This window comes from Lycium barbarum, chromosome 9 (assembly GCF_019175385.1).
Source record: "Lycium barbarum isolate Lr01 chromosome 9, ASM1917538v2, whole genome shotgun sequence".
Taxonomy (NCBI): domain Eukaryota; kingdom Viridiplantae; phylum Streptophyta; class Magnoliopsida; order Solanales; family Solanaceae; genus Lycium; species Lycium barbarum.
Genome location: NC_083345.1, coordinates 116,657,944 through 116,730,032, shown reverse-complemented (window position 1 = coordinate 116,730,032; position 72,089 = coordinate 116,657,944). Strand labels below are relative to the sequence as shown.

The 72,089-nt window shown below is 35.9% G+C and overlaps 2 protein-coding genes across 5 annotated transcripts in view; both read right to left on the bottom strand.

Annotated features, from left to right (window-relative positions):
* Positions 1-703, bottom strand: part of LOC132609584 (mediator of RNA polymerase II transcription subunit 28-like) — a 5,850-nt gene extending 5,147 nt beyond the window's left edge. Inside the window, exon 1 of one of the 2 annotated variants that reach the window (XM_060323642.1) lies at positions 550-703. The gene's annotated coding sequence lies outside the window, so the exon portion shown is untranslated. Of the gene's footprint in view, positions 446-549 lie in introns of those variants that run through there. The other variant, XM_060323644.1, reaches the window with a different exon arrangement.
* Positions 704-43,271: 42,568 nt separating this feature from the next.
* On the bottom strand, positions 43,272-49,457 carry LOC132609581 (F-box/kelch-repeat protein SKIP25-like). Of its 3 annotated transcripts, XR_009570882.1 has the most exons (4): positions 48,098-49,455; positions 45,463-45,575; positions 44,650-44,702; positions 43,272-43,750 (listed from the first exon to the last, which is right to left on the bottom strand). XR_009570882.1 is itself a non-coding variant. In XM_060323639.1 (3 exons), exons 1-2 carry the CDS (start codon positions 49,338-49,340, stop codon positions 44,698-44,700), a joined length of 1,248 nt encoding a protein of 415 aa, XP_060179622.1. In that variant the 5' UTR covers positions 49,341-49,456; the 3' UTR covers positions 43,272-43,750; positions 44,650-44,697. The 3 variants fall into 3 exon arrangements, 2 of the variants coding, with proteins under 2 accessions (XP_060179622.1, XP_060179621.1); XM_060323639.1 differs by lacking the exon at positions 45,463-45,575 and having other exon boundaries at positions 48,098-49,456; XM_060323638.1 differs by lacking the exons at positions 44,650-44,702; positions 45,463-45,575 and having other exon boundaries at positions 48,098-49,457.
* Between the last annotated feature and the right edge of the window lie 22,632 nt (positions 49,458-72,089).

The following is a 72,089-nucleotide window of genomic DNA, read 5'->3' as shown; positions in this document are numbered from 1 at the left end:
AAAAATTCCTCTGAACTATTGGAAATAGAACAATTACGCCTTCCGTTCGCTTTTATGTACAAAAATGCCCTTATCTTTAGCCAAGTGAAGCCGATATGACCCTGAACAATTGAAAATAGAGCGATTACGCCCCATTTTGCTTTTTGGCACAAAAATGCCCTTACTAATAGCCAAGTTGAGCTAATATAAAAAGTTGTTTTAAGACACAGAATCATCTGCTACTAGTAATCAGAACAAAAAAAATACCCCCCTAGATTCCATTTTTCATACTTGATCCTCCTTTTTTAAAAAAAATTATCATTTCTAGGTTTTAATAATGACATTAACAATCACAATTCACGAGTCAAATACAATTACAAGAATAGTGGTCTTAAACACCAAATTAACAATCAAAGACACAATGAAGAATGTCTAATTTCAATCTAAACAAAATAAAAAGAACAAATGGATAAAATCATTTATGCATGAAATGAACAAATGAAAAGCAGAAGCTTATAAAAAAGAACAAATATATAACTTTGAACAAAAAAAAAAAAAAAATGTAGTTACCTTAAGCTATGGGGTGCAATTTGCAAGACTGGAATTAGCAAAAGGACTTAGAATTAGCCGTTGATATGCCCAAAATTGAAAACCCTTTTGAAGTATGTTGACTATATGGATGTTGACGATATTTTTAGATGTGTTTTTTTATTATATTAATATGAGATGAATTGTAACTTATCGTATTTTTCGTATAGTTTTGAACATCTAAATTTTGATTTTAAAATGTTAAATTAATCTAATTCAATTTATCTCTGAAATTTAATTAAATTGATTATCGAGAAGCGACAAATAAAAGTGAATGTGTAGTAACTCCTAAGTGTTAAGTGTGAGAATAAATTCTATAAATAAACGGTTATAAATTTGAATAAAAGTACTGAAACTAATACGTATTAAGGAATTGATGTGTTTAGTTTACAATACTCATAACTTTTTGTTAAATATATATATATATATATATATATAAGTCTAAAAGTATCTTTGCTAGGAAAAAGATGGAATGCAGAGAAAATTAGAGGGTTTGATTTTTTTTTAATTTTTTTTTTGAGAATTAGAAAAAATATTAAGGATAAAATAGTAAAAATCTTGATCAAACTATAAGTGTTTATAAGCTGAAAAGTGTTAAGTTTGAGATAACTAATTTATGATTTTTGGCTGTTTTTTATATACTAATTTCATTTGATACTGAAATTTCTTTACTTGTCCCATTTCAAATGATCTATCTGCAAAAATAATATTATCAAAATTAAATAAGTGTTGTAAATATATCATTGGTGGATGTCCACCAAGTTTATATATGAGTGGCTTGGCCATCAAGTACTATTTTCTTTATAAATAGTAGTTGGTTTGTATTGAAAGAGATATATAGAAAGCAATACACATACAGAATAAGAAAGCTTCCTTCATATCTTATATTTGTCCTTACTATTTTAGTGCACTGCTTTTATTTTATAACACGTTATCAACATGAGACGTTGTCATCTTGAGCAAATACTTTAAAAAGCTTTACAGATATTGACTTTCTTTTTCTTAATTAATGGCGAATCTTTCTAAACGTGAATTGTTGCCTTGGATATATCCGAAAATTACTTGTATTACTATTATTACATGTCAAAGGACCTAAATTATCTACATTATAATAATGGATTGCATAAGGCTTTCTAGCGGCCACAACATGTATTCAATCTTATTAATTATGGAGGTATATTTTTGGATACCATGGTGGGAAATTAAGTACCCAATTCACGGAAAGGTTAGTTTGCAAGTGAATATTTTAAATCACTTAATTTATGCTTTCACGTGATAAAGATAGCCTACAAGAAGTATATATGGCTATCGCAAGTTTGCTACTACTAGTACAACTCGTTGGGTTCGTTTGATCAATGGGAACCTAATTGGTTCTGGATTATTTATGTCTCAAATTTGTTCATGATAACAATATTGTTAAGAGAGATTATGATGTTAATTTCAAATTTCTTAATGGCTAAATGAGAGTTTGCAAGAAATAGATGATCACCAGGAGTGACAATATTTTCCATGCATTGTTATGGCTACAACTGATGATGTGTTAGAGAACAAGAAAATTCTCTACATCATATGTCTACCTCGATTTGCTCTTGAAGTAGCAATATCTTAAAAGAGGTTCTAAGCTATCACAATTTGATATGCTTAAGGCATGTTCAAATGATTATGTTCCATTCCTGAAGAATGAGAATTTTTTATCAATGTTACAAATACGGATCCATTCCTTGAAGTAAATGTGACGGTATGTAGTAAAGCTTATGAATACGGACATGTATTTGGTTGTGAAAATATCACGATTCATCTCCAGAAGAAGTAGAATAATTAAGAAGAAATATTCTGAATATTCTATATTTTATTTCCGAAAAGTAGTAAACTCAGAAATTTGCTCCCGAAGTAGCAAAACTCTAGACTCTACTCCCGAAGTAGTAGAACTTTGAACTCAACTCCCGAAGTAGTATAGCTTTAAACTCTACTCCCGAAGTAGTAGAGCTATGAAATTTACTCCCGAAGTAGTAGAACTCTGAAATTTACTCCTGAAGTAATAAGACCTTACAATTTACTCCCGAAGCAGTAAAACTCTGAAACTTTACTCCTGAAGCAGAAATAATTGGTAAAATATCTGAGAAATATTTTTATGCAATGTGTTCTTGTGCTTGAGAAAAATAACGAGCTATTGATGAACGTCAAAGTGTAAGCACATTTGAATAATCAAGTTTCATTTCCCAAGTGAATGAGAAATACCACGACCTATCTCCTGGAGAGATAAAATAACAAAGGATATACATATTATTTTTGTGGTATAAAAATCATTGCAATCGTGTCACGCCCCGAAACCCACCCTAGACGTGACCGGCATCCGACGTCATGAACAACGTCGGAAGAACCTAAAAGATGCAATAAAGACACTTGAACCCGCTAGGTTCAACATTCTCCTCCAACAGTTTATAAAATAAATTCAAACTAGTCATGATGTAAGAAGAAAATTAGCAGAAGCCTTTATTACATAAACCTCAATCAAAACGTATCACATGTCCAAGAGTTAAACAACTCAACAACTAACCACAAGAATAAATGCTATGGAGCTTCTAATATAAAGAATGACTTTCTAACACATCAGGATGCAGCTCGCTAAAATGCTAAGCTAAGGAATAAATATAATAAGGGTGTCCCACGAATGAACATGTGGGTTCACCAAGTCAGCAGCAACAACAAGTTATTCCTAAGTGCCTGAAGTATTAAGAACCTGCCCTTTTCCGCTACCTAACATACCATAAAAAACAACAATGGTATGCCTGAGTACTTCGTCAGTGAGTGCCTCGGGGATAATAAGTAATACGAAAATAGAGTACAATAATACATAAAGAAATCAGTCCTGAAAATCATGTGAAAACAATGTAAAAACAATTATTCAACTTGTGTATCTCAATAAGAATTATCAAAACCGATTACAAAGCCTCCTGTCAAGTTACAACTTCAAATATGCCTTTCAATTGATCATGATTATCAACGAAAATTCCATGAGAGAATAAGAATATCACACATGCCAATACAGGCCCAAGAATCAAGCACATCGAAGGGATGACCGTAGAGGTTCCCTAGTCACAGCGCACCACACCGAAATATGTAATTCTCGGTGGCTATCCTTCCTCCCGAATAGCTAGGCACAAATCGCACTCTGGGTAGCGAACCCGGTAGTGGCCACTCTTCCTTCGAAATGGCTAGGCAATTACCACACTAAGATCCATAGTGGCTACCCTTCCTCCCGAGTAGCTAGGCCAAACACAACAATAAAGTTCATAGCATAGAAGCCGATTCACAATTTGTCTCAAAGTAGTCACACCATCAATTATCATTAAAGTTCATTATGCCATATCGTAAAGATAAACCATTTCAAAGAAGGTCTTGAAAACGTTTGCACTTCTTTAACCAAGATTTCAATGTCATAGTTCAATATGAAAATATTATCACCAACCCTTAGCCATCCTTATTGACCATCTCTTATAGAAGAAAACGATTATGATTTCATGTATGTATATAGAGGGTAATACAATCAAGGTTTAATATGGGCTTGCCCCCTCACGCACACCAACCACAGTCAAAACATGAATTAGGGTTTTGTATGAGAAGTCCACCTTTTTATTTAATAAAGAACCTTTGAGAAGAAGACATACATTCAAAATAAGGTTTTTCAAAAGAGACATACCTTAATTAAGCCTTACGTAATTCAACAATTTACTTTTACAACGAAGAACACTCAAAACCCTAGCTTGAGTCACCTTGAAAAGGATTACTTTGCAAACCCTAGGTTTTTCATTCAAAAATCATGTTAAGAATCATGGGTTTAATGCTAGGATTGATTAATAATGTTAAAGATGTTCTTACCTTAAGGTTTGGAGATTTGGAGAAAAGGTTTTCGTCCTTAGGGTTTATGAGAATGAGAATAATTCATAAAAAATTAACTGGATCCCGCTATTTATATACACAGTTGGTGGCTGGTGAAATATCGCCAGAAATACAGACCGTATTTCAAAATACGGGCGATATTCTGTGGCCGTATTTAACAATAATGAAAACAGTGAGCGGTCTTAGGGAACAGGTGAAATACGTCCAGAAATACGGATCGTATTTCAAAATCCAGGCCGTAAACTCTGGCCGTATTTTATGATAGCCAAAAACAGTGAGCCACCTAAGAAGGTGGGTGAAATACGCCCAAGGTATACATACCGTATTTCAAAATACAGGCCATATTCTTGGTCGTATTTTACATTCGACAAAAATAGTAAAGTCCAATTCTCCAAGACACTTTCACACTTAACTCGGATCTACGGAGTGTTACACGTCGTACGTAGGAACATCTCGAATAATTATATTAAGTATCATTTTAAGGCAAAAGAAAGAAAAATAGAATGTTTCTACTATAACCACATTGATACATTATGTTCAGTTGTTATTGATTTCCTTGAAGGAAATAACAATCAATGTATCTCTTTATGAAGGATGTGATTATTATGTGGTTGACGCTTAAATACAAAATATTCAGATGTTAATGATGAATCTCCCTGAAGGAGATGTTTGAAATATTGAAGTTTAGAATTCAATGTTAATTTCGTGACACCAGTAGTGTCTAAATTTGCTTTCATAATACCAACAGTATCTAAGCAATATTTGGTAGTAGAAACTAATTATCAAAGGCTCTAGAAGAGCTGGTTGTTTATCTCCAAATATCATGACACCACAGTGTACAAATAATACCGGATTACGGTAGATAAATTGAAGTCTCTCAAAGAGCTTATATATGATATCACCATTTATCCTAGATCGTAATTGTTACGACCAGAAAATAAATTATAGTAAAGCTGAAGTTTACTAGCAATAAAAATGCGGACCATATTGAGATTACAAATGATTGGAAGATTGAATATCTCCAAGTTATCGGGTAAGAAATACGTATGTGAAACGTTACCCGAGCATGATGAGATCAGATGCCACAATAAACCAGAAGTTTATGACAATAAAATCTCATGTAATAGTAAATTAGAAGTTTACTAAAATAAATAGCATTCGTTATGGTAAACTTGAAATTTACTTGTGCATATAATTTTATCAGTTGACATGAACTTTTTGGTCGTCCTAATTTAAATATGATATACTACTTGAGTATTCGGAATATATTGAAGAACAAGAAGATTCTTCAAAATTTAGTTTGTGTTGCTTGTTCTCATGATAAGTTTTATTATGCCAGCTAATGTTGGGACTGAATCCCCTAAATTCTGAAAAATATAAAAGGTGAATATGGGCCCGTTCACCTGCGATGTGATATCTTAAATAGATGCATCTATGAGATGTTCACATATACATTTATTGACAACCGGCAGTTTGATATTTATAAAGTTTCTTGCTCAAAATAATTGAGTTGTGAGTATAATTTTTAGAAGATGTAATCAAGAAAATTCATCTTGATAATGCTGGTTTATATCCGAGCTGGTGTCACGACCCAAACCGATGAGTCGTGACGAGTGTCTGACCTCTAGCGACCAAACACCCCTATACTCATATCTGAATCTTACTAAACATCAAAGGCCCACAAGTGACTTAAACTGATCTCATAAATAGGTGACATCATGAACTATGTACATCCTGTATATATATAAACATGCTGAAGAACAGTGCAAGCCAGCTAGTCTGCTACATATACTGTACACAAAAGAATAGAAGCCGACAATGCTACATCATCTGACTAATACATACAACTGTCTACAGACCTCTACTGGAATAAAAGCTGTAGAAAGGACGGGACAGGGCCTCGTTATACCCATAAGCATGTACATCTCAAAAGGCTAGCATACCGAAACAGACTGCAACTCCGGATCAATGGAGCGCACTGACCACTACTGGATAGAAGTCCTACTAAGCTGGACCACCTGTCGGTCTACCTGAACCTGCGGGCATGAACGCAACCCCCCGAGCAACGGGGAGTCAGTACGGATAATGTACTGATTATGAAAGGCATAAGAACCATATGTATATACAAGAATCATGAATAAGATCTAAACTTATAAGCTGAAATGACTATCTGCATGTACTTGTATGAATTAGTATCTGTATGTATCTGCATAAATCTATGTAACTGATAATGTCTCTGTAGGCGCATAATATGCATGCTCATGCCTATCAATGTAGGTCATACATATATATACGTATATACGTGTATAACACCTGTCAAGCCTCGATGGCATCCCATCATATCATATCGGCCTCTCTGCGGCCATCATCATATACATTGTTGCGGTACGTGCAACTTGATCCTGATATGATCATCATAGTGCACCGGCCGATCAGGTGGTAATGCGTGTATAACGCCTATCTCTCTTCTCATACCCCAAATATATATAATATTTGCGTATACAACACCTTCTGGTCACGGGTCAATGTACATAGATATATAATGAATGTAATGCATGAATAAACTATATACATAGAACTGGACCCATGAACAGAAGGAACACTCATAAACAGGGTACATGAACATCAAAGACTGAAGTACTCCTAATACTTCTAAGAGTAGAGTAATATGGAAGCTCGCTTACTCGCTTGTTGGCTCATATCATAGGATCATGTCAAAAGAAAGAAAGGATAGCCTTAACATACCTTGAATTATATCCAATCGTCCAACTTCTACCTCTTGAACTTGTAAATCTACAATTAAGATGACATAGGCCTTAATTAGACTATTTACCTCGCTTACTAACCATCTTTAAATACATATAGAGCTTAACGAGTTATGGATAACATTTCCCTTGTAAGCTCAACAACCCTTCGACTTCACATTCAATCTAACATCAACCACAATACCCACAACAACAATGAAAAAACATATATATCAAAATATACTTAAATCCATTTTCAGTCATCTCTTAAAATAACCCCAAATCACTATCTTTCCCTGTCACCCCCCATTTTAACCGGGTTGATTTAAGGAGTATGACGTATTGGTGATTCCCGTTTATTTTGTTTTAAGGAGTCGCCACCTAATTAATTTAACGGTGAATTAGGACACCTAGAGGTTAACTAAGGCAAAGTTAAAACTAAACCTCAGTTAATAGTCTGCTTAACCAGTGTAATTCTAGGTAAGGGCTCTGTATTATCCTAAAGGGAAGGGGTTAGGCATCCTTTAGGATCCGTTAACTTACGGTTATCCGACCAAACTTAGGTTAATTAATTAAGATGGAAATTCATATAAAAGAGGACTTTGAATGCCATTTTAAATAAACTCGTAAATATTACTAAGGCTTTAAATCAAATGCTATTTGGAAATAAAACTTATAAAAGATAATTTGCATAAAAGAGGATTTTAGATGCTATTTAAATAAAGCTTAAAATGTTGCTAAGATTTTTAAGAAAAAATATAAGAATGTCACTTAAGATGAGATTTAAAGAAAATATAATAATTTGTATAAAAGAAGATTTCAAATGCCTTTTAAAACGAAATTGATAGAAATTGATAAAACTTTAAATAGAAATGTTATTTAGAATGCGATTTGTAGAAAACGTGATGATTTGCATAAGAGGAAATTTCAAATGCCATTTAAAATAAACTTATGAATGTTGATATGATTTTGAATACTAATGATATTTTTAGCAATAAAACTTGCAAAAGATTATTTATATATGAGTAGACAAAAATGCGAGTTTATGCGACGTTTTCAGGAAATACTTGAAATAATTCAAATGGTGAGATATTCATTGATTTTTAGGAACAAGATACAAAAAATAGCTATTGAAAGTTTTCTTTATCCTCTTCATTACTTTTTATTAACTATGCTTAGCAAAAATATATATATATATGATTGATTCAAACTTAAAGAGTTAAAAATATACTTGAGTTCATATTTGAGTATTAATGATGTTTTGAAGTGTCTATAATAGACAAATATGCTTCCCATTACTTGAATATGCTATTTTTAAAAAAAAATCAATTGTTCTAATGAAAGATGAATGTTATAAGCGTTATAGATAATTTTAACGTAAAATAAATAAGGATGAAACCTGTATAATTAACTATCGGTTTATTACCCATTATTAAGACTAAACCCCTCTAACTTCACTAAGGTTCATCTAAATTAAGAAAACAAAACGTTAGTCATGCAATACAAATTAAATGCACAAATAATAAAATAGAGGGATAAATCAAATTGAAATGGGTTGAGCCCCTTCTTTGGACTGCTCCAAATATGTTAATGTTGGGCTTTGGCCCAGTCATTTTTAGACTGCTGCGGCTGTGCTTGGCTATTGGGCTTTGGCCCAGAATTTTGTGCTTCTTGTTTTGGCTGCGGACAGGGGTGGGATATCTTTCATTGGGCTTTGGCCCAGCACCGAATGCGGAAGGGGAACGCGTCCCTCGGACTCGTATGTGAATGATCATGCATAAAAAATGAGGCGAGAAGGATTAGTATCTAAACGACAAATAAGATTAAACATGTAAAAATTAAACTCAAAACAAAACAGTAGATTATGTATATTATTGCATATTTAGATGTATCTTATGTATATACATTTCATTAGGATATATAGGAGAAACAATTCTAAAACTTAATGCCAGTGGGATAAAGGATTCGGAAACCACAGGATACAGAGTATTACACGTACATATGAGATAAGGAATTCAGAAATTAAACACAATATCAACAAAAACAAAAAAGGAGTTGTAACCATATCAATTAAAACACATTTCAAGCAGAAGGCAACACCACTGTTAGTCAAGCCAAAATGACCTTAACATAGCATTGCCAAACTGACTAGAGTAACAGGAAACTAATGATCGACATCAAGTGTACAACCTTGACCATTAACATTTCAAACGCATCACAACTTAACCGGGATCAAGCCATGTTAATATACTCTTCAACCAACAATTCAAGACAACCCCACACACTCCACTTAAACCTTTGCAGTCAAAGATATAACAATATGATAGACCCTCAGAAGTATAAACATCAAGTATGATTCTAACATGTTACTTCTTAGTTACACTCCAAGCAAGAAGAACTGAATACACTAATCATGGTGTCAAACAGGAAAGTTTATGCATTACCTAATATATATTTAATCATACTGATCAAACCCAGCACCTATTAATCCAGATTTTGACATAAACTATTAATAGGCTGACCAATCATAACAAATTTTAACCATATTAGCATGATTGGTAGGCTTCTAGATCAAAACTGAACATAAAGCTCATTAGCTATCAAACAAAACCCAGATTTTAGAGGACAAGCAAGGATTAACATCATTCTTCTAAATAGCACGTGGGAGCAAACAGAATGGGCATGATGAACTGATGCTAGGTTTGGTAAAGAATTCCAAGTGACTAATTGGTATTATGTTAACAATAAACCACACAAGCAAACAAAAGGATTGAATGAGGCAGCACACTATAAACCAAACTGAACCATCCAGAATATCATCATCAATATCACAAACAGTCACGCAATGGATAGAAATTCTTTATATATCTTAACCAATTTGGTAACTTATCAATTAATCATAGACTGAGTCCTATTTGAGTTCCTTCATATGCCAGCAAACTTGGCTAAATTTGGATTTCGACAATGATTAAGTTCAGTGGCAACAGGAGAGAGGACAATGTCTAACTTAAACTGACATATACTTAGTGAAATAGTGACTTCCTAAATCCAGAAAGGACAGTCGAACTATAGGCAACCAGCAATGTCCAATCGGTCTCATACTTAAATCATTAGTCCAATTGTCCAAACATGAAACCAAAACAAGCTCTAGGCAATAGGATGAAGCATGAATAAACTTAAACTATAACGGGCATACCAGAAATATAAGACAAAATAAACATTAATCAGAAACATTCGACACGTCTAAAATAGAATAGAGGTAAACTAACAACAAACAAACAACCAGATAAAACAACAAAACTACGTCATATAAGCATTTGAGCGCATCCTAACGACAGTTGAACTAAACAGCAGATTAAGTACAGAAATAGACTCACACCAGAACTGGAAGATAAACAAAAAGTTACTAACCTTGGCCTAAAGCAAACATCCTTCTATGAAATAGCAAGCCAACCATATACATAATTCATATTAGCATGAAATTATTTAACTATGCCAATGGATGAATGTACTGATATCAATATTCAGCTGGACTGGCTCATGGTTAACTGAACTAAAGGGAAAAATCATACTAATTATGAAGGACATATAACAGCAAAGTAGCTTCACATAGGTATAAATGACTCAGGTTGCTACTAATCAACTATTTTAGAGGTGCAAGTGACCATTAAGAACAATCCATGACAAATATTGCTACATAAGATCTAATCAAGAAGCTAATAACTAATCAAAATTACCCATATCGACAGATGCTAAGCTAAATTAACTTAAATGAAACCAAAATGATCACATAATAATCGCTAACTAATCTACAGACACTTCAGAATTTCATACGAAATTACACAAACTTCTAATACTAAACTCACTAATATGCCAAACTAACAATTAATCCAATCTTAACACTCATCAACACACATAAACATACTAAGACCTTATGAATTCGATGAAAGAAGCTTTTTTACCTTCTTCGAGTGCAGCGAAGTGAAGCCTCGAGTCTCCGATCTACCCTCGAAACACCACGAACTTCCGAGTTGGTATCATTTGGATTCGAAGCAGTAAAAGAAGGAAAAAAAACGTCTGGTATGTTTTTCGATATTAATCGATATTATGACTGCTAAAAAAACAAACTAATTCAGAGGCTGAAGAACTCAGTATTACCTAGTTCTTGGGAAATTTCATGAATCCCAGAAAAATTTCCCCCCTTTCTAATGGATGATGAAAACACATTTATAGACTGATTTTTGGTTCGAGTTTCAGAGGAGAGGGAACAAAGGGAAGTGGAGTGACAGAGGGAACGTGGGGGGAACAGGAGAAGGTGGGGTGTCAGAAGCGTGAGATGGAGCGAAGGGAGTGGGGTGTCAGACGCGAGTGGGGATGATGATGGTGGAGACAGGTATGGTGCGGCGTGGGGTGTGTCAGAGGTGGGGGACAAGGCGTGAAGTGGCAGTGGGGGTAACGTGATGAGTGGGGGTGTGATAGAGGTGACGATGACGATGAAGGAGCAGAGTGGGGGACAAGGCTGAGTGGTGGAGGAGGTGGAGGCGTGAAGGAGGTGGAGCAGAGGAGGCGGAGGAGGTGAAGCGGCGGTGAGGACGGGTGGCGACGAGGAGGAGAGGATGGTGGAGAAGGGGCGGAGATGGAGAGGAGAAGAGAGGAGGAGGGTGGAGAAGGTGACGAGCGGCGGAAATGAGGGGAAAGTGATGGGGAAACCCTAAAAGGGTTTCCTTATTCAGCTGAAAAATGAATTGGACCCGGTCCATTTGTGGACCGGGTCAAATTTTAGATTGGGTATTAAAAGAACGGACTAGTAAATTAAACATGGATTATTCTAAAAATTGAGATCAGAGATATGGGCTAGTCCAAAAATATTTAGGAGTTAATCGGACTTTGATTTGGGGTCCGGTAAGTCAAAATACGGACTAAGTGCAAAAAATAGTTTGGCTTCTAAATTTAAATAAAAGACCAGTTTAAACAATTTGTGTTAAATATTACTCAATATAAAATATGCGATCATTAATGCTCAGATAAAAATGGCGTCGTAATAGCCGTGTAATAATATTTCGAAAATCTACAGTAAAATAAATACCATTATTTAATTATGCAAAGATAAAATGCGATGTGTGTGCGTAAGCTGGCAAAAATGTCAAAATGATAAAATTACGAATTATAATAATAATAATGATAATAAATGATGATGATGAAGGCTAGTAACTGTAACAGAATAATGAAACGCTGGTATTGATATGAGGCTAATAATTATAAAAAAAATATAAATATTTTTATTTTTATTTTCCAAAAATATTAGAAGCGCAAATAGGTATTTTGGCAGAGAGACGGGACAAAATTGGGTGTCAACAACTTGTCCCTCTTTGCCCGGTAATGATGAAAAGAGTTGTCGGGCAAAGACGTTGACTTAGTAGCCTATTTTGTCCCGGCTAAAGGAAACTTGAGAGGATTATGACCGGACCCCGGTCTCTGAGTTGCCTACATATCTCGGGCTTTACGAGAATCAGGTCGAGTGTAGTTCTGGGATACTTACGACACTTGAATGACTAATGAACCCCGATTGGCGCGAATCTTGCAAAACATTGCCCCAGTGTCGAATTATGATGACACTGGGTATTATGATAGAACTTGAAAATTGAATTACTGGAATGCAAAAGAATACTTGTGATTAGAGACGAGTGTTCGAGGTAGATCTTTGACCCGTGTCGAGAAGTCTGATTATCCTTCCCGACAAATTGCCCCAGTTCGCTGCCGAAGAAATAGTTCCACGATTTGATGTGTGATGCCAACTTTGATATTGTCAAAAGCCATCAGCTAAAAACAAATGTTAGCAATAAAGAAATATATGTAAATAAGGCAGGGTTGGAGAAGTTACACTTGCAACCCCTGCTTCGAAAGTTGAATCCATATTCGGAGGTGATGCCCGAACTGAAATATAAGATTCCCGCATTCGGAGGTGGGTGCCTGAACTTGAATATAAAATACCCGCATTCGGAGGTGGGTGCCTGAACTGAAATATAAGATACCCGCATTCGGAGGTGGGTGCCTGAACTTGAAATATAAGATACCCGCATTCGGAGGTGGGTGCCTGAACTTGAAATATAAGATACCCGCATTCGGAGGTGGGTGCCTGAATTGAAATTGACATACCCGCATTCTAAGGTGGGTGCCTAGATTGAAATTGACATACCCGCATTCTAAGGTGGGTGCCTAAATTGAATTTTGAAATACCCGCATTCTAAGGTGGGTGCCTAAATTGAAAATTGACATACCCGCATTCTAAGGTGGGTGCCTAATTTGAACATTGCAATACCCGCATTCTAAGGTGGGTGCCTGAATTGAACATTGAAATACCCGCATTCTAAGGTGGGTGCCTAAATTGAACATTGAAATACCCGCATTCTAAGGTGGGCGCCTAATTTGAACATTGAAATACCCGCATTCTAAGGTGGGTGCCTGAATTGAAAATTGACATACCCGCATTCTAAGGTGGGTGCCTAAATTAAATTTTGAAATACCCGCATTCTAAGGTGGGTGCCTAAATTAAAAATCGAAATACCCGCATTCTAAGGTGGGCGCCTATATTGAAAATTGACATACCCGCATTCTAAGGTGGGCGCCTAATCATGTCCACTTCCTATGGTGCAAAAAATGTAAATCCATGCCCATTTTTCACGGTACAAAATATAAATCCACGTCGACTTTCACGCCTGTATTATACGGTGCAAAACAAACCTATATCTACTTTCACATCCGTATTATACGGCGCAAAATAAATCCACTTTACTTTCGAAAACGTAAATCTGTATCCACTTTCTATAATTGTAGGTATATTTTCCGTAATATAATTCTATTTTCACTTCCATGCTCGCATCCACAATGTAAATGTAAATCCACGTCCACTTTAGAAATAGTATTGTAAAAAGATATCCACATCTTAATCCCTGTCCCGTTGTGACGGAAATTAAATCTATAATTAACCCCACAATTTGATATACGATGCAATATTTAGATCTTGCTATCTTATTAAAATACCTCATTTTAAAAGAATTTGATAATGATTTGAATATGTATGAAATGATGTCGAAATTGAGGAATTGTAACCGATAACAGGTGATCAAGGTCAGTGTCCATGATTATATGTATTCGATCCATCGATGAATGTCACGAGCTAAAACAACTGTTAGTGATAAGAATCAATAGCTGAGTCTAAAAGAATTATACTTACAGCCCTTGGTTGAGAAGATGAACTTGTGTCCACTGTTGCAATTGAAATTTCGTGATGAGTGGAACGACGCCCACCGTTCGGCATAAGCTACCTTTGCATCCACGCTGAAGAGTATTTGCATTTTGAAGAAAGTTAACTTTTTTATCACGCCCATAATTTAATACATGCACCGTGTTCATGTTAATTGGACCTGTCTCAACAAAGAAAAATTGTGAGTTTAAAAGAAAATTGGTTGACTTGTGCATGTCGGGGAACTTGGCCCTTGAATTGACTTTTGTCTCGGTCGCGTCCACGTTCTTCGATGTCTCACCACATATCTTGCTTCGCCGGGGAGTTTTAGTTATAAAAAAAATGTATTTTGAAAATAAAAGTAATGAGATTTAGATGACTTTGAAAGGAAATACTTAGTGGCTCTAATATGTAACATGATTAAGAAGACTCGATTTTTGAATTTACTCACATTTTTAGAAATATGAATGGACTTTTATTTAAGACCACTTTTATGCTACTTCTAAAAATTTGTCCCAGTTTCAGTCCTAGAGATGCTTGATTCTAGACAATTTGAAAAGTAAAAACTTATAATGAAAGTTTTTGAAAGTGATTTGACCGACTTCAAAATTTGTCCCAGTTTCAAGTCCTGGAAACACTTGGTTCTAAACAATCGAAAAGTGAGAAAGTTGTAATGAAAAATTTTGAAAGTGATTTGACCGATTTCAAAAATTTGTCCTAGTTTCAAGATACTAAGACACATGAATTTAAGCGGTGGGGAAGACCAAGTTTTGTATAAAAATCCTTATGTATTTTATAGGAACCAAAATGTCTGGACAAACTGAAGATAAAAATTTTAAGATAGAAGGGCCGAACCCGCCTCGGGTTGCCTACGTATCCCAAAGGAATCAGGCCAGACGTAGTTCGTGGTAAAAATAAAGACTTTTGAATTTTTTGTTTTTCTTTTTTTTAATAAAGGGGGGCCGAACCCGATATGGGTTGCCTACGTATCCAAAAGGAAATCAGGCCACACGTAGTTCCACCCATACAACAAAACACTGAAATATTTTGAAAAAGTGGCCGAACCCGATGTGGGCTGCCTACGTATCCAACAGGAAGTCAGGCCAAACGTAGTTCCAACCACAAACAAAGATACTGAAATGATTTGAAAAGAGTGGCCGAACCCGATGTGGGCTGCCTACGTATCCAACAGGAAGTCAGGCCAAACGTAGTTCCAACCACAAACAAAGATACTGGAATGATTTGAAAAGAGTGGCCGAACCCGATGTGGGCTGCCTACGTATCCAACAGGAAGTCAGGCCAAACGTAGTTCGTTCCAAACAAAATGACAGAATCTTAATTTAAAAAGGCCGTAACAAAACATAGAGGCAACATGACAAAAGGAACTAAATGTTCTAGTTGATGCCTCCGGCCTACTACAAAAAGGAAATTTAAACTTAAAATACTGAAACTCCCGGCGAACCGGGGCTAAGATAGAAGTTCAATTTTGCAACTCAGGTCCTGGCTCAGCAGCCTATAAAGTCAATATTTCAGCAAAGTCTTTGATTATCGCAGCATGATCATTTTCATCTTCCACGAACAGGTTCTTGACTCCCTCCACGATATCATCATAGGCAACTTCAACAATCAGATCTGGAGGTTTTAAGAAAGTTTGATCAATGGTAGGAATGGGTTTTGGCAATGCAATCTCCTTCCTTTTATTCTTTCGTGCTTTCTTCACTTCTTCCTCAGTTGGCTCATATCCCAAACCGAATGTAAATTGTTGCGTAGAGAGAACGACTGGCTCAACTCGCCCATTTAGTGTTTTCCCTAGCCCAAATCCAGGTTGGTACCCATTTCTTAGCATTTCTTTTGCAACCATAATTGCGGCGCATGATCTTTTGAACTCTTGAGTTTGACACACTTCACTCTCTTTAGTGACATTCACAACCTCCCAAGCGTGGTAAGCTGCTCCGTCGAACCCTCCTTCTGCCTCGACGAATGGGGTGGATTGCTCTAGATAGAAAGACGTATCTCCTTCTCCGTGTATACATATTTGTTGCTGATCCCACTCGAATTTGACAGTTTGGTGCAAAGTAGATGGTACGGCCCCAGCCAAATGGATCCACGGTCTACCTAACAGCATGTTGTATGTCGTGGAAATATCAAGTACTTGAAAATCCATAATGAATTCAACAGGGCCAATCAACACTTTCAACTCTATTTCCCCAATAGGGCGCCTTTGAGCCCCATCAAATGCTCGAATATTCATATCACTGGTCTTGAGCTCACTAACATTATATCTGATCTTCTTCAGACTTGCTAATGGACAGATGTTGAGTCCAGAACCCCCATCAATCAATACTTTAGCCACAAACATGTTACGACACTTGACAGTTATATAGAGTGCTTTGTTATGCATACATCCTTCTGGCGGCAGTTCTTCATTATCGAAGCTGATTCGATGGCTGTCAAGTACGCGCTCAATCATCCCAGCTAACGCCTCACTAGTTGTTTCGCTTGGAACATACGCTTCATTCAAGATCTTCAACAATGCATTCCTGTGCATATCTGAACTCAAAAGCAAAGAGAGAATAGGAATTTGAGCATTGGTCTTTTTCAACTGATCCACAACTGAGTACTCACTAGCCTTGATCTTCCTCAAAAATTCTTCTGCTTCGGTTTCAGTCACGACCCTTTTGGGAGGTACATTGGCTTCCTTAACTTGCCCCAATCTAACTAGCTCTTCTGGAGAATAGCATCTTCCAGACCTTGTCATTCCTGATGTCTTAACCTTGTCAGTGATCGTGTCCTTTCCTCGACACTCCATCACAGTTTGTTGATAATTCCATGGTACGGCTTTTGTATCGAGCACTGGCAACTGATTTGGTGCTCGAACTACTTCCACAGGTATTGATGAAGCTCCTAATATCTCGACAGGCACACAACCCCTTATCACTACAGCTGGAGAAGCGACGGCTACAAAATCATGATCCTCCACACGATCCACAGGCACTATAAATTCGGCTGGGTCGTCAACATTTTCATCTATTCCAATCATATTTATCGTGGCCCCATCATGGGTCGGGAGTGGATTGTTAACCACATTTGGTGTTGGTGGTTTGACCGTGATCTGTTTTGCTTCAATAAGATCCTCAACCTTATGCTTCAATGCGTAACAACGATCAGTGGAATGGCCTTTTACCCCCGAATGATATGCACATGTTTTAGTGGGATCAAAGCTTCTGGGTAATGGATCTGGAATTCTACCTTCCACAGGATATACTAAGCCTGAAGCTTGCAGCCTTTCAAAAACAACGCTCAGTGGCTCTCCTAATGGTGTGAAATTGCGAAACGGTTTATTTGGGCGAGGTGCGGATGCATTGTTTGGATGATGAGTTTGTGATGGTGGAGCTGGATATGTTGGTGGTCGTGGAGCTCGATATGCTGGTTGTGTGTTGTAAACAGGGTAGGATATTTGTGGTGATTGAGGTTGGTAAGATGAAAAAGCTTGGTCGTAGGGATGTGGAGAATATTGGAAATATTGTGAGTGGTGAGCGTTAGGCTGGTATCGCGGTGGTCGTTGATGGCGGTATGATGTGTTTCCCAAGGCCATCACCGATGCTGCTTCTTTCTCTTTTTTCTTTCCATTTCCGAGAGTACCAGTTTGTATAGCCCTACTGGTAGACTGCAAAGCTGCTAGACTTGTTATTCTCCCTGTCTTAATGCCATCTTCGATCATGTCCCCAGCTTTGATCACTTCTGCAAAAGTTTTTCCACTCATTGTCACCAAACGTTCATAGTATTCCGGTTCTAGTGCTTGAATGAAGAAAGTAACCGTTTCTGTCTCCTCCATGGGTGGGTGTACCCTAGATGCTTCTTCCCTCCACCGTATAGCATATTCTCGAAATGATTCGGTGAACTTCTTCTTCAACTTTGTAATTGAGATTCTGTCAGGAGCGATCTCAACATGAAACTTGTAGTGATCCACAAAAGCATTTGCCAAATCATCCCAAGTACGCCATTTGGTTGTATCTTGCTTAGAATACCACTCCAAGGCTTTTCCACTCAAACTCTGATTGAATAGTTTGACTCTTATCCCTTCATTCTTCCCCACACCAATCAACTTTTCACAATAGACCTTCAAATGGAAGAAAGGGTTTCCCGACCCATCAAACTTCTCAAATTTTGGGATCTTGTAACCTGGTGGCAATTCTACCTCAGGAAATGCACATAATTCTTCATATCTCACGCTTTGGTTACTACCAAGTCCACGCAAACTTCTCATGGCATCTTCCAATCTTTTGAGCTTTCTATTTATCATTTCATCATTAACTGACCGTGCCTCATTTTCAACTTCGACATAATGATCAACATCTGTGCGACATTGTCCTTGAATCTGTGTCATGGGTGGAGCTGTGGTATAAGTATACACTGGCGGAACTTGATGTGTGTCATGTGCTGGCGGTATGAATTGAGCTTTTGAAGAGGTGGTTGTAAATAAAAAGGGAGCATTTTGAGTGAGGTGTTCGGAACGAACTGGCTGAGAAGTGGTGAAATAATTTGCTTGGTTAAATTCGTCCAAATTTGGGAATGGAGGTGGCACAGGCAAAGTCTGACGAACTCCCTGGGACGGAGTCATATGTGGCGGTGTTTGAGAAAATGACCGGTTGTGAAGTACCATATGACTTAGTTCGGCAACTCGTCGCTCCAGACGAGCAATGGTCTCCAAATGTGTTTCTGGTTCATTAGAGGATGTGGGATCACTCGTGATTGGTAAACTAAGAGATGGCTCAGATGAAGTGGTTGCATTGATCAAACTTTGCTCCATTTTAGAACGAGTCCTTTTAGTTAACCAGGTGATTAGTGATGAGTCAGAATCTGATTTCTTGGCTTTAGACCGTGTGAAATATGGATGCTCCGCCAGTTCCCTTTTAGCACAAGTCAACCTTTTTGTTTTGAAAATAAGTTTAAAAAGAAAAAAGATAAAAACAAGAAAAAGAAAAGGAAATGAGTCAGTATACGGTAAGGACATATTATTGCATATAAACACATTATTGCACATAATACATCGCGTTTTATAATGCAAGGGACCTCTTTAATGCCCGAGGTAGGCCTAACGAACATTTGAAGGACAAACATGTTTTTTATGTATCATTCCATAACTCTTCCTAAAACTAATTTGCAAGAATAATAAAAATTATTACATGTCAATAAATAATACATGTCAAAGTTAAACTAAGATATCTAATACTTCAACTCCACTAATTTCTTTTGGTTGTCTTCATCCTCCAGCATTAATTTGGATGCTCCACGACAACCTGCAACAAAAGGTCAGTTTTTTCTTGAAATATTTATCTATAGAGTACTAGGTCCACATATTCGACATATTTGTCCTTCAAATAATGCACATAAATAATAAATAGTGTCACTTAGAGTCATAGACTCATTTGGACATTTGGCAAGGTTGACTAATGAACTTAATACACCAAGGGTATTAAGCTTTCTAGGTTTAAAATGATGCATGTCCTTACAAGGTTTTGGTTTCGCTCTACCCTAGGTAGACTAAGAATGGTTTTCCTATGACACAAGGCTCCCCCAAGCGGACAACTTGGGAGTGGAAAGTCCGTGGCCGTCGACTGCACCGCCGATCGACTAAATCCACAAGACCAATCCAACTAAAGGGGTAATTTAGTAGTGCACGGGCGCAAACTGCGAAGCCGCTTTAAGTGTGTGAATATGTGTGAATTTTCCAGGAGTGGAGGAAATATGAACGGAATGCCAATTTAAGGAAAGCAGTAATATACATATTACATAGAACAAAAAAATGCATATAAGGAATGGAACAATAATACTTGAAATCATATAAAACTACAATACAGGCAAAATAAAATAAAACAAACAAAATATCTCACAAATTATTTATTAACCTAAGTTGTTATGGTTAGAGCCTAAAGTCCCCAGTGAAGTCGCCAAGCTGTCACCCCCCATTTTAACCGGGTTGATTTAAGGAGTATGACGTATTGGTGATTCCCGTTTATTTTGTTTTAAGGAGTCGCCACCTAATTAATTTAACGGTGAATTAGGACACCTAGAGGTTAACTAAGGCAAAGTTAAAACTAAACCTCAGTTAATAGTCTGCTTAACCAGTGTAATTCTAGGTAAGGGCTCTGTATTATCCTAAAGGGAAGGGGTTAGGCATCCTTTAGGATCCGTTAACTTACGGTTATCCGACCAAACTTAGGTTAATTAATTAAGATGGAAATTCATATAAAAGAGGACTTTGAATGCCATTTTAAATAAACTCGTAAATATTACTAAGGCTTTAAATCAAATGCTATTTGGAAATAAAACTTATAAAAGATAATTTGCATAAAAGAGGATTTTAGATGCTATTTAAATAAAGCTTAAAATGTTGCTAAGATTTTTAAGAAAAAATATAAGAATGTCACTTAAGATGAGATTTAAAGAAAATATAATAATTTGTATAAAAGAAGATTTCAAATGCCTTTTAAAACGAAATTGATAGAAATTGATAAAACTTTAAATAGAAATGTTATTTAGAATGCGATTTGTAGAAAACGTGATGATTTGCATAAGAGGAAATTTCAAATGCCATTTAAAATAAACTTATGAATGTTGATATGATTTTGAATACTAATGATATTTTTAGCAATAAAACTTGCAAAAGATTATTTATATATGAGTAGACAAAAATGCGAGTTTATGCGACGTTTTCAGGAAATACTTGAAATAATTCAAATGGTGAGATATTCATTGATTTTTAGGAACAAGATACAAAAAATAGCTATTGAAAGTTTTCTTTATCCTCTTCATTACTTTTTATTAACTATGCTTAGCAAAAATATATATATATATGATTGATTCAAACTTAAAGAGTTAAAAATATACTTGAGTTCATATTTGAGTATTAATGATGTTTTGAAGTGTCTATAATAGACAAATATGCTTCCCATTACTTGAATATGCTATTTTTAAAAAAAAATCAATTGTTCTAATGAAAGATGAATGTTATAAGCGTTATAGATAATTTTAACGTAAAATAAATAAGGATGAAACCTGTATAATTAACTATCGGTTTATTACCCATTATTAAGACTAAACCCCTCTAACTTCACTAAGGTTCATCTAAATTAAGAAAACAAAACGTTAGTCATGCAATACAAATTAAATGCACAAATAATAAAATAGAGGGATAAATCAAATTGAAATGGGTTGAGCCCCTTCTTTGGACTGCTCCAAATATGTTAATGTTGGGCTTTGGCCCAGTCATTTTTAGACTGCTGCGGCTGTGCTTGGCTATTGGGCTTTGGCCCAGAATTTTGTGCTTCTTGTTTTGGCTGCGGACAGGGGTGGGATATCTTTCGTTGGGCTTTGGCCCAGCACCGAATGCGGAAGGGGAACGCGTCCCTCGGACTCGTATGTGAATGATCATGCATAAAAAATGAGGCGAGAAGGATTAGTATCTAAACGACAAATAAGATTAAACATGTAAAAATTAAACTCAAAACAAAACAGTAGATTATGTATATTATTGCATATTTAGATGTATCTTATGTATATACATTTCATTAGGATATATAGGAGAAACAATTCTAAAACTTAATGCCAGTGGGATAAAGGATTCGGAAACCACAGGATACAGAGTATTACACGTACATATGAGATAAGGAATTCAGAAATTAAACACAATATCAACAAAAACAAAAAAGGAGTTGTAACCATATCAATTAAAACACATTTCAAGCAGAAGGCAACACCACTGTTAGTCAAGCCAAAATGACCTTAACATAGCATTGCCAAACTGACTAGAGTAACAGGAAACTAATGATCGACATCAAGTGTACAACCTTGACCATTAACATTTCAAACGCATCACAACTTAACCGGGATCAAGCCATGTTAATATACTCTTCAACCAACAATTCAAGACAACCCCACACACTCCACTTAAACCTTTGCAGTCAAAGATATAACAATATGATAGACCCTCAGAAGTATAAACATCAAGTATGATTCTAACATGTTACTTCTTAGTTACACTCCAAGCAAGAAGAACTGAATACACTAATCATGGTGTCAAACAGGAAAGTTTATGCATTACCTAATATATATTTAATCATACTGATCAAACCCAGCACCTATTAATCCAGATTTTGACATAAACTATTAATAGGCTGACCAATCATAACAAATTTTAACCATATTAGCATGATTGGTAGGCTTCTAGATCAAAACTGAACATAAAGCTCATTAGCTATCAAACAAAACCCAGATTTTAGAGGACAAGCAAGGATTAACATCATTCTTCTAAATAGCACGTGGGAGCAAACAGAATGGGCATGATGAACTGATGCTAGGTTTGGTAAAGAATTCCAAGTGACTAATTGGTATTATGTTAACAATAAACCACACAAGCAAACAAAAGGATTGAATGAGGCAGCACACTATAAACCAAACTGAACCATCCAGAATATCATCATCAATATCACAAACAGTCACGCAATGGATAGAAATTCTTTATATATCTTAACCAATTTGGTAACTTATCAATTAATCATAGACTGAGTCCTATTTGAGTTCCTTCATATGCCAGCAAACTTGGCTAAATTTGGATTTCGACAATGATTAAGTTCAGTGGCAACAGGAGAGAGGACAATGTCTAACTTAAACTGACATATACTTAGTGAAATAGTGACTTCCTAAATCCAGAAAGGACAGTCGAACTATAGGCAACCAGCAATGTCCAATCGGTCTCATACTTAAATCATTAGTCCAATTGTCCAAACATGAAACCAAAACAAGCTCTAGGCAATAGGATGAAGCATGAATAAACTTAAACTATAACGGGCATACCAGAAATATAAGACAAAATAAACATTAATCAGAAACATTCGACACGTCTAAAATAGAATAGAGGTAAACTAACAACAAACAAACAACCAGATAAAACAACAAAACTACGTCATATAAGCATTTGAGCGCATCCTAACGACAGTTGAACTAAACAGCAGATTAAGTACAGAAATAGACTCACACCAGAACTGGAAGATAAACAAAAAGTTACTAACCTTGGCCTAAAGCAAACATCCTTCTATGAAATAGCAAGCCAACCATATACATAATTCATATTAGCATGAAATTATTTAACTATGCCAATGGATGAATGTACTGATATCAATATTCAGCTGGACTGGCTCATGGTTAACTGAACTAAAGGGAAAAATCATACTAATTATGAAGGACATATAACAGCAAAGTAGCTTCACATAGGTATAAATGACTCAGGTTGCTACTAATCAACTATTTTAGAGGTGCAAGTGACCATTAAGAACAATCCATGACAAATATTGCTACATAAGATCTAATCAAGAAGCTAATAACTAATCAAAATTACCCATATCGACAGATGCTAAGCTAAATTAACTTAAATGAAACCAAAATGATCACATAATAATCGCTAACTAATCTACAGACACTTCAGAATTTCATACGAAATTACACAAACTTCTAATACTAAACTCACTAATATGCCAAACTAACAATTAATCCAATCTTAACACTCATCAACACACATAAACATACTAAGACCTTATGAATTCGATGAAAGAAGCTTTTTTACCTTCTTCGAGTGCAGCGAAGTGAAGCCTCGAGTCTCCGATCTACCCTCGAAACACCACGAACTTCCGAGTTGGTATCATTTGGATTCGAAGCAGTAAAAGAAGGAAAAAAAACGTCTGGTATGTTTTTCGATATTAATCGATATTATGACTGCTAAAAAAACAAACTAATTCAGAGGCTGAAGAACTCAGTATTACCTAGTTCTTGGGAAATTTCATGAATCCCAGAAAAATTTCCCCCCTTTCTAATGGATGATGAAAACACATTTATAGACTGATTTTTGGTTCGAGTTTCAGAGGAGAGGGAACAAAGGGAAGTGGAGTGACAGAGGGAACGTGGGGGGAACAGGAGAAGGTGGGGTGTCAGAAGCGTGAGATGGAGCGAAGGGAGTGGGGTGTCAGACGCGAGTGGGGATGATGATGGTGGAGACAGGTATGGTGCGGCGTGGGGTGTGTCAGAGGTGGGGGACAAGGCGTGAAGTGGCAGTGGGGGTAACGTGATGAGTGGGGGTGTGATAGAGGTGACGATGACGATGAAGGAGCAGAGTGGGGGACAAGGCTGAGTGGTGGAGGAGGTGGAGGCGTGAAGGAGGTGGAGCAGAGGAGGCGGAGGAGGTGAAGCGGCGGTGAGGACGGGTGGCGACGAGGAGGAGAGGATGGTGGAGAAGGGGCGGAGATGGAGAGGAGAAGAGAGGAGGAGGGTGGAGAAGGTGACGAGCGGCGGAAATGAGGGGAAAGTGATGGGGAAACCCTAAAAGGGTTTCCTTATTCAGCTGAAAAATGAATTGGACCCGGTCCATTTGTGGACCGGGTCAAATTTTAGATTGGGTATTAAAAGAACGGACTAGTAAATTAAACATGGATTATTCTAAAAATTGAGATCAGAGATATGGGCTAGTCCAAAAATATTTAGGAGTTAATCGGACTTTGATTTGGGGTCCGGTAAGTCAAAATACGGACTAAGTGCAAAAAATAGTTTGGCTTCTAAATTTAAATAAAAGACCAGTTTAAACAATTTGTGTTAAATATTACTCAATATAAAATATGCGATCATTAATGCTCAGATAAAAATGGCGTCGTAATAGCCGTGTAATAATATTTCGAAAATCTACAGTAAAATAAATACCATTATTTAATTATGCAAAGATAAAATGCGATGTGTGTGCGTAAGCTGGCAAAAATGTCAAAATGATAAAATTACGAATTATAATAATAATAATGATAATAAATGATGATGATGAAGGCTAGTAACTGTAACAGAATAATGAAACGCTGGTATTGATATGAGGCTAATAATTATAAAAAAAATATAAATATTTTTATTTTTATTTTCCAAAAATATTAGAAGCGCAAATAGGTATTTTGGCAGAGAGACGGGACAAAATTGGGTGTCAACATTCCCTTCATCAACTTACCATTTCCATAAGTATCCTCTTTTTACTTAAAATCACTAAAACTCTTGATAATTAACTCAAATACAAGGGTAGAAATCATTTACATACCTTGAGGGGTCTAAGATTCCAAGAATCACTTTATTTCCAACTTTCTAAGCTCCACAACTTTGAAGAAACCCTAGGAACAACCTTCTTCTTCACAAGCTCGGGTTTACGGGGCTCGGATCTTGCCAAAGCACCACTAATGATAAAAAATGTTGGGAGTAAATATACTAGGATTTTTCTCTGACTTGGGAGTGAGAAAATGAGAATTAAAGTCATGGATCATATATTTATACTAGGAATTAAAAAGTCCCAGCAGTACGGTTCGACGAGCGGGTCGACGACCCGTCGACGGTCTATCGACTTGCCCGTCGACCTATGCCTGCAGATTTCAAAGCTGCGGAACCCTGTCGATGCCGCACAACGACGGTCCGTCGACTATGTAGACGACCCGTCGACAATGACTGGTGCTTGCAGATTTCTCAGATTCAGCTCAGATTGCGTCAATTCGATTCGTTCAACTTCTAATCCTGCAAATTACCAGGGATACCTGCTGGTTCCTTTGTACACGGGGTAAGACACTTTATTTCTCCAAAACTCGGACACGGATCTCAATTCCAAAGGCATACCCGACTATGAAACCATAGGTTCTAATATGACGAGAACGAGAGGCGTAACAGCTGGTTTGGCATTTAATGCCTCCGATATATAGCTTTACCATTGCTTATGAGAACAAAGCTTCATGTGTTGGTCTGAGTCATAATATACTGCATATAATAACACTTGTATGCTTCAGACCAATAAATTATAATAAATTCTCCCCTCACAATTGGTTCAAGGTCAGGAACCAGATATTTTCATCTAATAGCTTTTGATGTGCGGTATATGATTAACGAATCTACCACGATACACATAGATGGATTCCCCAATGCAGGTGGGGATATATGTTGGTTTTCCTAACATAAGAGGGAGAGGATAGACAACTAAGAAATATGTTTTGAATTATCATCAGTATGATCATCATTTAAAAGATAATTCAAGTCAAATGCTGGAAGCATTTGTTGACCCGAAATTAATCTCATATTTCAGGTGCAGATGCTCCTATTGAATATGCTTGAGGGACAAAGTCTACAACATGCATAAAGCATAGTAGACAAATCGGTTCCATATGTAATAACCCTTGAAAAGGGCGAGGAGCAAGTGATCAAAATGGTCATAATAAGGAAGGTATGTGCTCTTGAAGAGCCTGCGACATAGCACATCATGAAACCTTATGAGAGGTTCAGGTACCTGAAAATAATGAGTAATGAGATCTCAATAAGTTATGTCGAATTGCAGACCGATACAAAATGATATCTTGTCGACGATATTTTAATACAATATAACGCGCAGTATTATATAATGTTGTGAGAATTTGAATTCTACGTCTCTTAAAGCATGTTGACGTAGATAGAATTACCAAGTAAAATGATGCATCTTGGTAAATGTAAAATTTATTGGACCAGCAGTCAAAACATTAGAAGATGTAACATTATTTATACTGATGGATGTTTTCACAGCTTATACGGCTTACTTGATGAAATTTATATGAAAATTCCTGAAGGATTTAAAATGCTTGAACCAATTAGTTCAAAGTCTCAAAAAATGCATTCAATCAGATTACCAAGATCATTATATGGTCTAAAACAATCAGGGCGCATATGGTACAATTGCCTAAGTGAGTACTTGTTAAATGAAGGTTATATAAATGATATCATTTGTCCACGTGTGTTTATTAAGAAAACAAAAAGTTTCTTATACTTGCTGTCTATGCTGGTGACATAAATCTCATTAGAACTCCAGAAGAGCTCCAAAAGGCAATTGAATATTTAAAGAAAGAATTTGAGATGAAAGATCTTGGAAAGACAAAATTTTGTCTTGGTCTGAAAATTAAACATTTAGCAAACGGGATCTTTATCCATCATATGCCTATATCGAAAAAGTTTTTAAATGATTTTACATGGACAATGCACATTCGTTAAGTACTCAATGGTTGTTCGCTCACTTGAAGTGAGTAAAGATCCGTTCCGACCTCAAAAAGAAAATGAAGAGCTTCTTGGTCCTGAAATATCATATCTTAGTGTTGTTGGTGCACTTATGTATCTTGCTGACACTACAGACCTGACATAGCGTTCTCTGTTAATTTGCTAGCAAGATATAGCTATTCTCCTACACGAAGACATTGGAATGGAATTTAGACATTGGAACAGAATTAAGCATATATTGCGATATCTAAAAGGGGGCTTCATAAAAGGAGATAGAACAATAAACATTTCACCAAAGTTATTCTTCACACATGATATCCAGAAGAATGGTGATATTGATATTGTAACACCTCGTGCGTTCGGGATAAGATTTGACTCGTAAGACGGGGGTATAATGAACCCAATTTGAGTAGTTTAGAAATGGTGTTTGAAACCCAATCAAGACATGAGAAGAGTCCTTGAGCAAAGGAAAGTCGGAAGCTACCTTACGGAGCGTGTTTTCAAGTGAGTTTGCACCATGTCTCACTTAAAATGAGTATACAAAAATATCTATAAGGAATTTCGGAAAATTTCCTCTTCAAAGTTGTAGTTCTTTGAAATACCTTTCCAACAGTATATTATGGAGGTCAAACAGACATATGTACAAAAAGTTATTCCCGTTTTACTAAAACAGTATTCTGCCGATTTACGGTAGAATCTACGGGCCGTAAAATTTATACGGGCCGTAGATTTTGGGCTTAAAAAAGGTCTAGAAAGCCCAAATCACTGTAATTGATTTACGGTAGGATCTAAGGACCGCAAATCTTTTACAGTCTGTAAAATGGAGCGTAAAACAGGTCTGACAGCAATTTTAAAACTTCGTTTTAAGGCTTTTTCACTTCATTCTTCACATCCCCAAGCCCTAGAACGACCTCCTATCCTCTCCCATCATCAAGAACACCAAGGTAAGCCTACTCTAATCATTCCAAGTCAATTCTAATGTATATATATATATATGTAACACCCCATACCTTTAACCTAAGTTTTGACCATGATCCTAGACTTAGAAAACCAGATAAAGAATGTGGGAATTGGAAATTTCTTCTTCAGTTGTAAGATGGTGGTTTACGCCCATGAACAGTGACTGTATTTCAATATACGGCCCGTATTTCAAGTCGTAAACTAGTACCAAAGATTTCTGAGCATTCTGGAATTTGACATTTGGAGGCTACATTGTTAAAAACGGACCGTATTTCAAAATGTATTTGGAATTTGGGAAACCTTCCTTGATCAAAGTTGTAGCTATTTGAAATACCTTTCCAACGGTATATTATGGGGGTCAAACAGGCATCTGTGCAAAGAGTTATGACCATTTTACTGAAGAGACACAGTGCAATCCGTATTTCAAAATACGGCCAGTATTTAACTGAGCCGAAAATTTAATTTTCCAGAACAGTATATATTCGTCCATATCAGTTCAAATCATTATTTTTCATTCCTTCAAGCCCTAGAACGACCTCCTACCCTCCTCCATCATCAAGAACACCAAGGTAAGCCTACTCTAATTATTCTAACTGAATTCTAACATATTCTCTAATAATCTAAACAAGAAATCATCATTCCTAAACTAGGGTTTTCAAGAAAACCCATCTCAAGGTTCAAGATTCAAGATTTTGGAAATCTTCTTCAAAGTTTAACTCTTTAATTCAAGTTTTGGAGCATTACCAGGTATGTAGAGTTACTATCTACGTGTGCGAACATCATAGTTCTTCCCCACGCCTCATAATCCATAAATTATGATTCTCTACTAAAACTAGGGTTTCTATACCATGCTCATGATAACCCTAGGTCAATGTCCATGATTATATTATGTATGAATTATTATAATTCCATCATTGAATTCTTAATATTTCTTTATGATTATTGAGAATCCGTCCGTAATCCATGAAAACCCATGTCTTATATTCCATGGGTTCTTGCATGCATGTTTTTAAATAAAAATGATTATTTCATGAATATCCTACATGTCTACAAGTTTTCATGCAACTATATTATATAATTACTTTCATGCTATGATACAAGATACATACATACTAAACCATATCTACAAGTTATTTCATGAAACCATGTTTACAAATTATTTCGTGAAATCATGATTGCAAGACAAGTACAAGTTAATTCACGAAAATCATGGGCTTCTTAGCCAACTATATTATGTTCATGTTTTTGGGAGTTGTACGAATTACCGAGAAGGCTCAGATAGCCTGAAACTACGTAGCCACCGTAGGACAAGGATCGCTCCGCCCAGATAGGATGATACCTTAATTTTACACTGAATGGATCCATCAGGCACGTTACCACCTTATACCCTGGCAAGGTATGAGGGCTCTGCTGGTCCGGCGAGGTACCAGACTCCACGTACCCACGCGGTGATATCACATGTCGGTTTATGAAATGCTCTCCCTACTTATCATGTTTTACTTATGTTATATATATATATATATATATATATATATATATATATATATATATATATATATATATATATATATATATATATATATATATATATATATATATATATATATGTACTCATGCTCATGCTCATGCTCATGTTCATGTCCAGGTTTTTAGTTTCAGTTCTTATCATGTTATTCCATGTCCCATGTTATTTCTTTCAGTTGGTTTACATACCAGTACATTCAATGTGCTGACGTCCCCTTTTATTGCCCGGGGCCCTGCATTTCACGATGCAGGTACTGATATACAGGACGACACATCTACTCAGTAGGACAGCATTCATATCAGCTTATTGGTGAGCCCCATCTCATTCGGGGTTTAGTCAACTTTTATTTTATGATTAGTGATGCATCTAAGGTATGTTGGGGGTCTTGTCCCAGTAAGTATGTTTTTCCAGTCAGACTCATGATAGAGGTTTCATAGACTAGACAAGTCAGTTATGTTATGTCAGACATTCGGAGTAGTGTAGCCGTTTTGGCTCATTCATGTTATTTCCGTACTCATGTTTAAACAAGTATTTTTATTAAGTATTATGACTTACTATGTTTTATAAAGGCTCAACATGCATTCACGTTATATTCCGCTCATGTTATGCCTCATGATGAATCAGCAAGCCATGTGGTTCGCTCGGTCACATGCAATAAGGCATCGAGTGCCGTGTTTCGCCCAGGCCATGGTTCGGGGCGTTACAATATATCCTTGTATTCTAAACAATAAATCATCATTCCTAACCTAGGGTTTTCAAGAAAACCCATCTCAAGGATCAAGATTCAAGATTTTGGAAATCTTCTTCAAAGTTCAAGTCTTTAATTCAAGCTTTGGAGCAAATAAGGTATGTGGAGTTACTATCTACGTGTGGGAACATCATTGTTCTTCCCCACGCCTTTTCTTCCATAAAAGTATGAAGCTTTACGAAAACTAGAATTTTTTTAACCATGTTCATGATAACCCTAGGTCCATGTCCCATGATTATATTATGTATTGAATTATTATTAATTCTTCATTGAGTTCTTGATATTTCATTATGATTATAGAGAATCTATCCGTAATCAATGAAAACTCATACTTTGCATTCCATGGGTTCTTACATGCAAGTTTATGAATTATTATGATATTTTCAAGAAAAGCTATATATATGTTTTATAAGTTGATGCAAGAATAATACAATTGATATCCATGCATGTAAGTTATGATTCATGAACATCCATGGGCAACAAGTGCCACTTATTTTCCATGTTCATGTTTTTGGGAGGTGCACTAATTATCGAAAAGGCTTCAAATAGCCTGAAACTATGTAGCCACCGTAGGATGGGGATCGCTCCACCCATGCTTAGGACGATATATCATAATGACTAGATCCTTTCATAATATTACTAAATCTCATGTCCCTGGCAAGGTATGAGCGTTCTGCTGGTAGGATGCAAGTACCAGACCATGTTGTCGGTTATATTTACTAATCTCCCTACTCTCGATAATTTACACATGTTATATATGTATATGTACTCATGTTCATGATCATGTTTCACTTCAGGCTTTATTATGTTGTTTCCATGTCCCATGTTATTTCATTCAGTTGCTTTACATACCAGTACATTCAATGTGCTTATGTCCTCTTTTATTGCCCGGGGGCTTGCATTTCACGATGCAGGTACGGATTTACAGGATGCCACATCTGCTCAGTAGGATTCGCTCATATCAGCTTATTGGTGGGCCCCATCTCATTCGGGGTTTTAAACAGTTATCTTTATTTTATTAGTTATGCATCTAAAGGTATACTAGGGGCCTGTCCCAGCAAGTACGTTTTCCAGTCAAGACTCATGATTAGAGGTTTCATAGACTAGCCAGTTTAGTTATGTTAGATGTGTAAGGTGTTTAGACATCTTTGGCTCAACTCATGTTATTTTCGCATTCATGTTTTAAACCAGTACTTTTATAAATGTTATGATTCTCATGTTTTATAAAAGCTCATCACATTCACGTTATATTTCCGCTCATGTATGCCTCATGATGATTCAACAAGCCATGTGATTCGCTCGGTCACATGCAGTATGACATTGAGTACTGTGTTTCGCCCAAGCCATGATTTGGGGCGTGCCAAAGCTTGGTATCAGAGCCCTAGGTTCAATTGTCTTTGGGAGTCTATGAAACCGTGTCCAGTGGGGTCACTTTTATATGTGTGAGGGCCCCATACATATAAATAGTTGACCACCAAGACATTCAGGATTGTCTCACTTCTTTCATACTCTAGATCGTGCAATTAGAGCAGTACTTCCAGAATTCTTCTAGACAGAGGGATATTACTGAGGCAGCTCAAAAAGAAGACATCCCGACCCAGACGACTGCTTCAGAACCAGCAGTCTCAACTGCTCCTACAGCTACACCTCCTAACACTTCGGACATGGATGTTAGAGGAGCCATACAACTGTTTACTCAGATCGTTGCCAACCAGGCGCAGTGACAAGAATTGTCCCCTAGCTCAGGTGCTAGTAGTGGGTCAAATAGTTCAAGAACTTAAGAATTCTTGCGAATGAAACCTCTAACTTTCATAGGGACTAAGGTTGAGGAGGATCCGCAGAACTATATTGATAGGCTGTAGAAAGTGTTTCGTATTATACATGTCACTGAGACAGAGGCAGGAGTTTGGTGCTTTCCAGCTGCAGGATGTTGCTCATATTTGGTATGAGACATAGGAACAATCTCGAGGGGAAGATGCATCTTCTGCTACTTGAGACGAGTTCGTTGACGCTTTCTTTGACCATTTCATGCCTATCGAGGTCCGGGAAGCAAAGGCTATGGAATTTGAGAAGTTGAGCAGGGTAAGTTGACTGTTCAAGAGTACTATCTCAAATTTATTTCGTAGTGTGGGTCAGTCATCCTATACTATTCTAGCTTGCAGCAAGTGTAGAAAGAGACACTTAGGTGAGTGTCGTATGGGTACAGATGCGTGCTATGGTTGCGGCCAAAAGGGCCACATTCAGAGAGATTGTCCATCAGCTAGACAAGGTACCGGAAGTTACGTGGCACAGTCCACGAATTTAACAGTCCCTCATTATAATCAGGCCCAGCAGGGGCACAATGCAGCTAAGTCTGGAAACGCAGGCTGAGGACGAAACCGTTTGTATGCGTTGATAGGTCGTCAGGATACAGAAGCTCGTGCAGATGTTGTCACAGATACACTAACAGTTTTCACTTTTGACATATATGCCCTTATTGATCTAGGATCCACTTTTTATTATGTAACCCCATTTATTGCTACGAAATTTGGGATTGAACTAGAAAAGTTACATGAATCCTTTGAGGTGTCCACCCCAGTTGGGGAGTCAATCGTAGCTAGACGTATTTATAGGGGTTGCCAGTTTTATTCTATCACCGCAGAACCATAGCTGACTTAGCAGAGTTAGAGATGGTAGACTTTGATGTAATCATAGGTATGGATTGGTTGGCTTCATGTTATGCCACGATATGTTGTAGAACCAAAGTTGTAAAATTCGAGTTCCCTTATGAGCCAGTCATAGAATGGGAGAGTAATTTAGTAGTGCCCAGGGGTAGATTTATTTCTTACCTAAAAGCTAGAAAAATGATTTCCAAGGGTTATATCTACCACCTAGTTCGAGTCAAGGATTCAGATGCCCAGGCTCCAACTCTCCAGTCCATCCCAGTTGTAAATGAATTCCCAGAAGTCTTCCCAGAAGATCTTCCCGGAGTCCTTCCTGACAGGAGATTGACTTTGGAATTGATCTACTTCCCGACACTCAGCCGATATCTATTTCGCCATACAGAATGGCTCCAGCTGAGTTAAAAGAGTTAAAATCCTAGTTGAAAGATCTTCTTGATAAGGGATTTATTAGGCCCAGTGTTTCACCTTGGGGTGCGCTAGTTTTGTTTATCCGAAAGAAGGATGGTTCCTTACGCATGTATATTGACTACCACCAGTTGAGTAAAGTCGCCATTAAGAATAGGTACCCTCTTCCCAGAATAGATGACTTATTTGATCAACTTCAGGGTGCCCAATGTTATTCCAAGATTGACCTCAGATCAGGCTACCATCAGTTAAAAGTTAAGGAAGTTGATATTCCGAAGATAGCTTTCAGAACCCACTATGGGCATTTCGAATTTCTTGTCATGTCATTTGGGTTGACAAATGCGCCAGCTGCTTTTATGGATCTTATGAACAGGGTCTTCAAGCCTTATCTCGACTTATTCATCATTGTCTTAATTAATGATATTTTGGTGTATTCCCGTAGTGAGGCTGATCATGCAGAACATCTCTGAATAGTGTTGCAGACTCTTAAAGATCGCGAACTGTTTGCAAAATTCTCAAAGTGTGAGTTTTGGCTTAAGTCAGTGGTGTTCCTACGCCATGTGATCTTAGGTTAAGGTGTTAAAGTTGATTCTCAGAAGATTGATGCTGTGAGGAGTTGGCCCAGACCTATATTAGTTTCTGATATAAGAAGTTTCTTGGGTCTGGCAGGCTATTATAGACGCTTCGTAGAAGGATTTTCTTATATCTTTGCTCTGTTGTCTAAGTTGACTCAGAAAAAGGTTAAGTTTCAATGGTCAGATGCTTGTGAGCGAAGCTTTGAAGAGCTGAAGAAGAGACTAACTTCTGCTCCAGTTTTGATGCTACCAAAAGGAACCGAAAGGTTCGTGGTTTATTGCGATGCTTCGAGAGTTGGTCTCGGGTGTGTCTTAATGCAGCATGGTAAGATTGTAGCTTATGCATCTCGTCAGCTTAAGGTTCACGAAAAGAATTATCTAACTCATGACCTAGATTTGGCAGCTGTAGTTTTTGCACTTAAGATATGGCATCATTATTTGTATGGAGTGCATGTCGATATTTTCACAGATCATAAAAGCCTGCAGTATATCTTCAAGCAAAGGGAGCTGGATCTTAGATAGAGGAGATGGCTCGAATTACTTAAGGATTATGATGTGGATATCCTCTATCATCCGAGAAAAGCGAATGTTGTAGCCAATGCTCTTAGTCGGCGTTCCATAGGAAGTCTAGCCCACATGGATTCAGATAAGATAGTTATGACCAGGGAAGTTCACCGTTTGGCCAGTCTGGGAGTTCAACTTTTGGACTCCGAGGATGGTAGTGTCGTTGTTCATAATAGAGCTCTTTCCTCTTTAGTCGTTGAAGTTAAAGAGAAACAATATACGGATCCCTACTTGTTGTAGCTGAAGGAGGGGATTCACAAACATAAGACAACGACTTTTGAACAAGAGGGAGATGATGGTACCTTGAGGTACCGAGGCAGATTATGTGTTCCAGATGTAGATGGGCTCAGAGAGCGAATCATGTGAAAAGCTTACAACTCCAGGTATTCCATTCACCCAGGTTCCACTAAGATGTACCATGATCTTAAGGAGATTTATTGGTGGAATGATATGAAGAAGAATGTAGTAGATTTTGTAGCTTAGTGTCCAAATTGTCAACAAGTGAAAGCCGAACACCAGAGGCCAGGTGGCTTGGCTCTGAATATTGATATTCCTGTCTGGAAATGGGAAATGATCAATATGGACTTTGTATCAGGTCTACCTCGTTCAGCTAGGAGGCATGACTCTATTTGGGTGATCATTGACCGGCTTACTAAGTCGGCACACTTTTTGCCAGTCAAGACCACAGATTCAGCAGAGAATTACGCCAAGTTATATGTTAATGAAATTGTCAGATTGCACGGGACCCCAGTGTCTATTATTTCAGATCGTGGTGCTCAGTTCACAACGAACTTCTGGAAATCCTTTCAGAAAAGATTGGTTACCAAGGTGAACCTCAGCACAACTTTTCATCCGTAGACAGATGGCCAAGCAGAGCGTACTATTCAGACTCTTGAGGACATGTTAAGAGCATGTGTCCTAGATTTCAAAGGTAATTGGGATGATCACTTACCCCTCATTGAGTTTTCTTATAATAACAGCTATCATGCTAGCATTGGGATGGCACCATTTGAAGCTGTGTATGGGCGAAGGTGTAGGTCACCGATTGTTGGTTTGAAGTTGGTGAAATAGAATTGTTAGGGCCAGATTTGGTTTATCAGGCTATGGAGAAAGTCAAGTTAATTCAAGAGCGTTTGAAAATGGCTCAGCGTCGCCAGAAGTCTTACACAGATGTGAGGCGAAGGGACATAGAATTTTCAGTTGATGATTAGGTGTTCCTTAAAGTCTCACCCATGAAGAGTGTTATGAGTTTTAGGAAGAAAGGGAAGCTTAGTTCCAAATATATTGGACCTTACAGAATTCTGCGAAAGGTCGGTCTAGTAGCTTATGAACTTGAGTTGCCACAAGAGTCGGCTGCTGTTCACCCAGTGTTTCATGTATCCATGTTGAGAAAGTGTGTACGAGACCTGTCGTCAGATGTTCCTGCTGATACTATAACAGTTAAGGATGGCCTTAACTATGAGGAGATCCCCGTAGCCATTCTTGATCGTCAAGTTCGCAAGTTGAGAACTAAGGAATTAGCCTCAGTAAAGGTCTTATGGAGGATTCAGAAAGTTGAAAAGGCTACATGGGAAGTCGAAGAAGACATGAAATCTAAATATCCTCACTTGTTTGAAGAGCAAGTACATAAAGTTCAAGGTAAATACCTTCAGTATTCATGTCATGTCCCTTACGTATTCATGCATTACGTTTCACGTTCACGTTCATGTATTCTTTATTCATGTCTCATGTTTTAGCACTCATGTTTTCATGAAACTATGTCATGTTAGTTTCCCGCGTTCCATGTCATGTTTCTTCACGTTTATGTATTCAAGTCATGTCCAGCCGCATTCTTAACCATGACCCATCATTCGAGGACGAATGATTCCAAGGGGGAGATATTGTAACACCTCGTGCATTCGAGCTAAGATTTGACTGGCAAGACGGGAGTATAATGAACCCAATTTGAGTAGTGTAGAAATGGTGTTTGAAACCCAATAAATACATGAGAAGAGTCCTTGAGCAAAGGAAAGTCGGAAGCTACTCTACGGAGCGTGTTTTCAAGTGAGTTTGTACCATGTCTCACTTAAAATGAGTATACGGAAATATTTGTAAGGAATTTCGGAATATTTCCTTCTTGAAAGTTGTAGATCTTTGAAATACCTTTGCAACGATATATTATGGAAGTCAAACAGACATCTTTACAAAAAGTTATGCCCGTTTTACTAAAACAGTGTTCTGCCGATTTACGGTAGAATCTACGGGCCGTAAAATTTATACAGGCCGTAGATTTTGGGCGTAAAACTGGTCCAGAAACCCCAAATCACTATAATTGATTTATGGTAGGATCTAACAGCAATTTTAAAACTTCGTTTTAAGGCCTTTTCACTTTATTCTTTACATCCCCGAGCCCTAGAATGACCTTCTATCCTCTCCCATCATCAAGAACACCAAGGTAAGCCTACTCTAATCATTCCAAGTCAATTCTAATGTATATATATCATTGTAATCTAAACAAGAAATCATCATTCCTAACCTAGGGTTTTCAAGAAAACCCATCTCAAGGTTCAAGATTTAAGATTTTGGAAATCTTCTTCAAAGTTAAAGTCATTAATTCAAGTTTTGGAGTGATTAAGGTATGTGAAATTACTATATACGTGTAGGAACATCATTGTTCTTCCCCACGCCTTTTCTTCCATAAAAGTATGAAGCTTTACGAAAACTAGGGTTTTTTAACCATGTTCATGATAACCCTAGGTCCATGTCCCATGATTATATTATGTATTGAATTATTATTAATTCTTCATTGAGTTCTTGATATTTCATTATGATTATTGAGAATCTGTCCGTAATCCATGAAAACCCATACTTTGCATTCCATGGGTTCTTACATGCAAGTTTATGAACTATTATGATATTTTCAAGAAAAGCTATATCTATGTTTTATAAGTTCATGCAAGAATAATACAATTGATATCCATGTACATGTAAGTTATGATTCATGAAAAGTCATGGGCAACAAGTGCCACTTATTTTCCATGTTCATGATTTTGGGAGGTGCACTAATTATCGAAAAGGCTTCAAATAGCCTGAAACTATGTAGCCACCGTAGGATGGAGATCTCTCCACCCATGCTTAGGACGATATCTCATAATGACTAGATCCTTTCATAATATTACTAAATCTCATGTCGCTGGCAAGGTATGAGCGTTCTGCTGGTAGGACGCAAGTACCAGACCATGTTGTCGGTTATATTTACTAATCTCCCTACTCTCGATAATTTACACATGTTATATATGTATATGTACTCATGTTCATGATCATGTTTCACTTCAGGCTTTATTATGTTGTTTCCATGTCCCATGTTATTTCATTCAGTTGCTTTACATACCAGTACATTCAATCTACTGATGTCTCCTTTTATTGCCCGGGGGCCTGCATTTAATGATACAAGTACGGATTTATAGGACGCCACATCTGCTCAGTAAGATTCGCTCGTATCAGCTTATTGGTGAGCCCCATCTCATTCAGGGTTTTAGTCAGTTATCTTTATTTTATTAGTTATGCATTTATAGGTATGCAGGAGGCCTTGTCCCAGCAAGTATGTTCTCCAGTCAAGACTCATGATTAGAGGTTTCATAGACTAGTTAGTTTGGTTATGTCAGACATGCAAGGTGTTTAGCCATCTTTGGCTCAACTCATGTTATTTCCGCATTCATGTTTTAAACCAACACTTTTATAAATGTTATGGTTCTCATGTTTTATAAAAGCTCATCACATTCATGCTATATTTCCGGTCATGTATGCCTTATGATGATTCAGCAAGCCATATGGTTCGCTCAGTCACATGCAGTATAGCACAGAGTGCTGTGTTTCGCCCAGGCCATGGTTCGGGGCGTGACAGATGTGCATCAAATTCGTTTAAGTGACCATCCTGCAGATTTTTTCACCAAATCATTGCCAACTTTAACTTTTGAGAAGTTGGTTTCCAAGATTGGAAGGCGAAGATTCTGACATTTGAATCGTGGTCTTCATCAGGGGGACTAGAATACGCGTTGTACTCCTTTTTTCCTTAGCCAAGATTTTGTCCCATTGAGTTTTCTTGGTAAGTTTTTTTTAATAAAGCAGCTCTCAAAACGTATTACTAGATATGTGTACTCTTTTTCCTTTATTAGGACTTTTTTCCACGGAGTTTTTTCCAATAAGATTTTAATGAGGCACATCATCTATTAATTGACATCCAAGGGGAGTGTTTAAATATATCATTGGTGGATGTCCAGCACGTAAACTTGGCCACCAAGTTTATATATGAGTGGCTTGGCCATCAAGTACTATTTTCTTTATAAATAGTAGTTGGTTTGTATTGAAAGAGATATATAGAAAGCAATACACATACATAATAAGGAAGCTACCTTCATATCTTATATTTGTCCTTACTACTTTAGTGCACTGCTTTTATTTTATAACAATAAGATCTAATAATATTTACTTTAAAAGGATTGAGGACAAAAGCTATGGATGTGAAAACTAGGGCTGTTCACGGTTTTGGTTTAAACCAAAACCAAACCGAAAATTTAACCAAATCGAATAAAAAAACCGACATTTGGTTTGGTTTGGTTTGATTTGGTTTTAAATTTTAAAAATCGATAATATTTGGTTTGGTTATGGTTATATTAAAAAATAACTGAATAAATAACCGAACCAAACCGATAAATTATATACATAAATTTTATAATTATTTATATGTATAATATTAGTTTTTCATAAATAATTATAAATATTTTATACCTTTTAATCATTAATTTTATTTTTGATCTACTTATTTCACATGATTGTTTAAGGCCCATGTTTTTAAGAATATGTCCAAGCCCATGTCTTTAAAGTCTTTTAACTCTTTAAGTGTTAAGCGTAAACCTATTAACAGAAGCTCACGTTATAGTCTAATGTCTTTAACTTAAATTTTTAGCCTTTCTTTGTCAGCCATTTGATTTTAGGTTGTTTTTTTTTTCTTTTCGAATTTATACCTTTTTTTTTTTTTTTTTGTCTGAATGGGTCCTAAACTTCTAATATTTTTCATATGAAAAGAACAGAGGTTGTAGATTTGGAGGTTCCAATAGAAGATACTTCAGTAACATCAGCATTTGCTGCAACTCAAGCACATGGTAATGCCCTAATACTTCTTCCGTGGGTAATCCTCCTAAAAAGCATAAAAGAACAACTCCTTGTAGTTGAGACCCTAGCCTTTGGGATAATGATAGAAAAACATCTGAAGTTTTGGATCATTATACAAAGTTTTTTTAATAAAATGGGAGAATTGAGGGCAAAATGCAAGTATTGCCCCAAAGTTTGAGATCATTACACAAAGTTTTTTTATTTCATATATTTTCGTTTTAATTTTAGGTAGTCTTTATGTTTAATTAATATGTATGTTTATAAGAATAACTAAAAGCTCCTATGCTCTACTTTATTTCCAGGCATGTGTATTAAGATGACAAAAATTGTGCAGCCACTACTTAGTTAGTTTTTAGCTCTATATGTAATAGTTTAGCAACTTTGGGTAACTTGAATATGACACTATCACTAATAGTGAAAATATTTCTATGGTGTATGTTCCACCTTAAACGATAAATAAAAGTTATCGTTTGAACAAAAAAAAAAAGACATGTCTTTTTCAACTTTTTAATGTTTTACTGATAAGTCTCATGGCTGTTAGTCATAAACCGAAAAATCCAACCAAACCGAACCAAACCGACAATAACCAAACCGGTGGTTATTATTTTATTTGGTTTGATTATGGTTTTAGACATTTAAAAACCGACTAAATTGGTTTGATTATGTTTTTAATCAATAACCGATCCAAACCGAACCATGAACACCCCTAGTGAAAACTCATTCTCCATCCAAGAAGAAGTCAGCTAGTATATATATATATATATATATATATATATATATATTTGAAAAGTTTGGAGATCTACCAAATCATGGACCAATTGCAAGTGGGCACTCAATATAGTAGGTCAGTTGCAACCAAATTATCCCCAAGGCGGCTAGGCCTTATGAAACAGTTAAAGTAGCCAAAAAGGTTACTTCCTCCGAACTATCTGTGATATTTTTTATTTTTCGAGGGTTAATTTGATTAAATATTAAAGTTAAATTTTATTAGGTTAATTCAATATTTTAAGATTAAAATTTATCTATTTGAAAACTACATGAAAAACATTATAAGTTACAACATTTCTCATATCAATTTGGTGAAAAAATATATCTTAAAATGTCGGTCAAAATTCATGTAGTTTGGATCTGGAGAAGCGAAAAGTATCACATAGAAACAGAGGGAGTATACCTTTCGTAGGCTGTGTGCAACCTGAAGTTCGAGCAAAAATAATTGAATTTCAATTATATGTACAAGAGTAAACTTTTAGAATAACATACATGGTAACTCAAATGGTGCAATATTAGCAAAGAGCTGATTAGTAGGAATATATTAATTAGTAGAGGAATTAAAAAAAAGAATATTTCAATTAATTAAAAAGTAACTGTGTTTATTTGAAAGTTATTCGGGCCAAAAATGAAAATTTGTCAAAATAATAAGCTGTATGCTTTCAACATGTGTGCATCATGAAGGGATGCGGTGGGATTGTTTCAAATTTCTTTATCCGAGTTTCAAATTTGAGTATTGAGAATAAAAAATTTCTTGATAGAAAGCTTGCACTCTTCTTAATTGACTTACCGGCCATAAATCCGAAAAGTAGATTTATGACACCGGTGTAGTGTGTTTGTATGGATAATTAAAGCGAAAAAGTAACCCGTGAAGCTCACTAGTTCATTTTGTGACTTGTGTTCTTTGACTTTTGAAATTAATTCTAAAAGTTAAAGGTACTTAAAAGTACTGGAGTACTAAAAATAGAGACTTTTAATTGCTTGCATACTTCCTTGTCCGTGAAATTTACCAAACTCTGCGTAACTGCATTCATTAGTAGCAAGTTCTGAAAGAAAGACTTAGTTTGGAAATATTTATACAACCGTGCGATTTATGATGAGACTACTAAAAACAGAAATGCCGTGAAAGACAAATTTTGTAGTTAAATAGTAAAATTCATTGTTAATTTTAGTTACCGACGAATTAACCATAGATTAATAAAAAATTATGTTAGATACGAGCTTTTTAGAGACAGATTAATGACGTAATTTTAATTTTTCTTATAGTAACTAATATAGATAAGTGCATGTACATTTCTACAATAAACATGAATAATTGATAATATGATTAAAAATACTGCTATACGTAACTTGTTGTAATAAGTTAAATTTCCCTAACATTACATTATGGTGTATATAAAATAATACATGCAAATTTGTGGTAATGTCAACAGCTAACCGTATAACCAATGACCAGAATCATATACTTTTTTATGAGTTATTCTTTTGACATACGAAATTCACTGACTTGATTAATTTATATTTGCGGTCACATAGATTTCATAAAAAGGAAAGTGCTCCTATGAGCAATTTCTCCATTTGAAACCACTATGCATGTTGTTTTCACTTAATTGGCAATCAACCCATACTTAATGGAAAAGAGCAATTCACAGCTTTCTCTCTTTATTAGGATTTGCGAATATTTGAAGATAGAGAAAGAAGGAAAGTCGAAGCATAAAAAGATGATTAAAACGATAAAGGAAACTATATCTCACACACACCCCCCTTTTGGGTTAAAGGGTAAAAAACACACCTCAAAGACCACATTTTTATGAGTTTCCTATTTAAACTATCAGCTGCGAGAGTTTCCTACCTAAACTATCACCAACTTATTTGCAAAACACACCTCAACTATCAGTTGTTCACTTTTTCTATCCGAATTATCACCAACTAGTTTGCAAAATACACCTCATTAAAAGTGAGCAACTGATAGTTCAGGTGTATTTTGTAAACTAGTTGGTGATATTTTAGGTAGGAAAAGTGAACAGCTGATAGTTGAGGTGTGTTTTGCAAACTAAATGGTAATAGTTTAGGTAGGAAACTCTCACACCTGATAGTTCAGGTAGGAAACTCAAAAAAAGGTAATACTTAAGGTGTGTTTTTGACCATTAATCTCAAGAATATTACATACCATATGCTGGAATGGATGAAAATCCTTTTCACCCCCAACTTTGCTTTAACAATCAAACTCCCCTCAACTTTGAAGAATAGTCATTCTCTCCCCCATTATCCTATACAATGTCTATTTTGTCCTTGTTATTGTCACGACCCAACCCCGTAGGCCGTGACTAGTGCCCGAGCTGGACACTCGTATACATATTTGTTAGACATAATCAAACTGAAGCTAAAATAAATATAGAACTTGCAAAAGGACTCCAAAGGTCCATAACGTGATCATATATACATATATCCAAATAACCGGTCTCCTGGGGAGTCATAACTGATCAGAGCATAATATGATACGCAAGCAAACAAGGCTGCCACAATATATCAACATGATACGCAAGCCGACAAGGCTGCCACAATATATCAACATGATATGCAAGCCAAAAAGGCTGCCAATACATATGAGCATATCCATAGCACATCGTATAGACACAGCTGAACAAATTTATACACAACCCACACATATGTCTACAGACCTCTAAGAGTATCAACAGTGACATATGATGGGATAGGGCCCCGCCGTACCCCTGGATGAACATGTATATACATTAAAAGATTCGTACCAAAAGTCTAGGCTCCGGAACAACGGAGCTCGCCAAGACAGCTGAGTGGAAACCCTAAGCTGGAGGATCACCAAATCGAGTATCTGTACCTGCGGGCATGAAACGCAGCCCCCCGAAGAAAGGGGGTCAGTACGAGATATGTACTGAGTATATAAAATATGGAATACAATAAAAAGGATCATAACTGAAGTAGAGATTCCAGGAGACAAGTATGATAATCAAGAAATCACTGTACCTGTGCCTTACGAAACAAAATCATGCATATCATTATCATATACCGTACCCAACCCATTATGGGACTCGGTGCCATAATCATATCATCATATCATCATCTATATATACCGTACCCGGCTCTCTAGTAAGGGACTCGGTGAATAAAGTCGTGTACACGTATACCATACCCGGCCCATCATGGGACTCGGTACCATAATCATATCATCATATACATATGCCGTACCCGGCCCTCTAGTAAGGGACTCGGTGAATAATTCAGTGACACTGTGCACGATAACATACCCGGCCCGGGACTCGGTGAATGATACAGTAACAGTAAGCACGAGTAGAATGTCATGAGCAACCATATACAACTACATCATCATCTGAGACTTAACAGAATAAGTGGACTAACTAACACTCGAATATCAAGACAATAGTCATGGTAAGTACTCTTTGAATGTCAATAAGAACTATATCAAATAGAGCCGCAGGAATCATGTGTCATGTATCAAGATAATGCGAAACAACTATTAGAAGTCAAGGACATTAATCATTATATAGTCTTTAAGAATAGGAACTTTTACACATCAACTACTATCCAACGTATAGAGGACTCGATGGAAACTCAATCACTTAAGAGTCCTAACATCAAGAAGTGAATAAGAATCATGAATCACACTCAAGACTTATGAATAGAATTACCCCAAAGTTCATATCATTCATCACTTAAATCTAAGACATGCCAAAAGAAAGAAGGGACAGCTTTACATACCTTTAACGCTTATCCGTAACACAATACGTATACGCTGCCCGAAGTGTCTCAACCTATATTAAGACGTCAAGAACTATGGTTAAGCTACGGGGAGATTCAAAACGTATTCCAACGTTAGTAGCTCCTTGCTAGAAAGTTAGACGATGTTTCCCTTACATTCAAACCAACTACATAACAATCAAGTTAATATCAATAACCACACGTTCAAGTACTATATTGAGACTAATCCAGACAAGATTCGAGATCACTCCGAACAGCCCGCATGACATTTCAAATCAGCTCAACCCATATAACAACACAATGTATAATCTTAACTATACTTAATCTTCCAATTCAACAAGAATAACAACATGCCCAAAGCAGCCCCTAATCACAACATAAAAAGATGCCCGATAATCTTACGAACATCTACGAACACACCAAGCAAACCGCATACGCTTCTTATACGTTATCTCATACATTCCTTTCATCTAAATTAGTGAATTATACCAGCAAACACACGACAACAACATCATTCACTCATATGCAAGAAAACTACATTAATATTACCATAAATCCTTACAACAGCCCACAAAACAAATTCAACTTTAACTTTAACCATTTAATTCCTTCACTCTCATCATTTAATCCATAACAACAACAACCAAAATGCTACTTAAAATTAATTCACCAATTCCAACTAAAACAGCCCCCTACACGGCTTCAACAACACTCAAACATCAACATACATAATTCCATGTATTCAATTCACATCTACCAAATTACAACAAGTCCAAACCCATTCTAAAACATATAGAAAGGATTAAATCTTACCTTAACAACTTAGCTCCTTAATTTGCTGAAATTAGTGAATTTAATTATAAACGTCCTTGCTGCCTCCAATGATCAATTCCACGTTGTCAACCACCTTCAATTGGTTGGAACACCTTGGAAAATAAATTTTTGGATCAAATTTGTGAGCTTAAGTTTGCTCAGCCATGGCCGTGAGCTTACAAGAGCAGCCATGGTTGTTTGTGGTTTCTCTTTCAATTGGGACATGATGAAGAATATGTAGAACACTTTAGGGATTTAATTAGCTATCAAAATCATGACTTGCTCAAGAACAGCCATGGCCGTGAGCTGCCATGGCTGAACTCCTCTCTCTCTAATTCATTTTTGTTGAAGTTGAATTATGAAATATGAGTCATCCATTTAAGTTATATATGCAGTCCATATGGTTGACATGTGTCCAGCCACATGACATGTGTTCCATTAACATCCATGAGCCAATCGTATTCAGCCATGTCTTAGTGGGATCCACTTAGTGGTCTAATTAGGCTAATTAATCATAATTAATCACTAATCCCCACTTAATAATCTAATCATGGTTAATTAATCCCTAATCTCCATTAATATTTCTATACCAAATAAAATTTATAAGCAATTCGTGCATTAATTAAAATCGGAGATTAAAAGTCTCTATCTCATATCCCAAAATAACTTGTCCTTAAACTTATCTCAATTCGCTTAAAAATATTCCAATGTACAAAAATACGGGATATAACAGTTATTTTCAATCCTCTATTTATAAAATACATTCTTATATTATATGTAATATTTATTTTCTTAACTTAGGTATTTATAAATTTATTGAAGTTCATTAACATATTAAATGAAATAATAATTTTATGAATTTGTCACGAAATCTAGTGCTATTTTATGATTGTTATCTCAATATGTTTTTTGTAACTGGAAATTTTATTACCAAAGTATAGTAATATTTATAAATTATTTCTACATATGCATTAAATGTATGTATGTACAAGCATGTCTATGTATAATTAAATTAACGTGTCACTTATTCTCTATTGCCCATAAAAATAAACAAGTTTTGGTTGTAATTAATGTAATATTTCTTAAATTATAATTTAAAATTGATTTACAATATAAATAAACAATTTTTAAGAATTGGTCTCTATTGCATTGTTTTTTAATTAGTTGCATTAAAATATATTTATAAAGCTATTATTACCTGTTATTTTCAGTTGTATAAATAGATATTAGAGTTTTGATTGTTATTAATAATTTTTTTTATTCTACTAATTTATTTCATTATAAAATATTATTAACTTATATGCTCAATTATTATTTCCCACTTTTTTTTCACCCAGAAGATAATATTTATTTTTTATAGGAAATTTGTTAGATAGATTTAAAAAAATGAAGAATATCTTGATTTTAAAAAGTAAAAAAAGAAGAAGACGAAAGTTGATAATGTAAGGGTAAAATAGGAATTTAAAAGAGTCGATTAGAATAAAGTAGGGGTGGGCGTTCAGTTCTTCAGTTTGATTTTATCAAACTTCAATTCGGCTATTTCTGTTTCGGTTTTCTGAAGGTGGACACTGAACACCGAACCAAACTAGTTCGGTTCGGTTCTTTCGGTTTCGGTTTTTTTAAGTTTGGTTCGGTTTCGGTTTTTTTGATAGGATATTAGAAGCGATTCCATTTACACTAATTCATATTCTCAAAAGCAATAAAACATAAAACTGATAAATTGAAATCAAAATCAAACAAATAGGATACACAAGAACAGAAAACCATAACCATGATATAGGATTACTAGGTGTTATATACATACAGTAAGAATAACTAAGAAAACACATAAAGAACATACACTAATCCTAAGACACATCCTAGTCACCTTCCTTTGTTAAGGATATTTGATTTTCTCAACTGAAGTGGAAAATTAGGGATATAAAAGCAAAATAGGGCTTGTTACAATTGGATTTTTTTTAGGCTTAAACTTAATGGGCCTGAATTATTTAATTTTTTTTGGGTAATGCATTAAATTTCGGTGGACGTTCAGTTTTATCAAACTTCGGTTCGGCTATTTCGGTTTCGATTTTTTGAAGGTGGACACCGAACCAAACTAGTTCGATTCGGTTCAGGCGGTCCGGTTTTTCGGTTTTCGGTATTTATGCCCAGTCCTAGGATAACGGAGGGAGAATGACTATTTTTCAAAGTTGAGGGGGGAGTTTGATTTTTAAAGTAAAATTGGGGTGTAAATGATTTTAGTTTCAGTATCCCCCTTATGTGACTACAGAAAAAGGTTTGTGATTTAAAACGAGTCCTTATACTACTAATGATGCATTTAATCTTATCAAAATAATTTAGGGATGCATTTAGTCTTATCAAATTCACTTCTACTTGAATTATCCATGTACTTGCAGACCAATAGCATTGAGATTCTATCTTTTCTTGAGCATAAAGTCATGTCAACTTTCATTGCGGGAATTTGCAGTCAATATTCACTACTACTACATCATGTAAATCGAAAATAAATTCTTACATTGCACATATTTTAGATGTATTATGTATAATGTATACCTTTCATATCTCGGAGAAAAAATTATAAAAAAATTGAAAAATAAATTAATCAAGGAAAGAAAATTGTACATTCAATAATCACCTTGTTCTGTAGACTCAAAATCAGCCAATTGACTCATCCTAGGCAAAATATGTATATTCAAAACTTGAACCCCTACCGGAGTTTCAACCACCACCAACCTTGGCGGATCTGCCACCACATCCACCACCGCTATCCCACCGCCACCGCCAACCACGCACACTCTACCACCACCCGCCGCTACGTGTTCCGCACCTTTAAGCATTTCATTTTCAACTATTTCCACCCAAACATCCCTCTCTTCATCATATCTCCTCAATGCCCCTTTAGATTCATCCACCATATAAATTGTCTCCTCCGCCATCGCGACCGCGGGACCCCTCCACCCCACTAGCATACCCTCCGGCATCTCTTGCCACGTGTCATTTCCCACATTATATATTATCCCTTCTTTAGCTGCATCACCTTTCACATTGACCATACACAATTTCCCTTTCCATCCAATAGCATCAATTGCTTCCCTGCTAAACTTCCCATCTTTTAACCCACTCATTTCTTCCCATTTCCATCCACTTTTTATGCCACGTGTACATGTGTGGTTGCAGTAACAGTAACGGGGCTCGTGAACCCCGTTTCTATTACTCTCATCTAGGTCCCACTTCACAACTGACCGAGCTATCTCGGGGTTATAGTGGGACCCAACTCCACTTGCCACATACACCGCATTCCCCAACGTGCCCGCCGCGCACCACCTGCGCGGCGCGGCGAGCCGGGGACCATAGCTCCATTTTCTCGCCCTCGGGTTGAAAATCAGAGGGCGAGAAATTGCCGGGGAAAACTGGTCCCCGGTCGCTGCGAGGAGAATTAAGTTGCCAGAAACGCTCACCAATTGAATTGGAAGATTTCTGGCAATAAATGAAGGGTGTTTAACCAGGAGGCGAAGGGGCGGGTCCGGTGGTGGTGGAGGAAGTTGCTGCCATTTCGATGAAACTGGATCGAAACAGGCAAATTCTACTGAATTGCTAAAATACGCTGAATGTTTTGTTTCATCTGTTGATGATTTTGGAGGTAATAGCAAAGCATATAGAGACAAATATGGAGGAAAAGAAGGTGAGTGGATAAGTTTACGCCATGAATGGCAAGTGGAAAAAAGCGTAAAAGGATTGACGAGATTCAAACAAATTTGAGCGATATGATCGGGAAGTCCAGGGATCAAGTACTGATGATCATCATGGTCATGGTCGTGGTGGTGGTGGATTTTATGACGTTTGATGGCGGTGGTGGTGGTGATGATAGAGTTATTCATTTGTGGATGTAAAAGGAAGGAAAATAAAGAGAGAACTGAAGATACATGTTCTATTTTTGTGTGTGATAGAAGTAGGTTTTATCATTTATGTCTTTTCATAACCCAAAAAAAAAAAAAAAATGATGGTTGAAAAGTGATGTGGACATGGTGCGACGTAAAAGGCAAATATTGGACATAAGTTAGTAGTACAGAATACCCCTTTTCTATCATTTGTTTTTTTTTTATAATTGAAGAAATTTTGATTGTATTAAATTGTTAGGACGGTTTTTAGAAGGATATACAAGTAGAACCCACAAGGAATCTTATTATCTGTTAAAATATTTCAAATCTGTCTATGCATGAATCATTAGATTTTTACTTTTTGAATTTTGAAAATATGTTTGTTGTGAGAAGTGGAGCAGGATTTTGAGTTTATGAGTTCTAAATATTTTTCAAAAAAATTATTGAATTCTTGATAAATTATTTAATATTAGGTAATTTTTTTAACATAAATATAGGGACTGCGCCAAAATTACTGAATTCCAGCAAATCTATAAACGAAGTGCTAGCTTTGCCCATGCTCGTTGTCGCATGACTTTTATAGAAACATGAATATCTCCTATCGGATTTGGAACTTGTAACATAATGCAAATATCTTTGTGAGATTGCTAATATTGTATCGAGGACGAAAAACATTAATGCAACACTCTCTCGCTATAATGTTGTTATTTTGTTTAGAAGTATGCAAAATTTGAGTTTGCTAACTCAACTTTTTAGTTCTTCCAGGAGACAAAAAAAAATCTTGGAGTAACTTTTATTTATTTCCTTTTGTAAGATTTCCCAGTTCAAAGTTCAAGTCTTTCAAAAGCTGAAGTATTTTTCTTAAAATTTGAAAATTGAGTTTGAAAATGTTTTAAACTTTTTATTTTTCTGCAAAATACAGCTCATACAAACAATTTTCATCAAAAAAGTTAGAAATTATACCTGCAATCCAGTCTTTGCAAACTCTAAAACAAATACCACTGATTGATCTAACAAAATCGCAGATTTTTCAAATGTGGATGTAGGTGGCAGGTATCCGATGAAATAGTCGAGATGCATATAAATTAGTCAGAATTTAGTACTATCATGAAAAATTTTCCCCAAATGTGGTATGCTTGAGAATACTAAAGAGAAAGAAGGGCAAGAAAGTAACTCAACAAATTAGGAAATTTGTGGATCCAACTAATTAAAGGTTGGAACTTTTTGCAATCAATACTTGTGAAAAGGGGTTAGACAGGGAGACAATAAATTGGAATATATGGATGAGATACAAGAAGAGTAATAAATGAGAAAAGGGGGCCTGTATTATAAGGGGTCGTTTGGTGCATAGTATAAACTGGGATATCCCGACACTAATTTTTTGTATTATGTTTAGTAGAAGATATAAACTTATCCTGAGATAAATTTATACCTTATACCAAATAAGGTATAAAATGCATCCCATCCCAAGAGACGGGATATCCCCTCTTATCCCACTTATACTGGGATTATTTTATATCATCTTTTAAATGGTATAAAATAATCCCAATAGATGGGATAAATTAGTCCCGAGATTATAATCCCGGGATAATTTTGATTACCTACCAAACGACCCCTAAAAGTAGCCTTTTTGGTATACCTCTTTTCTGCCAAATATTCTCTTTTTTCTGCCTCTTTTAACCTTCTCTTTTTGTCTTCTATCCTCATTAATATTCCATGTGAGTGACCCCCTTTACAACTTAATAGTACATGCCTTCTTTTTGGTCCTTTCAATACATTTTGAGGTCATTTGGTAGGAGGAATAGGATGAGCTGGATTATTAATCCAATGGGATTACAATCTTTTCTTTATTAAAGCTAGATTTATACTCTTTTTATTCTATTTTATGTGCTATTTTTTTCTTTTTACTCAGTTAAAAATGATGTATTTTTATATTTGAAATACTTTAATCTTAAGCTTTTCATTTACTCTTAATGAAGTGTTCTTCTAACCATATAAATATCATGATATGTTTAAAATAATAAGTTCTTGGATACTTAAGGTATGTGCCAAATGCTTGCCTTTCTTTTTAAAATTTATGCCAAGTTAAACAAATCAATATGAAATTAAAAAAAAAAAATTGGTTTAAGAAATAAAATAAAGAATAAATTCCACTCTCATCTTACAAATAAAAGTTATACTTGTAATTATGAATTAAAAAATTGAGAAATTTGATTTAAAAATCATTAATAATACGCCTTCCATTCCAATTAAATGAATTTCTAGCATTTTATTTATGGTCCAAAGTTGTATTAATTAACTTTTTCTAAAATTACCTATACCTATAATGACCATTTCTAGTTTTAAGAAAAGCTTTGGGAAGAAGCAAAACGATAACATTGACAAATTACTCTTTAACTAATGTGTTTATTTAACTTTCTTAAAAGATGTGTTACACTCCAAAATTCATTTATGTTGGAATGGAGGGAATAAGGAATAAACTAATTATAAAAGATTGAAACTTATAGCTAAAGTACAAGAAAAAATAAGCATTCTTTTTTAAAAAGAATGACAGGATAAGATAAGGAGAAATATATTAACAGCAAAAGACTTACTTAGATTATATCAAACTTTGGGTAAGTGTATTTATCATATTGTCTATTTAGTCGATCAGCTTGTGATAGCTTTGCAATATAGGATTCATTAAATGTTAACAATGTGAACAGAAACCCGTCAATATAGGATTCATTAAATGTTAACAATGTAAACAAGAAACCCGTCATAAAATGCTCAAATTCGAGCTGTTTTATTATTGTCGTTACTCTGACTACGTGTTGTCGTTACATACAATACATATATATTTTGAGAAAAAAATAAAAGAAATATAATATTGTTACAGTTGATAATAGCAGAGCCGGATTGAGAAGGTCGGTTACATTGTTCATGTAAATTCAATTCTTTTTTTACCTAAGACTCTAAATACAAATTAAGAAATTGTTTCAATACCGATCAATATTTGATTGTGAACGAAGTTATTTTTGTAGTATATAAATTTTAAGTTATACTAGAATTCACAAACTTCAAACTCTGAATCTGTCTCTCAATATTAGGTACCTTGATGTTACTGTTACTATTCCTCCCTTCGGATAAAAAAGAATGTCCACTTAGTCTTTTTTTCTTGGATCAAAAAGAGTGTTCACTTATCAAATCAAGAAAGAATTAATTTTATGTTTTCAGATTTAACCATATTAAGTGATATGTGATCAAATCTCAATACCTATTTAATTAGGCGCAGTTTAATCAATTTACCTATTTTATCTGGGAATTAGTATTTTCTTAAGGGATATGCAAATAACTAAGTGGACATTCTTTTTTACCCGGAGGGAGTACTGATTATATGATGTAAAAGCTTTTAGGCTACGACCAAATCTTTATCCATAACTTGCTTTCCTTGTCGATGACTGGAGATCCCATTCACTTTAATATACTATTACTGATACGATATTCTTATTGTTTCTTAAATATCTTAAGTTGTGACATTATGAATTGTTATTCTTATTGTTGCTTAATAAGGCAAGCAACAATAATCCTTTTGTTATAAAATGAAGTTAAAAGAGTCACAATATTAAAGGATGAAAATCATAGAAATAGAATGACAAAAGAGGAGAGATTTTTACTATTCTTCCAAAATGTGTTTCAAGTGTATTTCATATGAAAACTTATGCCTCTATTTATAGTGCTACATATGCATTCAATATATGGGAAAATGGAGGAACCATTAAGATGATGGAGGAAAATGGAGGAACCATTAAGATGGTGGAGGAGAAGCATTATATTTGTGTATTGGACATCCATAATATATTTCATAACACTCCCCCTTGGATGTCCATAGATGATGTGCATCGTTAAAAACCTTATTGGAAAAAATCCTGTGGGAAAAAGCCTCAATGAAGGAAAAAAAAGAGTACACATATCTAGTAATACGCTTTGAGAGCTGCCTCATTAAAAACCTTACCAAGAAAACCCAATGGGACAAAACTTGGTTAAGGAAAAAAGAGTACAACGCGTATTCACTCCCCCTGACGAAGACCAATATTCAGATGTCGGAGTCTTCGCATTCCAATCTTGAATATCATTTTCTCAAGAGTTGAAGTTGGCAAAGATTTGGTGAACAAATCTGCAGGATTGTCACTTGAACGAATTTGTTGCACATCAATATCACCTTTCTTCTGGAGATCATGTGTGAAAAATAACTTTGGTGAAATGTGCTTCGTTCTATCTCCTTTTATAAATCCTCCTTTTAATTGAGCTATGCATGCGGCATTATCTTCATATAATACTGTGGGTGTTGTATCACACTTCAAGCCACATCTTTCTCTGATGAAATGTATCATTGATCTCAACCACACACATTCTCTACTTGCTTCATGAATGGCTATTATCTCAGCATGATTCGAAGAGGTAGCAACAATGGACTGCTTTGTGGATCGTCATGATATAGCAGTACCTCCGCATGTAAACAGATAGCCTGTTTGAGATCGAGCTTTATGTGGATCAGATAAATAACCTGCATCTGCATAACCAACAAGATCTGTACTACCTTTGTTAGTATAAAACAGACCCATATCACTAGTTCCCTTCAGATATCGCAATATATGCTTAACTCCGTTCCAATGTCTTCGTGTAGGAGAAGAGCTATATCTTGCTAGCAAATTAACAGAGAACGCTATGTCAGGTCTTGTAGCATTAGCAAGATACATAAGTGCACCAATTGCACTAAGATATGGTACTTCAGGACCAAGAAGCTCTTCATTTTCTTCTTGAGGTCGGAACGGATCTTTACTCACTTCAAGTGAGCGAACAACCATTGGAGTACTTAAAGGATGAGCATTGTCCATGTAAAATCTTTTTAAAATCTTTTCGGTATAAGCAGATTGATGGATAAGGATCCCATCTGTCAAATGTTCAATCTGCAAACCAAGATAAAGTTTTGCTTTTCCTAGATCTTTCATCTCAAATTCTTTCTTTAAATATTCAATCGCCTTTTAGAGCTCTTCTGGAGTTCCAATTAGGTTTATATCATCAACATAAACAGCGATTATAACGAACTCTGATTTTGCTTTCTTAATAAAAACACATGGACAAATGGCATAATTTATATAACCTTCTTTTACCAAGTACTCACTGAGGCGATTGTACCACATGCGCCCTGATTGTTTTAGACCATACAACGATCTTTGTAATCTGATTGAATACATCTCCCGAGACTTTGAGTTAATTTCTTCAGGAATTTTCATATAGACTTCATTATCAAGTGAGCCATAAAGGTAAGTTGTAACCACATCCATCAGATGTATTTCAAGGTTTTCATGTACAGCTAAACTGATGAGATATCGAAATGTTATGCCATCCATAACTGGTGAATATGTTTCTTCATAGTCGATACCGGGTCGTTGAGAGAATCCTTGTGCAACAAGGCGTGCCTTGTATCTCACAATTTTATTTCTCTCATTCCTTTTTCGCACAAAAACCCATTTATGGCCAATTGGTTTTACACAATTGGGCGTTTGGACTACAGGTCCAAAAACCTCACATTTGGCAAGTGAATTCAATTCTGATTGAACTGCCTCTTGCCATTTTGGCCAATCATATCTTCGTCGACATTCTTCGACAGATTGGGGTTCCTGATCGTCAATGTCTTTCATAATATTTAGGGCAACATTATATGCAAACACATTATCCACCATAATCTTCGATCGATTCAAATTTATCCCATCACCAGAAGAACTCAATGATAGTTCTTTATTTACTTGAGTCTCGGGTTCCCTAATATCTTTAGGAGTATCAGGATTAGTCAGATCTTAAATATCTTCATGATATTCTTTCATAGTGTCATTTTGATCATTTTTCGTGTTTCTTTTTTTAGGATTTTTATCCTTAGAACCCAATGGCCTACCACGCTTCAGGCGTGCATGAGATTCAGAGGCTATGACACTAGTAGATTTTCCCTTTCGGACATCAATTCGGATAGGCACATTCTCTGCAGGGATATGTGACTTAGTTATCCTTTTCAAATCAGTAAATGCGTCAGGCATTTGATTTGCTATTTTTTGCAAGTGAATGATCTTCTGGATCTCCTGTTCACATATGGGGGCACGTGGATCAAAATGGGATAGTGATGGAACTTTCCACACAATTTCTCTTTTGATTTCTTTTCTCTCTCCCCCTAATTGTGGAAAATTTGTTTCATCAAATCGACAATCTGCAAATCGGGCAGTGAATAAATCTCCCGTCAATGGCTCAAGATAGCGAATAATAGAGGGTGATTCAAACCCAACATATATACCTAACCTTCTTTGGGGGCCCATCTTACTACGCTGTGGTGGTGCTACAGGCACATATATAGCACAGCCAAAGATTCAGAGATGAGCAATATTTGGTTCATGACCAAATACTAATTGTGACGGGGAGTATTTATTATAATGAGTCGGTCTGAGGCGAATAAGAGATGCTGCATGTCAGATAGCATGTCCCCAGACGGTAGTGGGCAACCGTGTTTTCATAAGTAGTGGTCTTGCTATCAATTGTAGTCGTTTAATAAATGACTCAGCAAGGCCATTTTGGGTATGAACATGTGCTACAGGATGTTCAACTTTTATCCCAACTGATAAACAATAATCATCAAAAGATTGAGACGTAAATTCTCCGGCATTATCGAGGCGTATAGCCTTAATGGGATAATCCCTGTGCTCTTAAGCGTATTATTTGTGCCAATAATTTCGAAAACGCCAGGTTTCGAGACGATAGGAGGCACACATGAGACCATCTTGAAGATGCGTCTATTAGGACCATAAAATATCTGAATGACCCACAAGGTGGATGAATAGGTCCACATATATCCCCATGTATACGTTCTAGAAAAGCAGGGGATTCAATGTCAACTTTCATTGGTGATGGCTTAGCTATCAACTTACCCTGATAACAAGCAGCACATGAAAATTCACCACTTTCAAGAATCTTCAGGTTCTTAAGTGGATGCCTATTTGAATTTTCAATAATTCGTCTCATCATTATTGATCCAGGGTGACCTATTCGGTCATGCCAAAGCATAAAAGTACTTGAATCATTAAACTTCTGGTTTACGATCGAGTGTGCTTCAATTGTACTAATTTTTGCATAATACAGACTAGAAGACAAAGTTGGCAATTTCTCCAAAACATACTTCTGGCCGGAGACATTCTTTGTAATGGCAAGATATTCATCATTTATTTCGTTTAATGTCTCAGCGTGATATCCATTACGGCGGATATCTTTGAAACTTAACAAGTTTCTTGGGGATTTAGAAGAGAATAATGCATCTTCTATAACAAGTTTCGTCCCCTTAGTCAGAAATATAGTAGCTCTTCCGGAGCCTTCAATCAATTTTGAAGTGCCAGAAATTGTATTAATATTTCCCCTTTTCTATGCAAGTGAGAAAAGTATTTCTGATCTTTGAATATGGCATGTGTTGTTCCACTATCAATCACACAAATATCTTCATGATTGGTCATTGATCCAAATAAAATTTGAGGAATTTCCATAGATTCTTCAAAATGAAATAATAGATAAAGTGAATATCAAAGTAGATATTATGATTAGGCAAAGCATTACACACATTTTATTACATATATTACTATTTAAACAAAGCATTACACACACTTCATTTACATAAACATGGAAACATAACCACATACAAACGACACGTATGAAATATCTAAGTTTTAACAGATCCATCACCGATCAAATAATCTATTTTCCCTTCAGGGAGTTCAAAGAAATCTGCCACATCTAGATGCATGGGCTCAACATTATCTTCAGAAATAAAATTTGCTTCGGTATCCTTTTCTGCCATTTTGAGAGAGGCTTGATACAAATCAACTAGGTGCTTTGGCGTACGACAGGTACGTGACCAGTGCCCCTTTCCTCTACATCGGAAGCATTTATTTTCTGAATTTTTCTTTTGCACAACTTTATGCTTTTCATCCTTCCTTTTACACTGCTGGTGGTGAAGGATATTATTTGGTGCAAGACGAGAATCATGATTAAAATTCCTTCCTCGACCACGACCATGACCACGACTGGGGCCACAACCTCTTTCACGCCTAGAATGACGAAAATTTGTCTCATTCACTTCAGGGAATGGGGCAGTACCAGTGGGTCAGCTTTCATGATTTTTCATTAGTAATTCATTATGTTGTTCAGTCACTAAAAGATGTGCTATTAAATCAGAATATTTCTTGAATTTCATCTCTCGGTATTGCTGCTGCAGGAGCATACTCGAGGCAGGAAAAGTGGAGAATGTTTTCTCCAGCATATCATGATCAGTAATATTTTCACCACATAATTTCAACTGAGAAATAATTTTAAACATGACGGAATTATATGCCTTAATAGATTTAAAATCTTGTAGCCTTAAATGGAGCCAATCAAAACGTGCTTGTGGAAGTATGACCATCTTCAGGTGGTCATATCTATCTTTTAAATTATTCCACAGAGTAAGAGGATCTTTAACAGTGAGATTCCATTTTCAAGTCCTCATTAAGGTGATGGCGGAGGAATATCATAGCCTTGGCACGGTCTTGGTTTGATGCCTCATTTTTATCTTTGATGGTGTCTGCCAGACTCATCGCATTAAGGTGAATTTTGGCGTCAAGAATCCAAGACATATAGGTATTGCCGGATATATCTAAAGCTACAAATTCACGTTTGGTAAGATTTGCCATTAGTAAAGAAAGATAGAAAATCAATACCTTCGAGGCTTTAAAGTATTTGCTCGGAACGGCAGAGTCTCGTGCTGATAACGTGTTATAAAATGAAGCTAAAAGAGTCACAATATTAAAGGATGAAAACCATAGAAATAGAATGACAAAAGATGAGAGATGTTTACTATTCTTTCAAAATGTGTTTCAAGTGTATTTCTTATGAAAACTTATGCCTCTATTTATAGTGCTACATATGCATTCAATATATGAGAAAATGGAGGAACCATTAAGATGATGGAGGAGAAACATTATATTTGTGTATTGGACATCCATAATATATTTCATAACACCTTTTTAAAATATTGAAGTGAGACAAATTTGTCCTTTATTGACTATAATTATTTATGCTAATCAAACCAGTAATTTTTAAAGTTATCCTTCCACAGATTTTGACGACTTTTTGCTCTATTTATCCTTCTCTTGATCACAATGAAAAGGACCAAACATGTAAATAAATAGCTCATCTTTTTGTCGCATATTGAGTTGATTTGCCATCTGAAAGAAATATTTAAAATAATATTTAGGTAATATAAAATCTTTCTATTTAATCCATCTTTCAAGTATATATAAATTCTTGCTATTTTATTATAAATAACTTGCCCAAGATGATTTGACCCTTTAACTTTCTAAAGTTGGCAGTATACTATTTTGCCTATGACGTATCCCATGCGTCCCTTAATATAATACCGTCCGTAACTAACCGAAAAAGTTTAAATCTTATTTGGATTTTATGGAGAGCGAATACGAATTAATCGGGCTTCAAAGTAAATATGAATATTAAATTAAAAAAATCATTGGACAAGGATCCAATTATTTTTTGTGAAGAAAGTTAATTTGTCAAACTCAAACATTGGAGTGACGCTTGTCTGTTTGTTACGTCATCTAGTCCGATCCTGTTATCACTTTCCCAGAGGAGAAGCCTTTATTCTCTAAGCAATTAGCAACACATTTATCTGATCATAGCAATTTCTAAAACTCTAAGACGTCGTTTAGTAGGTTATTTGGAGTTGAGTTATGCAGGTGTTAAATTCTGCATAAGTAATATAATATTTAGTAGTTGGTTATTGATAAGTTGGTATTTTTATCAACTTATATCTTCTTTAAGCTTTAATTTTTGTTATGTTTGATTGAGAAAATAGTGCATTTATTGTGGTTTACTTCAATTTTATAGGTTTATGTGATTTAGAAGTGATTGGGAAGACATCAAGTGAAAATAAGTCAAAAAGAGGTCAAATTGAAGAATATGACAAAAATGGCTAGAAGCGCAAAATTTGGACAGAACTGAAAATATGAAATTTGGGGCTAGTTTTGCCATTTTTTTAAGGGGAAAATTGAGAATCTACAAAAGCAAGACTTGGGGGAAAATTTTCATATCTTTGGCAAAATACAAGTCTTGGAGAGCTAGGATTTTTACACCCACACTTGGGGATTGAAGACTTTAATGAGAAATTTCTTACTCTTTTACTTATTTCTTCAATTCCTTGTTATGTATTGAATATCTAAGTGTGTAGTACTCCATTCCATTACTTGAATCTTGTTTATGAAAACACTCATTTCAAGTTTTGGATTGAAACTCTTGTTATGCTTATGAATTGAATGATCTTTATTTCTAATGAAGTGATCTTTGTTTCTTTAATTAATCTTGTTCTTTAATGTTTCTTAAGGGATTAGCTAACAATAGGACTTGCCCATTTATTTCGATTTGAGCTCGGAAGAGGAAAATTAAGGTTGAGAAAGATCAATTAATAAGGATTTGGGGGTTTAAAACCTCATCTAATAACTTGAGTTAGGAATAGGAAAGTTAACATGAGATTCAAGTGTACTTAATATCACACTCTAAGGCTTGAAAAAGTTTAGGGTGAAATTCATTGATTTGATTGAAAGACTTTCAATGAGATTTTATAAATGATTATCTATTAACATAAACTCGCTCTTAGTTGTAAAATCGTGAGATACATTAGATCATTACTTGAAAGTAATTTCCCTTGTATCCATATATATCATGCATGCTTGTGGACATTGATCATTTTACTTGCTTTCTAGGCTAGTTTACATTTTTCGCATTGGTTGTAATTTTCTCAAAATCAAAATATTATCAAGTGTTGGCTTAGCATAGAAAGTGATAATTCCTTACTTGCTTGATCACCTAGTATATTGTTCCTTGTGGGAATTGATCCTTATTCATAGTTTGGTTAATTATATTGCATACGACCTTAGTACACTTTCTCATTGAAAAGTGAATTTGAACGTTATCAATTATGAGGTAAGTTACGTTATTCATGTGTAAAATTAATACCGTGTTTGGTTTGCAATTTAGAAACCTGCATAATTAATATATGTATAAGTTATGAGAGAATTTTGTATTACTTTATGTAGGATAGAAAGTGGAATAACTAAATCTTGCATAAAATAATGCATATATTCCTCGTAACTAATCTATATATTGCTAATACCTAGATAGCTCTAACCAACAAACGGGCCCTAAGTGTTAATTGACAATTACAATACAAGAGAGGAGGTAAAAGTTATATGCCATTTGTCGAGAATATTATGTTAATTGATGAAAATGAGCGAGTGTGTTGACCAAAAATTTAAACTATGAAGATTTTAAAGAAAAGGGTTTCAACATAGGTAGAAATAAGGCGAGGTATATGTAATGTAAGTTTCGGCAGCACATGGAATGATGGAACAATAAAATTGAGGTTATAAGATTAAATGAATTTGCAGTGTTTAAAGGTAAGTGATTAAGATATCTAAGCTTGATATTCTAGAAGAACTGTTTAATAGATGAAAATGCAAAAGGTAGAATTAAAATAAGATGGTTGATTGGGGAACCACCACTAGAGTTTTATGTGATAAAAAGATAACTATCAAATTGAAAAACAAGTTCTATTAAATAGTTGCAAGACAAATAGTGTTGTATGAAAGTGAATGTTGAGTCTTTAAGATTCACCGTATCTACAAGATGAATGTTGCAAAAATATGAATATCAAAATGGATCTGCAATGCAAAAATCAAAATGGATCTGCAATCACATAAAATTAGAAATAAACACATCGAATATAAGATACACGCAAGTAGTACACAAAGGAACAAAATGATAAAAGATCGCTTGAGATGTTTTGATCACATCTTATATAAACTTCTGCATGTATCGGTGCAATGTATGTGACCATAATGATTAATTAAAGGGAAAGGGTCAAATATACTTCTCTATTTTAGTTTATTGACTACATTTGCCACCTGTTAGCTAAAGTAATCAAATATAGTCCTTCCGTTACATGTTGGGCCCAAATATGCCCCTTCCGTTATCAAAGTTTCAAAAATACCCCTCATTTCTAACATATTCCCACATAAGCAAATCTAGTCATTGGAATTGGGCGACATGGACGCCACATGACATTTAACTTATTCTATGTGGTGCCTACGTGACAATTTTAAAAAAATAATCTAGAAAATTGTTTTTTTAAAACAAATATGAAAATAAAATGAATTTTATTAAAAATTTGAAACTTTTTTGTTTTAATAAAACCCGTTTTTTTAAAATATATTCTTGAAATTGAGTATTTTAGTTAAAATGATTTTTTTTTAAATCTGGAAAACTTAAAGTATTTTTTTTTTTTTAAAAAGTGTCCTAAATTTTTTCTTAAAAATCTAGATTAATTTAAAAAAATCTGAAAACTGATTTAAAAAAAATATTTTCCAGATTTTTTAATAAAAAAAATCCAATTTTCCAGATTTTTTTTTTAAGAATCGGGTTTTATAAAAATAAAATAAAAATTTAAATTTTTAATAAAAGCCATATTTAACAGATTTATTTTTAGAAAAATCAATTTTCTAGATTTTTTTTTAAAAAATTGCCACGTAGGCATTTCATAAAATAAGTTAAATGCCATGCGGCATTCATGTCACTCAATTCCAATGAGTAGACTTGTTTATGTGGAAATCTATTAGAAATGAGGGGTATTTTTGAAACTTTACTAACGGTAGGAGTATATTTGGCCCCCAACTTGTAACGAGAGGAGTATGTTTAACTACTTTAGCTAACGGAGGGCAAAATTAGCCAATAAACTAAAGTAGAAAAATATATTTGACCCTTTTCCCTTAATTAAATATGTTAAAAGAAGAAGAGGTAAACCTAAAATCATGAGTTGTCTCAACTTCAAAAAATTTATACTCTCTTAAATTGCTCCATTTAAATGAAGTTGTCTCTTCAATTTTAAAGTCTCTTAAATTGCTCCATTTAAAAGAGAAATCTAGTTCTAGCTCTAATTCTGTTTACTAAAATAATACTATAAAATTCTATTCATCTAATCACCAATTCCCCTTCAACCCCTCCCTTCTCCCTTTCCCAACCAATCCCAAACCCGGCCTCTTTAAGTCAAATCAACATCCCCTATATATGGATTAGGATCACCCAATGTATGGTTGTGAAACAATGTCAATAGCAAATTGAGAAAATAATAGAAAATGTGGAAAAAACTTTTGGCTGATTGGTCAAACTCACAGAAAAGTTAGTGGGGACATTAATGTATAAGAAGACAGGCGAATGACAATGAATATGGGTCCGGAATCAAAATGCCTCAAAAAAAAATATTTTGAACCAAAATACTCCAATAAAAAAAAAAAGTTACCAAAGTATCCATAGCGCAGTATTTTACTGCGCTATAGCACTAACGGAGACGGAGCCATTAAGTGCTATAGTACTGCGCTATAATTTTTTTTTTTTTGGTACTTCTATAACGCAGTAAAATACTGCGTTATAGAAGTACCAAAAAAAAAAAAAAATTTATAACGCAGTAAAATGCTGCATTATATAAACAGTACAAAAAAAAAATTGGCCAACTTTATTTTTTGCAACACTTAGTGTTATTTTCCATACTTTGACCAATAATTAGTCGTGTGTCAAGACTTCGAAACGTCAATATTTTATATAGAACCTGATATTTTTTTCTGCGTAAAATAATGTAAGCTCAATACATCAAGGATACGTAAACGTTCGGATCGTCATTTTATGGGTTGAAAAGGTGCCCGAAGTAAGTTTTGTTTGAAAAAACTTAGTGTTTTTCCCATACTTTGACCAATGATTAGTCGTGTGTCAAGATTCTGAAACGTCAATATTTTATATAGAACCTGATATTTTTTTCTGCGTACAATAATGTAGGCCCTATACATCAAGGATACGTAGACGTTCGGATCGTCATTTTATGGGTTGAAAAGGTGCCCGAAGTAAGTTTTGTTTGAAAAAACATAGTGTTTTTTCCATACTTTGACCAATGATTAGTCGTGTGTCAAGATTCCGAAACGTCAATATTTTATATAGAACCTGATATTTTTTTCTGCATCCAATAATGTAGGCCCAATACATCAACGATACGTAGACGTTCGGATCGTCATTTTATGGGTTAAAAAGGTGCCCGAAGTAAGTTTGTTTGAAAAAACTTAGTGTTTTTTCCATACTTTGACCAATGATTAGTCGTGTGTCAAGATTCCGAAATGTCAATATTTTATATAGAACCTGATATTTTTTTCTGCGTACAATAATGTAGACCCAATACATCAAGGATACGTAGACGTTCGGATAGTCATTTTATGGGTTGAAAAGGTGCCCGAAGTAAGCTTTGTTTGAAAAAACTTAGTGTTTTTTTTCATACTTTGACCAATGATTAGTCGTGTGTCAAGACTCCGAAACGTCAATATTTTATATAGAACCTGATATTTTTTCTGCGTACAATAATCTAGGCTCAATACATCAAGGATACGTAGACGTTCGGATAGTCATTTTAGGGGTTGAAAAGGTACCCGAAGTAAGTTTTGTTTGGAAACTTTAGGGTGTTTTATTTTTTAAGATTTTGATTTAAGCCTGTTATTTTTTAATCAAGACATAACTTTATTTTGAATATAAATATAATTCTAAAAAATATAGGGACAAAAACTAGTTGTAAAGTCGTCAAACTTTAGATGGTCATAACTTTGCGCTTGGACGTCCATTTTAAGCGTTTTTTTTTAACTTGCGTATTTTTTCGAGATATATGCGGACAAACTGCCATGAGGCGGTTTGGCCGAGCCGATTTAAAAAAAAAATTCTTTTATCCCATTCAATTTCGATTTCCCCCCAAATTGGCGTGAAATTTTCAGTTTTATTTACTTATAAGATGATGATACGCAATAGATTTCAACGTAAAAATCCCGGTGTAATGTAGCTGTGAATGTCAATTTCACTTCTACGGTTTTAATTTTTGAAAATAAAGCTGACTAATTTTCTCGACATATAAAGTTGACTAAAATAACCTTACAGTCGAACACTAAGTTCTATCAAACAAAACTTACTTCGGACACCTTTTCAACCCCTAAAATGACGATTCGAACGTCTACGTATCCTTGATGTATTGGGCCTACATTATTGTACGCAGAAAAAAAAATCAGGTTCTATATAAAATATTGACGTTTCGGAGTCTTGACACACGACTAATCATTGGTCAAGTATGGAAAAAACACTAAGTTTTTTCAAACAAAACTTACTTCGGGCACCTTTTAACCCCTAAAATGACGATCCGAACGTTTACATATCCTTGATGTATTGAGCCTACATTATTGTACGCAGAAAAAAATATCAGGTTCTATATAAAATATTGACGTTTCGGAGTTTTGACACACGACTAATTATTGGTCAAAGTATGAAAAAAAACACTAAGTGTTGCAAAAAATAAAGTTGGCCAATTTTTTTTTTTTTGTACTGTTTATATAACGCAGTATTTTACTGCGTTATAGATTTTTTTTTTTTTGGTACTTCTATAACACAGTATTTTACTGCGTTATAGAAGTACCAATTTTTTTTTCTATAACGCAGTAAAATACTGCGCTATAGCACTTAACGACTCCGTCTCCGTTAGTGCTATAGCGCAGTAAAATACTCCGCTATGGGTACTTTGGTAATTTTTTTTTTGTTGGAGTATTTTGGTTCAAAATATTTTTTTTGGGACATTTTGGTTCCGGACTCCAATGAATGTCAAGTCACATGTGTAACCAAAAAATGAAGCTGCAAAAAAGTTGGTTTTGTCCCTTATTAAATGGCAGGAGACTTAAATCAATTTCCCTCACAAGCCCTCTAACCAATTTTCAACCAACTTTTCTTTTTCATTTGATTAAATAAGTTAGTTTAATCAATTATTTAATCAACCAATTTTCTTTTTCATTTGATTAAATAATACACTTTTATTATATTTGTATAGGGGTAAAAGCGCATCCGGGCCCAGTCACCAAACCGGATACCCGTCACGACCATGAGGCCTGTCCAGCTGGTTCCGATTCTCACCAACCCGCGTCACGTCAACAACCCTCGATCAGAGCGCTGCTGTAAGTATACACGTTGGGGTGGAAGAAAGGTCACATCACATGTACTATGGGATTTGAAAAGTCTTGCTTTGGCTTATATAAGATAGCTTACGACGGAAGGAAGAGACATATTCATTTTTTTTTCACTCTCTTGCTCTCACCATTTGTAACCCCATTATTTTTTTTCTAAGCAATGTACATGGAATCATCACTTTTTAGTCATTTTTAGCTATTTAAATCTTATCATACGATCTTTGTTGCTTGTTAAACTTTATCACGATCCAAACTACTCCGGACCGGGCTCATAAAAAGAGTTCTTGGGGTTAGATACGTCCCACTTGTCTTTAAATTAACCATATAAAAATAAATCTATAACTGATTTTTTGGTTAAACCCGATTTCACCGAAAAACAGTTTGGCGCCGTCTGGGGATAAACAGCTGTGGTGTAGTCCTGATCCAAAGCAGAAAATCTTAAAAGACTTGCTTGGGTTTGGAGTTGTTTTGTCAAAAAAGAAAAAACGCACCTGACCATGCCTGAAACAGCTAGCAGCACGTCAGGTTGCAGTGTTTCAACAAGAACAAGAGACCCGCAGGGCTCGTGACTGAGGAACCAGCAGAGCTATAACAGGGAAATAAACTCAAAATTGGAAGAAAAGGTAGAAAAGGAGGAGATAATACCAACCCAGAGGAGGTCCATAACGAGGACCCGATCGAGAAAAACCATCCTAACCATTCGGTAGAAAGCAGGGAGAGGTGTCCTCAAGGACGTTTCTCCGGAAAAAGGAAAAGGCGCCCTCTTCCTAGGGTGGAAAGAATGTTCAAAGCGGAGGATCCCTTGTTGGACATAACTTTAGCAACAATTCTGGAGTCGAATAACTCCATGATAGAGCGCATGGAAAATCTTATAAGTATCATGGCTGGGGGAACACCAGTTAAATGCCCTACGGATAACCCGGAGGTTATTAAGGAGCCCAAGACTCCCGAGGTGGACGCGGAGTAGAGTGAGTTGGAGCTAGACAAGCAGAGTGCAGACTGATCGCCAAGTTAGAAAAAGAGCTCCACAATCGGATGAGCCAAATACCCTGTCTTGAAAGGGGCGGGAGCGAGGAAATATGAAAAGATTCTGTATAAACCGAGTGCGTCTCCCGCGCTCATCCCGAAGAAGTTCAAAATGCCGGATATACCTAAATATGACAGAACCACAGATTCGGAGGAGCACGTAACGATCTTCGAAGCGGCCATCACTAGACACGTGTCACGACCCAACCCGATGGGCCATGACTAGTGCCCGAGCTGGACTCTTGTATACGATCTTGTTAGGTATAGTCAAACTGAAATTAAGGACAGTATGGAAACTTGTAAAAGCAAGCTGTAGACTCATAACGCCATATATCATAATGAACTTGTCTCCTGAGGAGTCACAGCTAACCAAAACATAACATATTACGCAAGCCGACAAGGCTGCCACTATATACGGAAATACTCAAAACAAACCATATCGACATAGCTAACCAAAACATAACATATTACGCAAGCCGATAAGGCTGCCACTATATATGGAAATACTCAAAACAAACCATATCGACATAGCTAACCAAAACCTATATACGACCCACACATGTCTACTGACCTCTAAGAGTATCATAGTGAAATATGACGGGACAGGGCCCCGCCGTACCCCTGGATATGCATAAGTCTATATCAAAGCATCTGTACGAAAATGACTTAGGCTCTGGAACAATGGAGCTCTCCAAACAGCTGAGCAGAAGTCCTAGGCTGGAGGATCATCAAACTGAGTGTCTGTACCTGCGAGCATAAACGCAGCCCCCCGAAGAAAGGGGGTCAGTAGGAGGAATGTACTGAGTATATAAAGCATGAAATACAATAAAGAAGATCAAGACTGAATAGAAGATAACAAAAGGCAAGTATGATAATCAAGAATACCAATGCACCTGTGCCTTACGAGATAAGAATCATGCATATCTATATCATATACCATACCCGGCCCATTATGGGACTCGGTGCCATAATCACATCATATATATATATATATATATATATATATATATATATATATATATATATATATACCGTACCCGGCCCTCTAGTGAGGGACTCGGTGACCAATGCTGTGAAACTGTGCACGAATACATACCCGACCCGGGACTCGGTGAATGATATTTTAACGGCATGCACGAGCAGAATAATGAGCAACCATATGCAAACTAAATCATCATCTGAGACTCAATAGAATAATTAGAATGAACTAACACTTGAGAATCAAAGACAACAATCATGTCAAGTATCCCTCGAATGTCACTATGGATTATATCAAATAGGACTTCAGGAACCTTAGACACGTATCAGGACATAATGAAATAGCTTCTGGAAATCAAGAACATTAGCCATCCTAGTGTCTCTAAGAATAGGAGCTTCTTTGGAGTTTATATGCTCGTCGTCTGTTTGTTTCATATAGATCATGCCAAAAAGAAAGAAGGGATAGCTTTACATACCTTTGACGCTTAATCCGTGATTCGATATGTATACGCTGCCCGAAGTACCTCAACCTATATTAAGACGTTAAGAACTATAGTTAAGCTACGGAAAGGCTTAAAACGTATTTTAACGTTAGTAGCTCATTTCTAGAAAATTGGGCGGCATTTCCCCTATATTGTTCACTTCCCCCACATCCAAACCAACTATAGAAACGACCAGAATAACATCAACAATGACACGTCCAAGTTACCACATCAAGAACTAGTCAAAACAAGATCCAAGAACACCTCGAAACAGCCCGCGCCGCACGCACAACACTCCAAATCAGTCCACACGTTGCACATTCAACAATAATCAACATAACGACCACGACATATTCAAGTTATTCCTAATGATCTAAAGCCACAACACATCATCAAAAATGCTCTTACAATAACATGCTCCAAACAGCCCATTACTACAACAACACAATACCTAATCATAACCACACTTAGTCCTTCAACTCAACAAGAACAACCCCTAAATACAATACAATAATAACAACAACAACCTCAAATAGCAACATAATCACGTGAGGATTTCCCCCAAAAATCTCATCAAAACAGCCCACAACCTCATGAACATCTAATCAAATTCATGTCCCAACAATTTCATATAAACAACTACAACTTTAAATATCAAGATTCCTTCACTTTTAACACATAATCCATAACAACAATAACAACAACATTCAAACCTAATCCACCATTATTGAATTAAGACAACTCCAATACGGCCAAACAGAACCTTAACATTAGCACATACAATTCCTTGCATCCAATTCTGCTTAATACAAGTTAATTTCTCAATTACAACATCATTAACTCCAATTACACTATAAGAAGAAGGAATCTTACCTTAAATTGACTAGGACAAATCCTACAATTACTTGCACCAATTGCACCACTTCTTCTTCCTCAATTTAAATTCTAACTTTGCTGCCTCATTTGAATGTTTAGAACACCTCTATGGAATTAAAATTTCTTGCTATTAAAAACTTGAGCTTGATGGCAGCCATGGCTGTTTAGGATTCTTTCTCCAAGTGAATTGTGAAGATGAAATATGTGATTAATGAGTCATCACTTAGTTATATATATGCAGCCTGCCCATTTGACATGTGTCCCACTTTAGCATGTTATCATCCATGCTCCAATCACAATTGTCCATATATTTTAGTGGGGCCTACTTAATAATCTGATCATGACTATTAATTAATCCTTGATCTCCACTAATATCTCCACTAATTGTAATTTAATTAGCAAACCGTGCACTATTAAAATCGGGATTTAAAAGTCCTTGTCTCATATCTCAAAAATAATCTTGTCCTAGAACTTATGTCGATTAACTTACGAATAATCCAACGTACAAAAATACGGGATATAACATCTTTCCCCCCTTAGGAACATTCGTCCTCGAATTGACCTCCGAGGAGTATAGCCCGGTGCATCTATTGTTGTGTTAGTCTAGAGGGCGATTGACCTCTGAAGCGTATAGCTCGGTGCATCTATTACTGTGCTAGTCCAGAGGACGATTAGCCTCCATGATTTTCTATCCCGGAGTATTGATTATTTGATCTGCCTGTGAGTGGATTGTTTCGTATCATGGTTGTCTGTGAGTGGCTTGGTTCGTATCTTTGTTGCCTGTGAGTGGCTTATCGATGATAATGAACTTGTTCTCCTGTGAGTGGCTTGTTGATGATATTGGTCTCGAATGGAAAACACTCAAATGGTAATAAATGGTATATTGAATTGGAAAAGATATATACTTGTCTTGATGGTTTTCTATGGATGATTTTGAGTTGTACGATTGATTTTCCCTTTGATTTCAAATTATTCTATTGGAACTGTTTTCACTAATCATTATTGTATTATTTTGTTATATTACTTATTGTCCCCGAGCCACTCACTGAGTACCCAACACTCAGGCATACCGTTGTTGTTTTTGATGGTATATTAGGTAACGAAGAAGAGCAGGTACAGAAAGATCTCGCAGATTAGGAGTACTTGCTGCTTTCTAGATTGTCGGTGAGCCCGCACCTTTTTTTGTGGGTTTTTATTGAGTCAATTATTACTTTTTAGCAGTTTCAGGCTGTGTCCTGAGTGAGTTTATTTTCTTAGAACCTCCATAGATAGTTATTAACTTGTGGGTAGCGTCTTGGATGTCTCTTATGTTTTATGGAGGCATGTTGCCACGTTTTAATTTAAATGTTGAGTAAGACTTCCGCTGATTTTTTGGTTTCATAAATTATGACCATGATCTTTAATTAGTTAATTATAACATCTCTTAAACTATTAATGAAAGATTATTAAAAATGGACTTAACGGTTATTGATCTATAAGGTTCTTCCGATGTTGTTCATGACATCGGATGCCGGTCACGTCTAGGGTGGGTTTTGGGGCATGACAAGCAATGGAAATTAACCTGGATCTGTTAGAAAAGCGTAGGGAGATGGAACTTATAAGAATGGTGGCACAAAAGCATAGGGTCAAAAGATATTTTAACAGAAAGACGAATTTGAGACACTTCAAGGTTGGGGATTATATCCTATGGAAGGTCACGCTCGCGACCGGGGATGTCAAGGTAGGCAAACTAGGGCCTAATTAGGAAGGCCCGTACCAAATAGTAGGGATTGTGGGCAAGGGATCTTATCGAATCAAGGACGAGCATGTAAAGGAATTGAAAAATAGTAGGAATGTCAACCACCTCAAGAGATTTTATCTCTAGAAAAGGTTTCAGGTATGTTCTCAAAATATTTATCTTGCGTTAAGTTGCTTCTTCTTCTTGACAACTGCCCCTAGAAAGACTTGTTACAATCGAACCCGTGATATGCGTTGCACTCTTTTTCTTGACCGAGGTTTTGTCCCAAATGGGTTTTACCGGCAAGGGTTTTAACAAGGAAACCTTCCAGAAGCGCATCGTACTTAGCTAATGAAGGGATACAACCGGAGGAAAGAGCAAAACTCCCAAAACATATTTTCCCGAAGACACATTAACGACGAGTAGCAGGTCCACCCCGCCTTGTTTCTTTTTGTAAATCTTATGGAAACTCTGTAAAAGCCCTAAAAGGCTCATGTATTAATGGGATGGCGAGCTCATCCCAGCTAGAATGGAATAAGAATCACCACTTATTTATCAGTTATTGTCATCAAAAGCAACCTTAAAAGAAAACGTTCGGGGCAAAATCGAACTCGAAAGGCTCACGGCTCTGCAAAACTGCTTCTAACACATGACTTGGCCATAGAGCCTCTGAGCATGCAGGTTCCATCAACCTTTGAGCCATTAAATGGGGTCGAGACGTCTTCCCCATCAACACCGAAAATTGAGGGCCCTTCTTCATTGCAAATTGGATGATTAGATCCCCAATATCGCAAAAGCGCTTCCGGAAGTGACATTGCTGGATCGGGTTGGAAATGATGACCTCAAACACAAAACGCAAAAATGACATAAGCGTGCACCAGTCATTATATCTTAACTTAAACAACGAACGCTCGAATATTAGCATAATTTCGGTAGACGGGCACATCGGTCACGCCTTGACGGTTAAGTGCAAAATAAAAAGCCAACAAGTCATTTTATGATCACAATTGTTGCACAAAATAAGCGCATGTCAAAATGCAGTAACGAGAAATCAAGGTTGAAAGCAAACTAATAATCGTCAATGAATGAGGAGCAAAGAGAGCGCGAAGGCTCATATAAAAAAATAATTCAAGATATGCATGCCCTAGAGATCTAAAAATAAGAGGAGTACGGAAGCCTAAAACCAAAGTTGATAGGGCACACGAGCCTTGAAATATAGATCAAACACAAATGGCATGCAGGCCAGAAAAAAAAAGTATTCATAAAGGGCACGCAGGCCAGCAGAAAATTCACAAAAGTCGAAAGCTAGTTATCTTTCCAAGGCATCCTAAAGAAGGCCTCCAAACAAATGTCTAAAGGCTTAAGACTTACAAAGCTACGCCGGATAGGGGAATATCTTCACCGCCTAAGGAGCCAACGGAGGCATCAGAGGAAGGACGCGTTTCATCATAAAGATCATCCATATCTGCCTCGACTGCACCTAAATCCACCTCTGTATTTATTAGGGTCGGGTGTGGAGGAT

Bases quoted from the DNA above. Each gene is read 5' to 3' on its own strand.
- LOC132609581 (XM_060323638.1), bottom strand. From the start codon at position 49,340: ATGAATAACTCTATCATCACCACCACCACCGCCATCAAACGTCATAAA. The intron at 43,751-48,097 runs GTGATTATTGAA...TCATGCCCGCAG, and splicing joins TTTTGAGTCTACAGAACAAG to GTACAGATACTCGATTTGGT.